Genomic DNA, 72,089 nt, shown 5'->3' with positions numbered 1-72,089 from the left:
TTGGATCACGGTTATGTTTCAAATCATAATGTTTGCTAACATTGTGCTTATCAAAACCTTTGCATATGTTGGTTATATGCTCCCCCAGATGCACGTGTAACATGCGTACTGTGCGACCCACATATTCCAAACCACATGGACACCTAAGCAGGTATACTACACACTTAGTGGAGCATGTGATAAATGTTCGAATGGGGTATGTAAGTCCCGTCCCCTGTGAGGTGAATTCAGTGAATCTCCTACCCCGTAACGCATTCAGCTTACAAACTCTACACTTTCCACACGGAAAAAAAACCTTTTAGATCTCCAAAAAAGGTGGGTCTTATAGGGGGATCAGGGACATTAAGAGCAATCATATTCCTCAAACTGGTAGCACCCCTAAAGCTAACATTTGGTCTGTCGGGTAACTCAGGACCCAAGACACGATCATTTTTTATAACTGGCCAGTGTTTCTTTGGAATTCTCTTAACAGCCCAGTGTTGGCTAGAAAAAGTTGTGACCAAAGATAAGCCGTAGTTGTCAGTGTTTCCGGTCCTAGGTTGTTTATCGGCTAACAGTGATTGACGGTCTCTACTGTTGACCTCCGTTATAATGGAGTCAAGAGATTCACTATTGTAGCCCTTGACCATAAATCTGTTCTTTAAAATCAATGTCTCCCTAAGGAAGTCATCATTACGGGTGCAATTGCGCTTTAGGCGCAAAAATTGACCTTTTGGGACAGCTGACAGCCAAGATTTATGATGGCATGAATCTAACGGAATATAACTATTCCTATCCGTTTTAAAAAAAAACGTGGTAGTAATTACATTGTTGTCCCTAATAGAGATGTTTAAATCTAGAAATTGGATATTATTAGGACTCAGGACATGACTAAGGACTATGCCACGATCATTGTTGTTTAAATGGGATAGAAAAAGTTCCGCCGACAAACTAAACTAATCCAATTTCCCAGTCTTAATTTAGACTTGGAGAAAGGCTTTAAACAAGTAGAATTCTAATGTTGTATGACACCAGTAATAATTATATTTATTAAACAGTCAACCAACATTAGAATTCTTCTATAGCCTATGGGCGGAGCATTTGACCATAAATGTCCTCTCGCAGCGACTGCTTCGTCGAATCTTCATGTTGAATCTTTTCTCTCTATGTCGAATAATCTTGGACTAATAGAGTTAGGTTAGTCACATTCAACCTTTTTTGCTATTGTCTCTATAATGTTGAATATTTTCTCTCTATGTCGAATAATCTTGGACTAATAGAGCTAAGGTTAGGCCCATTCGACCACATGTTCAGCGTCATGTCGAATCTCCTATCTATATCGAACTGTTGTCACAACGAAAATGAAAATAAAGCATTTGTTTATGTTGGATCCTTTGGTTTTCAGATTCTGCACGTTCGTTGTCATTTGTTAAAACGATAAAGAAAATGCATTCGGACGAAATGCACAATCTGCGGTAGCAGAAGAGACTGATATATGCAATCTTTATTGAATCGGTTACCTCCTTTGGAGCACCATACAAGTTACCACGATCTCTACAGCCCTCCACACTCTCTGAACGAGTGGTACTCTAAACCAGTGTGTTGTAGGTAATGCTGGGAAACATAGAGATCTGCTCTTCATGTATAACTGCATGTTCAGCTGGGTAGGCTGTAATTGACTCTATTGGAATTGTTGCATATTCACTACTAATGAACTAAGGTCAACAGGAGCAATTGTTATCAAATGGCTATGTTTCTTTACTGTTATATGCAGCCAAACTTGTTCTTTCCAGTTTTCTATATGGTTTGAAAATTCAAAAGCGCCCTGAATCAAAATGTGGTGTTTTTCGCAATAGATCTGAAGACTGGACGTGCTGTGATTACCTGTCTAATGGTGGCAGATGATTGCCTTTCAGTTGCTAGATAAAGCCTTATTTCCCAGTAGTTCTTCCTGCATTGCACTACAGTTTAGCCATTTCTGCCACTTTGGACTCTAGAGGGTGATATTAATCTTTATACCTCTGTTCCGGACAATGTCATATTATTGAATTTAAGCACCTCTAATATTTATATTTTTGTCTACAATCCATTCCGGGTTGTGATTCCTGGTGGGGAGTAGCGGGGTAACATGTCTAGCGTTTTTTACATTTTACAATGTTGTTTATCTCTACAGCATATTTATTATTTTTGAATTGTTGCATTGAGAGAACGTTATACACTTAGCCCTTGTACACACGGTCGGAGATTCCGACAGAATGTGTCCTATCGGACTGTTTTGTTGGATATTCCGACTGTGTGTGGTCTCCATCGGACTGTTTCCGTCGGAATATCCGACGGACCAACTTTTCCAACTTGCCGGTAAAATTTTCCTACAAAATGCTCCGATCAGACATACTCCGATCATGTATAGCCTACTCCGACGGACAAAGTGCCACGCATGCTCAGATCAAATTCCTAGACCAAAGCTATTGGCTACTAGCCTGAACGCAGTCCCGTCGTAACGAAATAACGTCATCACGTTATGTACAATTGGATTTTCCGACAACTTTGTCCGACTGTGTGTATGCAACAGTTTCGGACAAAATCTGTTGGACAAAATCCGTCGGACAAAATCCAACGGATTTGGTTGTCAGAATGTCCGACCGTGTGTACGGGGGCTTAGGGTGTATTTTTCTTTCGCCCTAGCTGGATTAACCAGTGATTTGTATTTCACCAATAAAGCTTTAAAATTTGTTTCAATAATACCATGGTTTATTCTCCCGTTGATTGCCTTCTGGGGACACATCTTAGGCTCTTCCTTTTTCCCTTTTTCTACACATAGTCTATGGCTTTCAGGGAGGTATTCTGTCAGACTGATGATACGGTATATACATATATATTTTTTCAAACAATATTGAATGAACGTGGATTCCGATACTTTCCCAAATAGTCAGGGTAATATAACACAGCTGGCATGGAGTTCCTCTTACATCAGAATCTGCAGGATTCCTCCTTACAGTGCAAAATTCATGCAAAGGGGAATGCTGCGGATCATGATGTGAAGGGGAATGCTGTAGACTTTGGTGTAAAGGGGATCTCTGACATAAGGGGGGGCTTTGGTGACCAGAGATCATCTTATATCAAAGTGCACAGCATTCCCCTTTACATCAGAGTTCCCACTTACTTCAGGGACTGCAACATTGGCCTTTACATGAGGGTCTGCAGAGTTCCAACTTGCATTTAAAACAGGAACTCTGATGTGGGAAGAACTCTGGTGACCACAGACCACCTTCCGCAGAGTGACTGCACTAAGGTAAAGAGGGTTACTAATTAAAGGAGGAACCTTTATATCAGTGCCCCCTTCACTTACTGTATTCACTCCCCCCCTACATCAGTGTGTACGTGGCATTAGTCTCACCTGACTATCAAGGTAACATCACATTGCAGCAGCAGCAGCACCCACTAAACACTGGAGTCACAGCCACAGACGATCCCGGTGCAGATGCTAGACAGGAGAGATGATCATTCCTCCAAATCCTCTGTCCCTTACTACAAGCAAGAGAAGCTGACTGTCCACTTTGAGCGCCCGCCCTGCAGTGCATTCTGGGAGGTTTTGTTTCTGCAGAGTGCAGGCACTGCCCGGCCGAGTCTAGTGTGTGCTGTGGTGAACTACATCTCCCATCATGCAATGTGGTGCCCGCTAGGACAGAGGTGGAGCCTGCTATTGGCTGCCGCCGCTGATGAGGATGTTACAGGGTGGAACTTCTAATGTGTGCCGGTGATGTTCTGTCAAGCTTATCTGACAGAACACAATAATCACCTTTGTTCTAGATAACCTCCGCCCATTAGCTGAACAAAAAAGCGCTTGCACTAAATACCGTGCTTTCTGACTGGGGGCTGTGGAATTTTAGCAGCTGTATTAAAAGGCTTTAACCACTTCCCACCCGGCCAATGTATATATACGGCCGGGTGGGAGCCGCCTGCTCCTGATAGGACGTTCAGGAACGTCATTCAGGAGCAGCGGGATCGCGCGCGCGCAGCGGCGCGATCCCGATGTGCTCGTGTCACCCGGACACGGCACATCTCAGATCGGCAGGAGGGCTCTGTGATTGGCCCTCCTGATCACATGACGGCCGTGTCCAATCACGGCCGTCATGTGATGTAAACAAACAGCCGGTTGCTAGGCAATCGGCTCTCCTCTCCTCACACGGAAGTCACCGCTGAGAAGAGGAGAGCAGAACGCTGCAGCCGGCTGATGATCAGTGAGTATGGGCTGCTTTTCACAGCTTTTTACTCACTGATCATCAGTGTAGTGTAAACACACAACACACCACACAGTGAAAACACAGTCCCCACATATGACCTCAAAACACACATGTCCCCAAAACATACATGTCCCTAATAATAAAAACATGTCCCCCACATATGTCCCACTAAAATCACATGTCCCAATGATTATCTGCACACATATGTACGTGATCACCTGCACACATATGTACATGATCATTTGCGTACATATGTCCGTGATCACACAAACCAATTATTATACACTTAACGGAATTTTTTTTACCAAAAACATGTAGCAGAATACATTTTGGCTTAAATTTATGACAAAATTTGATTTTATTGGATTTCTTTTCAAATAGAAAAAAGAAAATATTGTTTTTTTCCCAAATTTCCGCTTTTTTTGCGCTTATATCGCAAAAAAAAAAAAACGGAGTCGTGAATAAATAACACCAAAATAAAGCTCTATTTGTGCGAACAAAATGATAACAATTTCATTTGGGTACAGTGTAGCATGACCGCGCAATTGTCACTGAAAGCGCTAGAGCGCTGAAAGCTGAAAATTGGGCTGGGAAGGAAGGGGGCGAAAGTGCCCTGTATTGAAGTGGTTAAATATAAAACCACCACAAACGTCAAAAGAAATTCTACAAGGTGAATGAATAAATCAATCCACCTGTAGAAAAAACAGCGTGTGTTACTCTATTTACAAGAGATAATTGAAAGAAATATTGTTATGGTGCAATCTCATATTCTACAATTCACGTGTATATATACTCCAAATGTATGTGAATAAATCATTAATGCGCAAAATTAATCATGATAGTTGTCCATGTGTCCAGTTTGTACCACAGTACACATCCACTCTCACTTAGTACTGAAAGCCGTCCCAGTGAGAGCAAAACTGAAACAAAGTTTTCTGCTGCAGTTCATAAAAAGCCAAACTTAAACACCGTTCTCTGCCACAGTTCATAAGGAGTATGCAGTATAACCCTTCCTAGAAATCGGATTTAGTGATCATAGCATGTCCCTCCACTTTAAGAAACATCACAATAGTGATCCATCTTTATTAAAATTTTGGGGGGTCGACAGAGTGTACCCCAACTGGCGAGGATCGAACATGGTCCGGAAAATTTCCAAAAAAGAATCCCAATGGATATATCGGATGAACACTTTGGCCCCTAAGGGGTTAAACGTCGAATTAGACGTAAACTGTTTCATCAGTGATTTTTAGGATGGTTGTATTGGAGTTTTCAGGGTCTATATTACTTTATGAGCGACTTTTTCTTAACAATAATTTTCAGTGAAAGAATCGGTTTCACTAGGTATTCTTAGTATAACAATGGAATATGCGTATTGGATTCATACAAATGGGGTTTATAAGTGGTAAATATATAAGGTTTTTGAAAATATCTGCTGGATGTGGAGGGAGGCTATGTTCTATATAAATGCAGATAATAAGTGGGGAACAAATATTTAAGTAAGGATGTCATTGTCTGAGTATAATAGATTAGAATTGGGGGTAAGAAAAAATATGTTTGTAAATGTTTATAAATGAAATAGAGGTGCATGTATGGTTGGACAGATATAGGTAGAATTTTCCATCCAGGCTGTGTATAAACGGTCTTAGCATTTAAACAAACATTTTTTAGAAAAAGAGTTTAAAAACATTATGAAGATTTGCACATGTGCGTTTACGCATAATGTCCGATGAGCACACATATGTAGATAAATGAAAGATATCGGGTGATGCAATTGCCTATGGGATTGCGTTATTGTGTTTTTTCATCACAAAGGGTTAATGAGTGATGTTGGGCAGTAGTCATATTTTAATTTTCATTTTACTCCTATTTAGTTCATTTATATGTGGTTTATACACGAGATGGATTTGCATGTTTAAATCTGTATTGAGATGTTTGGTTGCCAAGCTAGCTTAATATTGAATATGGGCTGGGTTTTTATGCAACTATAAACATCCCTTTTTCACTCAGACTCAATAATGGACTATTTAAACAATCAAATAGCTGAATTTGATATAATACATAATTCGAAATATCGCTTGTAAGGCATATCTGGGGTAGAGTAATTTAAAACAGCCAAAGGTAACTATTGAAGATCTCCGATGTATGACGGGGATCGGGCAATGTATAGTCCATTCATTGAGACAGTGAGGTTCTCAATGGGAGTGATCTGGTGGATACTACGGCTTTGGCTGCAAAGAGAAGGATGAGGACATGTATTACTTATAATGAAGGTTCTTCTCATACCGCGAGCGGGGGTGAGATGAGAGACAGGTCATGATTAGTCTCGGATCGGCTCTCTTTAATAATGCCCTCTGTAATGAAAATGTCAGTTTAAACTCGGGATATTGGGATCAGTATGATCATGATGCTTTCTGGCAAATGAATGAATGAACTTTAGACACGCCCGCTGGATATAACGAACATCGGGTATAATAGCGCAGTATGGGCGATCTGACATACCCGCATCGGTGAGTGTGTGAGGGGAATAAATTGGGATTTTTTAATAAATGAAGTGCAGATTTTTAGAGGCGTCTATAAAATCCTGTGGTGGATGGTTCGTAAAGAGAGCTGCTTATAGAATAGAGGGGGATAGGAAACAAATAATTATAAATGTCCATGAAGGGTTAATAACATGCACATAAAAAAGGGGATAGGACTGTATGCCTCCACCCTCAGATGATGTCATTACGATGAAACGCGTCAGGATGGAAGCACACAACAGCAGCATAGAGAGATTGACAGGAGAGAGGAAAAGACGTGCAGCTAAACCGTGAGCTAATTTATAGCAACAACTTGTAGCGGCTGATGCAAACATTCTCCCTAATCCTGACCATCGCAAAGAACTATGCATGTAGAATGAACCAATGTTTTTAAAGAATTGTTTGTTTGTGAGTGCAATAATTTTTATTTAACCACTTGCTTACTGGGCACTTAAACCCCCCTCAGTCCCAGACCAATTTTCAGCTTTCAGCGCTGATGCACTTTGAGTGACAATTACGCGGGCATACAACACTGTACCCAAATGAAATTTTTATCATTTTTTTCCCACAAATAGAGCTTTCTTTTGGTGGTATTTAGTTACAGCTCGGAGTTTTATTTTTTGCTAAACAAACAAAAAAAAAATCATGTTTTAATAGTTTGTTATAAAATTTTGCAAACGGGTCATTTTTCTCCTTCATTGAAGTGCGCTGATTAGGCGGCACTGATAGGCTGCATTGGTGGGCACTGATGGGCTGCATTGGTGGGCACTGATGGGCTGCATTGGTGGGCACTGATAGGCTGCACCGGTGGGCACTGATAGGCATAGTTAAGGCGGCACTAATAGGCACAGATAAGGCGGCACTGATGGGCAAAGATGGGCACAGATAAGATGGCACGGATGGGTGGCACGGATAAGTGGCACGGATGGGTGGCACGGATGGGCACTGATAGGTACCACAGATAGATGGGACTGATGGGCACTGATAGGTGGCACTGATAGGTGGCTCTGATAGGTGGCACTGCTGGGCACTGATGGGCGGCACTGCTGGGCACTGATGGGCGGCACTGCTGGGCACTGATGGGCGGCACTGGGGTGCAGCACCTTTGAGCAGATTGGGTGGCACTGTGGGTGGCACTGTGGGTGGCACTGTGGGGTGGCACTGTGGGTGGCACTGTGGGGTGGCACTGTGGGTGGCACTGTGGGCACTATGGGCACTGACGGGGGGCACTGACGGGGGGGCACTTACTTTTTCTTTTATTTAATTTCAGGATGGCACTGCGGGAGGCAGGTGGGCACAGGCAGGTGGCAGGTGGTCCCTTGTATTGATGGCCGTGATCGGGACTGATGTCCCGATCACGGCCGCCGGTGATCGGCTTTTTTTTTCTCTCCTCGCGCTGTCAGCGCGAGGAGGAATAATAGCCGATTACCGGCTCCGTTATATCACATGATCAGCTGTCATTGGCTGACAGCTGATCACGTGATAAGGGGTCGGGATCGACCCCTTACACGGATCGGTGATCAGGCGAGTCTCACGGACTCGCCGATCACAGAGCGCGCCGCGCGCGCCCCTCAGGGGGCGCGCAGGCCGCTCGTAACCGGGACTACGTCAATAGACGTAGTCCCGGAAATGTAGGTCCGCGCTAATGCCGTCATTTGGCAATAGCACGGATCTGAAGTGGTTAAATAAATAGTTTTTTTATGAGACGGAATTACGCTATGTGTGCTCTTTGCAACTGCTTTTTTCCGAGATCTTGAAACTTTTTTATGAACTGCAGCAGAAAACTTTGTTTCAGTTTTGCTCTCACTGGGACGGCTTTCAGTACTAAGTGAGAGTGGATGTGTACTGTGGTACAAACTGGACACATGGACAACTATCATGATTAATTTTGCGCATTAATGATTTATTCACATACATTTGGAGTATATATACACGTGAATTGTAGAATATGAGATTGCACCATAACAATATTTCTTTCAATTATCTCTTGTAAATAGAGTAACACACGCTGTTTTTTCTACAGGTGGATTGATTTATTCATTCACCTTGTAGAATTTCTTTTGACGTTATCTGACAGAACGCCGGCCAGCTCACCCCGCCAGCCTGGGGACACCGATCTCAACTGGGGGGGCATTCCCTTCCACTTCCACACACAAGATAGGCAATTTAGGTGGCCACGAGGCTCCTGTACACGCAAGGCCTTAGGCAACCGCCTACTTTGCCATCCGTATGCTTGCCCAAAGGCCTGATGTGCCAAACTTGTAGCCATGAGGAAGTGTTCAGTTGATTTTCAATGTACAGTATCTGCCCTTGATATAAGTCTGTAGGAGGATCTTTATAAATCACTTAAAAATTTTACAAAACTCATCAAGTTTAAGAAGGTTAGAATGTTGGATCTTCCATTAGTGTTTAGGATGGGTGGAATTTGTTTCATTTTCCTGTAAATTACTTTGAATAGTATAACACTTTCTGTTTCTGGGAAATCTCCTAGCATTGATGCATTGAACTTATTTTTTATTGGACATGTGTACAGATAAAATACTTGTAGCTACTGGAAAACACGATGTGACCTTCAAACCTTTAGTTAATGTATTTATGGGTTGTAATCCTGTGATAAGATATAGAATTTCATTACTGTGCAATAGCTACTTACTATTTACACGTCTATTGGCAACTCAATATTTCAAGATCATACCATCTCTGACAACCTTTCCTAGATTGGAAATGATCCAGGGAAGGCTCCCATATATACAGTACATCCTTTATGGATCAAGAATTTCTTGTCCTAAGGAATATGTTTTTTCTTCATTTGTCTTTTGAAGGGTATTGTGACAGACATCCCGGGACCTCAACAGGGTGCCTCCTGCCCTCCAAACACTTCCAGCAGACCGGTAACTAATAGAAGCCCTTTAACCCAAGCATCATACGCAGACAAGATGTTAATGTAAAACCAAAGGAATAAATATTTATTAAAACCCAGACACATACTTTATAACCCCAGGAGGACATTACCCTCTTGGGGATATTAATATAGATAGGATAAGACGTACAATCAGTAAAAACATGACAATGCAACCTTTAAACATTAATCAAATTAACAGCTAGGCACCTAGACAAGTCTTATTAGAATGGCACGCAGTTACTGGAAAACATGTCGACAATAAGTCTTGATTAGCCAGGGCATGCCAACCAGGATGCCCAGACACAGTTCCACAGCCCGGATACATAAAGTACATTACACTGATCATTTCTAAATGTCCCACCCCAGTGTCAGGGATCAGATTAGAGACTGAGTTGACAAGGTCGACCTCTCTTATGTCTCCTGTCCTGGCTCCGCTGAAGGTGAAACAGAGGAAGCAAAAGGGCAAGAGGGACACAAGTGCCTGAAGAGGGTGGTCCCGGGTGGACTGCTTGCCAGTATCCAGTAGTCTGGAACGAGCTGTGGTGTGCAGAGCAGGAACAGAAGGCAGCCAGGCAGGTAACCGAGGGTTAACTGAAGCCAGGGACTTAGCCAGGAGCAGGGTCTCAGGAACAGCTGGGTTTGTCAGCAGGCGGGCAGCGCGGCACAATAGACCTAGCACTACAACATCTGGGGTTTCTAGCACCAAGTGACCCCAAGATACATGGCCCTAAAGTTGGGTCGCAAAATATTTTCGAATCCAGTTGAAATAGTTTCAAATGCGGTTGAAATCATTTCGAATTTGGTTGAAATAACCCCAATTTGCATACCAAATTTGGGGTTCCTAGCTACAAGTGGCCCGAGATACGTGGCCCCAAGGTCGGGTCGCAAAAGCTCATTCTCTTCTGCAGAAAAGTACTTGACATATTGTCCATATCTCGGGGTCACTTGGTGCTAGGAACCCCACAACTTGTGGCAGGTGACGTGGCAAGTGAACAATCCACAACTTGGTCATGTGGCAGGTCACGTGGCACTCGTGGCAGGTGTCATGGCAAGTGGACAATACACAACTTGTGGCAGGTCGACGATCGACATCCGTGACTTCTTCAATCAGGCATGCTGACAACTTCATTGATGTGATAAATATAAATTAAATAAGATGTGTGTGTTGTTTTGCACTGTACACTGCAAGTATGAGAAGTTGATGTGACAGATATATATAAGTAACTAACCATCTTCCAAAATTTCTAATTCAAATAGAAAAGATTAGAAAAAAAGATAATTTAATAGAATAAAATAGAAAGAATATACAACCATCTTCTGAAATTCAAATTTCAATAGAATAAATTAGAATTTCGAATAGTATGAATTCAAATTTTTTAATGAATTAATTTTAAATTTGGATAAAAAAGATTATAATAAAATAGAAAATAGACTAGAAAAACGATAGAACAGAATAGAATATATTATATTTTATTCTTTTCTGTTCTATTGTTTTTCTAGTCTATTATTTTATATTCTATTAAAATCTTTTCTATTAAAATCAAAATCATTATATACTAAATTCGAATTTCGGAAGATGGTGGTTTTATAATATATATATATATATATATATATATATATATATATATATATATATATATATATATATATATATATATATATATATATATATATATATATATATATATATATATATATATATATTTCTTTCCGACATTCAAATTTTGTATAGAATAAATCTGAATTTGAATAGAAAAGATTTGAAAAGAAATAGAGAATAGACTAGAAAAACAGTAGAATAGAGTATAGATACTATCTATTTCATTTTTAATTTCTTTTGCTGATTACTATTTGTTACTATTAGACTATTAGCATCTATTTCATTTTTTCGCAGATCTCCTACAGACTATTGGTATCTATTTCGTTTTCTCACCAGATCTCCTGCAGACTATTAGCATCTATTTCTTTTTTTTTGCAGATCTCCTGTAGACTATTAACAGCGATTTCACTTCTTTTTTTTTTCAGATCTTCTGCAGACTGTTAGAATCAATTTCATTTTTATTTGCAGATTAATATTTATTTCCATCAGATCTTCTGCAGTATATTAATATCTATTTCATTTTTTTGCAGATCTTCTGCAGACTGTTAGAATCAATTTCATTTTTATTTGCAGATTAATATTTATTTCCATCAGATCTTCTGCAGTATATTAATATTTTGCATTAGAGCAGCCATTTCCTTTATTTCAGCAGATCTCCTGCAGACTATTAGCATCTATTTCATTTATGAATGGACAACAAGAAAGACATCACCGCTTATATCTCTATACACAGGGAAATGGCTGCTAATAGTCTGCAGGAGACCAGCAAAAAATAAATAGATGCTTATAGTCTGCAGATCTGATGAGAAAATTAAATAGATACTAATAGGCTGCAGGAGATCTGCAAAAAAATGATATAAATGCTAATAGTCTGCAGGAGATCTGTTGGAAATAAATAGTAATCTGCAAAAAAATGAAAATAGATGCTAATAGTCTGCAGGAGATCTGCTGAACTAAAGGAAATGGTTGTTCTAATGCAAACAAATTAAAATGAAATAGATGCTAATAGTCTGCAGGAGATCTGCAAAAAAAAAAAATAGATGTTAATATACTGCAGGAGATCTGATGGAAATAAATAGTAATCTACAAAAAAGAAAAATGAAATTGATTCTAACAGTCTGCAGGAGATCTGCAAAAAAAAAGAAGTGAAATGGCTGTTAATAGTCTACAGGAGATTTGCTTAAAAAAGAAATAGATGCTAATAGTCTACAGGAGATCTGGTGAGAAAACAAAATAGATACTAATAGTCTGCAGGAGTTCTGCAAAAAAATGAAATAGATGCTAATAGTCTGCAGGAGATCTGTTGAAAAAACGAAATAGATACTAATAGTCTGTAGGAGGTCTGCAAAAAATGAAATAGATGCTAATAGTCTGCAGGAGATCTTATTAAAACAAATGGTAATCTGCAAAAAATTTTTTAAATGAAATAGATAGTATCTATATTCTATTCTGTTCTATTGTTCTAGTCCATTCTCTATTTCTATTCTAATCTTTTCTAATCAAATTCGAGTTCATTCTATACGAAATTCAAATGTCGGAAAGAAATATATATATATATATATATATATATATATATATATATATATATATAAAACCATCTTCCAAAATTCGAATTTAGTATATAATGATTTCGATTTTAATAGAAAAGATTTTACTTTCGGTTCCGGAGCCACATGAGCAGGCTGTGAGCGGACACAGCTCCCGCCGACCCCCTTTAATTCGCTGCCTGCAAACCTGCTAAAGCTCTGGGATTGATCCCCAAACTTCACCGCACTTACAGGGGGACTCATGGACCGCTTTGTGGAGCGGTCATATGCTCTGGCTGTCTCGGCATCGCCATTCCCTGCAGAAGACACGGCCTTCGACGCGGCTAAGATGGCGGCCGCAATGCCAGAGGACCAGATCTCTTCGCAGCCGCCGATAACAGTAGTGACGCAGGAGAACCAACGACCTGCGGGCATAGCCCAAGAAGTTGTAGCCCTCCTAGGCCCTACTTTGACGGCCACGGTAGATGCAGCCGTGCATAAGTGTCTGGAACAGCTCCATATAGAATTGCAAGCTCAGGCACAATGCATTGCCCAGACGGAAGATAGGCTATCTTTCCTGGAAGATGACACTACTGCTCAATCGGCGACGATTGCCCGTCTCTCTGCGGAGACAAGAGACCTGTGGGAAAAGATCGATGACCTCGAGAATCGCTCCAGGAGAAACAATTTACGAATCATTGGTCTCCCGGAAGCTATTACCACGAATCAACTCGCTGACCTGTGTGCAAAAGTCATACCGGAGCAGTTGGGTCTTCGCATACCCTGTGTTGTCGAACGCGCACACCGTATTGGTCAGTATGAAGACACCCGTACTAAGCCTAGGCATGTCATTGTGAAGTATTTAAATTACGCTGACAAGGCTGCGATTCTACAAGCTTTTCGACGCAACCGCAACTTGGCCGTCGATGGAGCGAAATTACTACTGTTTGCGGACTATTCGGTGGAGGTTATGAAACGTAGGAAAGCTTTCGCTCCGGTGTGTACCATGCTGCACCAACAACAAGTGAAGTTCTCCCTGGCTTACCCTGCTGTTTTACAAATGGAAACCCCTTCGGGGGAACGACTAGCTTTTACATCACCGGACGAAGCAGCACGATACTTGGCCCACTCTGCCACGGAAATGGATCACACCGATGCCTCAACCGGCTCTCCATCCCGCCTTCACTCTCCGTCGGAAGATCGCAGACCGCGTTCCAGCCCTAGCAAGCCGCCGTATAAACGCACCCGCCTCACCCAGCTGTCGAGTCGTGTGGGCAATCGAGGCCGATGAAGTCGGACGCTTACGTACCGATGTAGGCGAATCACTGCTGATCACACCAGTGACAGACACGGTCCTGATAAGTATAATTTTGCTTTACTCCCTCTTTACTTGCCTACACTCCTGTAGTCTACACCAGTTATACATTTTTATGGTTTTGTGGACCAGACCCCTTGAAGGGTCGATGCGACTGTAACGGAGCCGAATATGTTCTGTTTGGCTGAACTTACCCTACTTGCTACTGCTGTTGCTGCTTACTTCTGCGAGCTGGACCGCCATGTCCTAGTGGCGAATTATCTCCTAGGCCCGCTACTTTGTTGTGTTCCGACACTGACTTACACTCAAAGTGTGAAACTGTTTTACACGAGGAAATTGGAACCTTTGCCGACATCAGTCTGGTCTATCCCCATTCCGACATCTACACCGTCCACCACGTTGGGAGCTAGGCCCAGCTCTCGATCGCTACTGGACGATATTTGGCTATCGGGGGTGGGCGGGAGGGATAGTTTCCGCATATAGCTGAATGTGGAAAAAAGAGAAGTTCATGGTGGACTATTTTGATATCTTTTTGTTAATCGTTCATTTTTTATTTCTTTCACGCTGTGCCTTTCGATGCATGATGTTCTTTATTACTTGTTTGCATGAGTGTTATATGCCTTTAAACCTAGGAGCGACACGGTCTTCGAGAGTCCCCATCCTTGATGGATCGAGACTATGGGGAATGTTTCCCCCCTGTCTTTTAACGTTGAATGCTGACTCATTTCAATTATGGCTTCATCAATCGAGGGGAATCACTTGAAAATCGTGTCATGGAATGTTAAGGGGCTTCGCTCTCCGTATAAGCGGATGATGATCCTTAGACATTTGAAGAGGTTACGAGCAGATGTGGCTCTGTTACAGGAGACACACCTGTCGGCCGATGATTTGCAACGTCTTCGTAGATTGTGGGTGGGAGAGGTTCTTGGTTCTTCTTCTGATGGTCGTAGGGCAGGGGTAGCAATCTTATTACATAAGAAACTTAACTATGCTCTTAAAAATGTACAACTAGATCACCAAGGCCGCATGGTCACAATCTCCCTCAAATTAGCCCATACAGATATTGCAATCACCAATGTCTATGCCCCTAATTCACCTGATTCTACCTTTTTTCGAGACTTGACTACCTGGACGACGTTGATACCGGAGACCTTGCACATTTTGGGAGGAGATTTTAATGCAGTAATGTCACCTACCCTCGATCGCTCGGGCAAAGCCACTGTTGGTGGGTCGGCGCGGGACAAGCCTATCTCCCCACCGACGCTTTTGGCAAGGACGATCGAACAGTTACGACTGATGGACCCGTGGATGATAGCCCACCCAACGGGAAGTGACTTTACTTTTTATTCCCCCCCTCATGACTCGTTTTCCCGTATAGATTATTTTTTTGTCTCCCAAGCGCTTTTCCAACTGACTCAAGACCCTGAAATACATGACCCTAGGATTTCGGACCACAGCCCAATAGCTATTAAATTGCTAGATACTCGTGTGGGATCCTTACCACCTATGTGGCGTTTCCCCTCATACTTAGCGAACAACGAGGATTTTCGTTCTGTGCTGGAATCAGCATGGACGGAATATACATCTAATAATGAGGAACACCTCTCTAACCCGAATCTATTCTGGGAGGCTGGTAAAGCATTCTTACGCGGTAGGATTATATCGTACACTACCCAATTCAAAAACAACGCCAAAAGGCAATACATGACGGCGAGTGAGACTCTTCGGTCAGCACACAAATGACTAGTATCCAGTCGTACGCCTGCTAATATCAGAGCATGGACAACCGCCAAGAGGGAGTTTGACCTTTGGGCGGAACAACAGGAATTGGCTAAAGCGTCATACTCCACTCTATATGTCCACAAATTCGGAAACAAGGCAGGTAAACTGCTTGCCAGGATGTGCGCCGGGACTAAAAAACCTACGCGTATTATGTCCATGAAAGACACTGCGGGCTTATTACACACCTCTCCCGAGGAAATTAGCAAAATTCTCACGGATTATTACACCCACCTATACTCTACAGATCCGGTGGATCAGAAGGGGGCGGCGACCCTTCTGAATAATTTACACTTACCCGAGCTCACCACTGAGGCTCTAGCCGCCCTTAATAAACCCATTTCGGTTGAGGACATCCAGGACACGATTCAGTCGTTGGCTTTATCTAAAGCTCCGGGCCCTGACGGCCTCCCTGCTGAATTTTATAAACTGGCCAAGGACTTCATTCCGGCTACTTTGCAAACCGTCTTTAGGGCAATGTGGGACGGAAGCCCATATCTCCCTACGGGAACACAGGCCTACATACGGCTTATTAGTAAAAAAGATAGGGATCCTACTCTCCCAGGGTCATATCGACCAATATCGTTGATAAACGTGGACGTGAAAATTTTATCTAAAATTGTCGCAACTCGTCTTGCGTCGTTACTCCCATCCCTTCTGCACCCAGCCCAATCGGGTTTCGTTAAAGGGCGCTCGGCTACATTAAATATTCGTAAAGTCCTGACTGTTTTAGAATATGCCAAATTACACCCCGACCAGGATGTAGCCATACTGTCCTTAGACGCCGAAAAGGCCTTCGACAACATTAGTTTGTCTTGGCTTTTTCAAGTGATGGAAAAATTAGCGTTCTCTAGACCGATCCTGTATTTCTTACGCCGTATGTACGAATCCCCGACGGCCCGTTTAGTGACACCTGACTTCATATCGGACGCAATCCCCCTGACAAAGGGGACGAGACAGGGCTGTCCTCTGTCCCCCTTATTGTTCAATTTAGCCATCGAGCCGTTATCTAGATTGATTAACTCGACTAATGGGATTAGTGGGGTAACGATGGGAGATCACACGCTCCGCTCCGCCTTTTTTGCGGACGATATTTTACTATTTTCCACGGATCCGACGGGAGACTTTGGGCGTCTTACGGATATATTCCAAACGTTTCGGTCATACTCTGGGTTACGTATTAATTTTGATAAAAGTGAAATTCTGTCCCTTAGACCTAACTTAGCCAATACTTGGGTCTCTAAATCTCCCTTAGCGATAGCGACCCACTATATTACCTATCTAGGAATACGTATTGGCCGGACACCCTCAACCATTTACTCACTTAATTTTCCTCCGGTGATATCGAAAATTGTAAAGGAGCTAGAGGCTTGGGCGGCTCTTCCTCTCTCGCTTTTCGGGAGATGTCATCTTTTTAAAATGGTTTAATTTGTGAGATTACTATACCCTATGCAAACTATTCCTCTCTTAGTTAAGCACTCGGATATCAAGTTGATTCACTCTGCATTAACAAAATTTTTATGGGCCGGGAAGAAGCCGAGGATTGCTCTGAATAAGCTGTGCCTCCCGAAGGTAGAGGGAGGAGCGAGCCTGCCCAATATACGGTTTTACAACCTAGCACGTTTACTTAGACAAGGACTTGACTGGCTATTAGGAAAGTCCAGGTATTCGAATCATTTTCTAGAAACTGCAGCAGTTTCACCGTTTGCCCTCTCAGCTATCCTCCATTCGAACCCAAACAAATTACCTAACCACCTCCGATCAAATCTATTGATTAGAGACACAGTGATAGCTTGGAGGGAGACCCGAAAACTGTTGGGGCTACCTTCTGATATTTCCCTTTATCTGCCTATCCAATCCAATCCCATGTTCCCTCCGTCCACAATGCATAGTGTATTTGCCTGTTGGGCTGCGAAAGGTCTCACGATGGTCTATGATGTATACTTGCACGGCTCAGGTAAACCTAAGCCTTTCCAGATGCTGGCTCGGGAATTTTCCCTACCTATGACTCATTTATTCTACTACCGCCAGTTGATTAGTTATTTGGGAGACAGACATAGACACGCTACGAATCTGTTTCAGAAATCCTTCATAGATACGATACTGCAAAATGGTGACTACTCTATTTCTACCATTTATACCTCTCTTATTGACTACCAATCCGCCAAATACCATCTACAACCATTTCGAAAGTGGGCAGACATCTTCGATGATATGGATCTCTCCGTGAAGTTACTAGAAGGGTACACTAGAGTCAGACATGTTACGATCTCCGAAATTTGGAGGGAAACCCAATTTAAGATTCTACACAGAGCTTACTACCCCTTCCGTGCTAATCGCACCGATCCCGACCAGGAACGTTGTACATGGTGTTCAGCACTGCGCCCCACGCTTCTCCATCGCTTATGGGAATGCCCACATATTACGAATTTTTGGAACTCAGTATTACGATTTATTTGAGATGTCGCTAACCTCAACCTACCCAGAGACCGCCTCTTATGCCTATTCGGTTGTACCCCATCTGTTGAACCACACCTTGCGGATAGCTCTACGGGTATACCTCAATGGGTTCATTTATGTCTTCTGGTCGCACGAAGAACTATCCTGACACAATGGATCAAAGCTTCACCGCCCTCACTACAGGCTGTGAAAAAAGCCCTGGAAGCTCTTTTTTACCTCGAACGATTGGATACCATCTTGCTAAGCTTTAAATCTACCACACGTTTTTTTTCGAGATGGCGCAAATTTATGGAGCATGTTTTTTCTACGGAGGACATACACACGACTATGCAGCCATTCCGATACACAGAATGGTATCTCAAAAGAGATATTACTAACTCTCTGGGCATCCTGAAGATACCCAGTAGGGCAACAAGGGAGGTACCCACCTGACCAGTTAGTAATAAGTAATGAGTAATAGATACAATGTCGTGATGACTTTATGGTATTATTTTAACTGCTCAGTGGTAAACCGTGCTCTCGCTCCTATACACCCTGTTTTGTTTGTATGGTTTTTAGGCATGTTACTATACGATACGAACCATGTATATGTTTTATGTACTGCTTCTATTCCTTTTGTTTATGTATAACGATTGCTTGTCCTTAGAAGTAAATCTGAATAAAACAAAAATTTAAATAAAAAAAAAAAGAAAAGATTTTAATAGAATATAAAACAATAGACTAGAAAAACAATAGAACAGAACAGAATAAAATATAATACAGTGGTGTGAAAAAGTGTTTGCCCCCTTCCTCATTTCCTGTTCCTTTGCATGTTTTTCACACTTAAGTGTTTCGGAACATCAAACCAATTTAAACAATAGTCAAGGACAACACAAGTAAACACAAAATGGAATTTGTAAATGAAGGTGTTTATTATTAAAGGTGAAAAAAAATCCAAACCATCATGGCCCTGTGTGAAAAAGTGATTGACCCCTTGTTAAAACATACTATAACTGTGGTTGTCCACACCTGAGTTCAATTTCTCTAGCCACACCCAGGCCTGATTATTGCCACACCTGTTCACAATCAAGGCATCACTTAAATAGGAGCTGCTTGACACAGTAAGGTCCACCAGAAGATCCTTAAAAGCTACACATCATGCCGAGACCCAAAGAAATTCAGGAACAATTGAGAAAGAAAGTAATTGAGATCTATCAGTCTGGAAAGGGTTATAAAGCCATTTCCAAAGCTTTGGGAATCCAGCGAACCACAGTGAGAGCCATTATCCACAAATGGCGAAGACATGGAACAGTGGTGAACCTTCCCAGGAGTGGCCGGCCGCCCAAAATTACCCCAAGAGCGCAGCGACGACTCATCCAAGAGGTCACAAAAGACCCCACAACAACGTCCAAGGAACTGCAGGCCTCACTTGCCTCAGTTAAGGTCAGCGTTCATGCCTCCACCATCAGGAAAAGACTGGGCAAAAATGGCCTGCATGGCAGAGTTCCAAGGAGAAAACCACTGCTGAGCAAAAAGAACATCAAAGCTCGTCTCAATTTCTCCACAACACATCTTGATGATCCCCAAGACTTTTGGGACAACATTCTGTCGACCGATGAGACAAAAGTGGAACTCTTTGGAAGGTGTGTGTCCAAGTATATCTGGCGTAGAAGGAACACTGCATTTCAGAAAAAGAACATTATACCAACCGTAAAATATGGTGGTGGTAGTGTGATGGTCTGGGGCTGTTTTGCTGCTTCAGGACCTGGAAGACTTGCCGTGATAAAAGGAACTATGAATTCTGCTGTCTACCAAGAGATCCTGAAGGAGAATGTCCGACCATCTGTTCGTGTACTCAAGCTGAAACGAACTTGGGTTCTGCAGCAGGACAATGATCCTAAACACACCAGCAAGTCCACCACCGAATGGCTGAAGAAAAACAAAATGAAGACTTTGGAGTGGCCCAGCCAAAGTCCTGACCTGAATCCTATTGAGATGCTGTGGTATGACCTTAAAAAGGCCGTTCATGCTCGAAAACCCTCTAATGTAACTGAATTAGGACAATTCTGCAAAGATGAGTGGGCCAAAATTCCTCCAGGACGCTGTAAAAGCCTCATTGCACGTTATCGCAAACGCTTGGTTGCAGTTGTTGCTGCTAAGGGTGGCCAAACCAGTTATTAGGTTTAGGGGGCAATCACTTTTTCACACAGGGCCATGATGGTTTGGATTTGTTTTCACCTTTAATAATAAACACCTTCATTTACAAATTGCATTTTGTGTTTACTTGTGTTGTCCTTGACTCTTGTTTAAATTGGTTTGATGTTCCGAAACACTTAAGTGTGACAAACATGCAAAGGAACAGGAAATGAGGAAGGGGGCAAACACTTTTTCACACCACTGTATATTCTATTCTCTTCTGTTCTGTTCTATCGTTTTTCTAGTCTATTTTCTATTTTATTATAGTCTTTTATATCCAAAATTCAAATTAATTAAATTTAAAAATTTCAATTCATAGTAATCGAAATTCAACTTTATTCTATTCAAATTCGAATTTCAGAAGATGGTTGTATATTCTTTCTATTTTATTCTATTAAATTATATATATTTTTTTTTCCTTTGGGCACCCTGAAGATACCCAACAGGGCAACAAGAGAGCGACCGCCCTAAGTAGTGGATACACCACCATGATTAGTTTATGGTATTGCTTTAGCTACATGTGAGGTTTCCGTGCTTCCGCTCTTACACGCACTATTCTGTTTGTTGGCATGATAACGTAATATAGAGATATGTATATGCTTGATGTATCACCTTTTGTCTTTTTTCTATGACAAGTACTTGTTTGTGGATGAAAATCTGAATAAAAATTAAAAAAAAAAAAAAAAAAAATTATATATTTTTTCTATTCTGTTCTAATCTTTTCTATTTGAATTTGAAATTTTGGAAGATGGTTAGTTACTTACTTATATATATCTGTCACATCAACTTTTCATACTTGTCATTGCCCACTTGCCACAAGTTGTGTATTGTATTTGTCCACTTGCCACGTCACCTGCCACAAGTTGTGTATTGTCCACTTGCCACGACACCTGCCACAAGTACCACGTGACCTGCCACGAATGCCAAATGACCTGCCATGAGTGCCACGTGGCCGGCCATGAGTGCCATGTGACCTGCCACACGTGCCACGTGGCCGGCCACGAGTGCTATGTGACCTGTCACGTGGCTGGCCACGAGTGCCACCTGACCTGACACGAGTGCCCTGTGACCGGGCATGAGTGCCACATGGCCAAGTTGTGGATTGTCCACTTGCCACGTCCAAATGACCCCAGATATGGGCAATATGCCAAGTACTTTTCTGCAGCAGAGAATGACATTTTGCAACCTGACTTTGGGGCCACATATAGCTAGAAACCCCAAATTTGGTATGCAAACACAGTAGAACTAGCACTACAAAATCACCAATTGGGGTTATTTCAACCAAATTCAAAAATATTTCTATCGGATTCTAAATGATTTCAACATGAGTCGAAATTATTTCAACCGCATTTGAAACTATTTCAACCGGATTCAAAAATATTTTGCGACCCAACTTTAGGGCCATGTATCTCGGGGTCACTTGGTGCTAGAAACCCCAAATTTGGAGTTTCTAGCTCTAAGTGACCCTGAGTTACGGGGCCCAAAAGTCGAGTCGCAAAATATCAAGCACTTTTCTGCAGCAGAGAATGACATTTTGTGACCCAACTTTGGGGCCACATATCTCAGGGTTAGGGATGAGCCGAACACCCCCCGGTTCGGTTCGCACCAGAACTTGCGAACAACCCCCGCGTTCGGTACGAACGTTAGAACCCCATTGAAGTCTATGGGACTCGAACGTTCGAATTGGAAAGTGCTAATTTTAACGGCTAATATGCAAGATAGTGTGCTAAAAAGGGTTTGGGGACCTGCCTCCTGCCTCAGGGGACATGGGTCACTGCAAAAAAAAGTTTTAAAAACTGCCGTTTTGGCGGGAACACTGATTTTAATGACGATTAAAGTGAAAAAAAAAAAGTGAAATATTCCTTTAAATATGGTGCCTGGGGGGTGTCTGTAGTATGCCTGTGAAGTGCCACGTGTTTCCCGTGTTTAGAACAGTCCCTGCACAAAATGACATTAAACGGAAATAACACCATTTAAAACTGCTTGCGGTTTTAATGTTATATCTGGTTCCTGCAATATGGTTGAAAATCATTGAGAAACATGGCATGGGTAGCCCTCCCTGCCCATTACCAGCCTATTTGGGTCTTGTACGCATATTAAGGGGAACCCCGTACCCATATTAAAAAAAGGAAATGCGTGTGGCCCCCAGGCCCTATATACTCAGAACAGCAGTATACAGGCGGTGCAAACAAGACAGGGACTGTGTAGGTTTGTTGTGTTAAGTTGAATCTGTTTGTCATTTTCAACCGGTACATTTTTAAAGTGTAGCTCCAGTTAAAAAAACTATCTTTAAGCTTTTTGGAAAACATAGGGAAGGGTTATCACCCCTGTATAATTTGTTTTGTCGTCCATCTTTTTTCATCTCACTTGCTGCTGTCTCCTTGCGTTTGCAAGTAGGAGATGTTTGTAAGTTGGATGTTTGAAAGTAGGGGCCTGCCCTATATTATAGCGGTATGTACTGGGTACAGAGCACGTAGACAGCACGCACTATCTCCTAACACTACTGACTGCAAGCTCTATTATTAACCACTTGTTAGCCCAATGTTTGCATAAAGTGAAAGATGAAGTTATGCTGAGTAAATAGATATCAAACATGTCACTCTTCAAAATTGCACATGCCCGTGGAATGGCGCCAAACGTTACTTAAAAAATCCCCATAGGCGACGCTTTAATTTTTTTTTTACTGGTTACATGTTTTGAGTTGCAGAGGAGGTCTAGGACTAGAATTATTGCTCTCGCTCTAACATTCTCGGCGATACCTCACATGTGTGGCACATGCGAGCACATGGGGACATGGGCGCTTTAATTTTTATTTTATTTTTTTATTGTTCATTTTACTTTATTTATTTTAGTTTGACATTTTTTTCCCCAAAAATATATTTTTGATCACTTTTATTCCTATTACAAGAAATGTAAACATCCCTTGTAATAGGAATATGGGGTGACAGGTCCTCTTTACAGTGAAATCTGGGGGTCAATATGACCCCACATCTCACCTCTAGGCTGGGAAGCCTGAAATAAAAAATAAAAAAAAGATTCTGGCTTTGATCGTACTGGCGAGTTGGTAGAAGCACTGGAGGGCGGTGAGGGGTGGGGGGCGTCTATGGCTGGGTATTTCAGGGTATCACTGAGTATTGCTGGGTATCTCTGAGTATGGCTGGGTATGGCAATTTATGGCAGGGTATTACAGAGTATTGGCGGGGTATTGGCGGGGTACTACAGAGTAATAGCAGGGTACTGCAGAGTATTGGGGGGTACTACAGAGTAATGGCAGGGTACTGCAGAGTATTGGGGGTACTGCAGAGTAATGGCGGGTACTGCAGAGTAATGGCGGGTACTGCAGAGTATTGGGGGGTACTGCAGAGTAATGGGGGTTACTGCAGAGTAATGGCAGGGTACTGCAGAGTATTGGGGGGTACTGCAGAGTAATGGGGGTTACTGCAGAGTAATGGGGGGTACTGCAGAGTAATGGCAGGGTACTGCAGAGTAATGGCAGGGTACTGCACTGCAGAGTAATGGCGGGGTACTGCAGAGTAATGGCGGGGTACTGCAGAGTAATGGCAGGGTACTGCAGAGTATGCACTGGTATTGCAGAGTATTGGCAGGGAATTGAGGGGTTAAATTCGGTGAGCAGCGATGTGGGCACTGCAGATGCAGCCCACATCGCTGCTGACACCGATCTCTTTCCCCTCCGCTGTACCGATCGGTACAGAGAGGGGAGGGAGGAACCGGCGTCATAACATGACGCCGGTTTGTTTCCAAGTGATCACTCCATCATTTGACGGAGCAATCACGTGGTAAACGGCCGCTATGAGCGGCCGTTTACCGTGATCCGTGATGCGCCGGGTCCTGTGGTCCCGGCGGTCACGGATGCTCTCAAATGCGCGCACCTCGGGGCACGCGAGAGCAGAATTCTGGGAGGCCGTTAATTAACGGCCTCTCAGAGTTAAACAACCGCCCTGAAGCCGTTAATCGGCAATGGGCAGTTGTTAAGTGGTTAAAGCTAGATCACTAGCTATATAGGTGAGGTGAATATAGTGGTGTATACTGCAGTCAGGGCACAGACAACAACCACTACACAGCAGCAAGATAGGAAATCAGCCAAAAACGATTGGTGTGTACTGTGTTGAAGGTACACAGAACACCCACTGCTTCAGATGCTAAGTAACACACTACACGAGGCCGCCTCAAAGGCGGCCTTATATAGTGTGGGGCGTGCACTACACAGCCTGAGCTATGATTGGCCACAGGCAGGATGCCTGTGGCCAATCATGGCTCTCCTCGCTGCCGGCGCTGCGATTGGCCAAGCATGCACTGTGACCCCGCATGCTTGGCCAATCGCAGCGCCGGCAGCGAGGAGAGCCATGATTGGCCACAGGCATCATCGGCAGCAATGCACTGCGCCAACGCAGTGCATTATGGTCCGCGCGCGCGTCACTCGAATTTTGACGCAAACGGCCAAAACGTTCGGAATTCGCCGAACGCACGAACAGCCAATGTTCGAGTCGAACGTACGTTCGACTCGAACACGAAGCTCATCCCTACTCAGGGTCACTTATAGCTAGAAACACCAAAGTTGGTATGCAAACACAATAGAACTAGCACTAAAACATCTCCAAACCCTCAATCTTTAGGGTTTCTAGCACCAAGTGACCCTGAGATACATGGCCCTAAAGTCGGGTCGCAAAATATTTTCGAATCCGGTTGAAATAATTTTGAATCCAGTAGAAATATTTTCGAATGCGACCGATTTTTCGAATTCAGTAGAAAATGAAACAAAATCCGAAAACGAATTTAACAAATTTAACGAATATAACTAAACAAAAGTAATTAATTAACAAATTAAAACAAAACTAAACTAAACAAATTTTTTCCTTTTGCACATGTCTAGTCAGCAGGCGGGCAGCGCAGCACCAAATCATCAGGCAGAAGCAGGGTGAAACAGGAAGCCGGAATCAGAAACCAGTAATCGGAGGTATGGAGAAGTCCAGGAGCAAGGTCAAGGATAGCCAGGGGTTCAGCAATGGGTATCGATCAGGTAAGGCAAGGATCGCTAGGTACGGGTACAGGACAGATGAAGATCAGTCAGCAAGATGCTGGGAACAGGACTCCACTTAAATAGGCCATCTGGCGCCAAGGGGAATTAGGGCCCTGTGCGCGCGAGTGTGCAACGTCTCCTACATTCCTTTCCGAAGATGTTAATTTCCTACAATTGGGTGGAGTGAGGATTTAACCCCTTGTCTTTGGGATAGTATAGCCCCAACTTCCGTTTCGGAAGCGTCCACCTCGAGCACGTAAGCCAGAGCAGGGTCAGGGTGCTTCAGAATGGAGGCCGAGGTGGCCAAGGGGAAATAGGGCCATGTGTGCGCGCATGTACGCACGCATGTGCGTGCGAATCCCCACGCGTATGTGCTCACCTGTTCACTTGTGCACATCTATGCGCAAAGCGTCTTACAGGAATTCCCTGACACCCAGATCCAGCTCAGTTCTAGGTTACCAAGTGGAACATCTTCGGTGGAAATAGTAGAAAAATTCATAATATAAAGATGGTAATAGTCAGGTCACAATAGGCAAATGCTTCACTATACAGCTCTTGAGGATTAGCCAAGGCAAGATAAGAAATATGTCCAAGAACAGTTCCATATCACAGGCTGGTGGAGATATGTCTGCACAATCTGTCCGACACAATGTTCTCACAGACGCACCACTGTTCTAGGGACTTCCAGGCCACACAATCCTGGGAGATACTACCATCCAGTCAATGAGTTTCAGGACCACACCCTCCTCCTTGCTCTGACTGGGAGAAGCAGGCAAAATCCCCTGGCCATTATCAGTGGATAGAAGGCTAGCTCATAGTCCCTTCCAAAAGCCTCAGTCCTAGTTGGGTCTGCCACATCCCCCCCCCCTCAAGACAGACTAACCAGGTCCCAGACATCCAACTGCTATGGACATGCGTTAGTGGAGCAGAGTGAAACCGCTTAGTCAGCCCACATGATCTCCATTCTTGGCTGCAAGGAAGAGTTGATATCAGTAGGTATAGGGCAGAGGTCATGGACCCTCTATCTGGCTTTCAACGCTTCTGCCAGAGGTGGGCAAAGCACACTGTTACTCTGCTCCATTACAAAAATGTGAGTGCACTTTAAATAAACATGTCATACAGTATCATTCTATGAGGCTTCATGCACATGAGACGCAGATGCAAACGCTGCTGGACACATGTTGAAACCCGCGTTTAGAAACGCGCGTTTTGCCGCGATTTTTACCGCGATTTAGCGGCATTTTACCGCGTTTTACCGCGTTTGCGTCTAGAAGCGTTTAGCTAAGCTAACATCATAGACCCTCCCCAGCTCAAAAAAACAGTATTATTAACTATTTCAGCAATTTTGTGAGACCAGAGTGAGTAGCAGCAGCTGTGAGAGCTGCAGTGTACTTGTATTTAGCGTGTCACTTGCCACGGCACCTGCCACAAGTTGTGGATTGTCCACTTGCCACGTCACTTGCCACATCATCTGCCACAAGTTGTGGATTGTCCAACTGCCACGTCATCTGCCACAAGTTGTGGATTGTCCACTTGCCACGTGACTTGCCACATCACCTGCCACGTCACTTGCCACGTCACCTGCCACAAGTTTTGGATTGTCCACTTGCCACGTCACTTGCCACAAGTTGGGGATTGTCCACTTGCCACATCACCTGCCACGTCACCTGCCACAAGTTGTGGATTGTCCACTTGCCACGTCACCTGCCACGTCACTTGCCACGAGATGTGGATTGTCCACTTTCCACGTCATCTGCCATGCCACCTGCCACAAGCTGTGGATTGTCCACTTGCCACGTCACCAGCCACATCACCTGCCACAAGTTGTGGATTGCCCACTTGCCACGTGACTTGCCACATCACCTGCCACGTCACTTGCCACATCACCTGCCACAAGTTGTGGATTGTCTACTTGCCACGTCACTTGCCACATCACCTGCCACGTCACTTGCCACGTCACCTGCCACAAGTTGTGGATTGTCCACTTGCCACGTCACCTGCCACGTCACCTGCCACAAGTTGTGGATTGTCCACTTGCCACGTCACTTGCCACGTCACCTGCCACAAGTTGGGGATTGTCCACATCACCTGCCACGTCACTTGCCACATCCCCTGCCACAAGTTGTGGATTGTCCACTTGCCACGTCACTTGCCACATCACCTGCCACGTCGCTTGCCACAAGATGTGGATTGTCCACTTTCCATGTCACCTGCCATGCCACCTGCCACAAGTTGTGGATTGTCCACTTGCCACGTCACCAGCCACATCACCTGCCACAAGTTGTGGATTTCCACTTGCCACGTGACTTGCCACATCACCTGCCACATCACTTGCCACGTCACCTGTCACAAGTTGTGGATTGTCCACTTGCCACATCACTTGCCACGTCACCTGCCACGTCACTTGCCACGTCACCTGCCACAAGTTTTGGATTGTCCACTTGCCACGTCACTTGCCACGTCAGCTGCCACGTCACTTGCCACAAGATGTGGATTGTCCACTTGTCACATCACCTGCCACATCACTTGCCACATCACCTGCCACAAGTTGTGGATTGTCCACTTGCCACGTCACTTGCCACATCACCTGCCACGTCACTTGCCATGAGATGTGGATTGTCCACTTTCCACGTCATCTGCCATGCCACCTACCACAAGCTGTGGATTGTCCACTTGCCACGTCACCAGCCACATCACCTGCCACAAGTTGTGGATTGTCCACTTGCCACGTCACTTGCCACATCACCTGCCACGTCACTTGCCACATCACCTGCCACAAGTTGTGGATTGTCTACTTGCCACGTCACTTGCCACATCACCTGCCAGGTCACTTGCCACAAGATGTGGATTGTCCATTTTCCACGTCACCTGCCATGCCACCTGCCACAAGTTGTGGGTTGTCCACTTGCCACGTCACCAGCCACATCACCTGCCACAAGTTGTGGATTGTCCACTTGCCACACCACTTTCCACGTCACCTGCCACGTCACCTGCCACGTCACTTGCCACATCACCTGCCACAAGTTGTGGATTGTCTACTTGCCACGTCACTTGCCACATCACCTGCCACGTCACTTGCCACAAGATGTGGATTGTCCACTTTCCACGTCATCTGCCATGCCACCTGCCACAAGTTGTGGATTGTCCACTTGCCACGTCACCAGCCACATCACCTGCCACAAGTTGTGGATTGTCCACTTGCCACACCACTTTCCACGTCACCTGCCACGTCACCTGCCACAAGATGTGGATTGTCCACTTGCCACGTCACCAGCCACATCACCTGCCACAAGTTGTGGATTGTCCACTTGCCACATCACTTTCCACGTCACCTGCCACGTCACCTGCCACAAGTTGTGGATTGTCCACTTGCCACATCCCTTGCCACGTCCCCTGCCACGTCACCTGCCACAAGTGGATTGTCCACTTGCCACATCACTTGCCACATCACCTGCCACAAGTTGTGGATTGTCCACTTGCCACGTCACCTGACACAAGTTGTGGATTGTCCACTCGCCACGTCACTTGCCACATCCCCTGCCACAAGTGGATTGTCCACTTGCCACGTCACTTGCCACGTCCCCTGCCACAAGTGGATTGTCCACTTGCCACGTCACTTGCCACGTCACCTGCCACAAGTTATGGATTGTCCTCTTGCCACGTCACATGCCAGTCACCTGCCACAAGTTGTTGATTTTCCACTTGCCGCGTCACCTGCCAGGTCACTTGCCATGTCACCTGCCACAAGTTGTGGATTGTCCACTTTCCACGTCACTTGCCACTTCACCTGCCACGTCACTTGCCACAAGTTGTGGATTGTCCACTTGCCACATCACTTGCCACCTGCCATGTCACTTGCCACAAGTTGTGGATTGTCCACTTGCCACGTCACTTGCCACCTGCCATGTCACTTGCCACAAGTTGTGGATTGTCCACTTGCAATTGCAATTGTTTAAAATATTTTTCTAATGGTTTTTCATCATTTGCAATCATTTTTGAGATTTTTAATGTAAAAAAAAGGTCACCTTTAAAAACGCATATAAACGCAAACGCGGCTAAACGCGGTAGCGGCGTTTTACCGCGTTTTACCGCGTTTTGCCGCGTTTTGCGTCTGAAACGTGGAAATGTTTGCTTCTGAACGCATTTTTTTGCTTCTGGAAAAACGAGATTAAACGCAACTGCATAAAAACGGAAAAAAACGAGACTGTGTGCATGGACACATAGGATAACATTGAATGAGTTCAGGGGCAGTTGAAAAAACTGTCCAACTGCATCTGAACGCGCGTTTAACTGCGTCTCGTGTGCATGAGGCCTGAGCATCTGTATTTCATATGTTGTATTGCTGTGAGCGGAATCTGGACTGATCACTAATACCTGTGTTTATACTTTGGGGAATTATCCCCTAAGGCTTGTTTGGCTTTCCCATTAATTTATAGGCCAAATCGTTTTGGTAAGAAGCCCTTGTTTATTATCGCTCTCATTCACAGAGGATCTTTGAGAAGTTGGCTCCTTCATACATGTACTTCTAATATTTATTGTCACATATATAAACAAGCATAAAACATATATACTGTGCCACTCAAAACAGGCACATTGTGAAGAGACTATTTGCACATATTTGTATTTGTCACTTAGTTTGATAAGCATCGTACTTTTTTTTTGGAAATTTAAAAGTGTGAATTGTAGTCAAATTTGAGGTAGAGATGTTAAAACAATATTGATGACAGATAGTGTCAATGTCCCCCAACCGTGCTTAAGGATAGTTGTTCCAGTTAGAGTTTCATCGTCACTTTACACAACTTGTAATTATAACAGGCTCCTTTATAAAACTTTCACCTTCCATGATGTTCTTTAACCACTTCAGCCCCTGAAAGATTTTCCCCCTTAATGACTGGGGCATTTTATGGGATACGGCACTGCATCACTTTAACTGACAATTGTGCAGTCGTGCGATGTTGTACCCAAATAAAATTGATGTCCTTTTTTTCAAATACAGCTTTCTTTTGGTGGTATTTGATCACCTCTCTGGTTTTTATTTTTTGCACTATAAACAAAAGAAGAGCGACAATTTTGAAAACCTTCTATTTAACTATTTTGAGAACTATTGTAATAGAACTTATCCAATGCTGAAGGCCATGTGGGTAGGGATGAGCTTCGTGTTCGAGTCGAACGCATGTTCGACTCGAACATCGGTCGTTCGTGCGTTCGCCGAATTCCGAACGTTTGGGCCGTTCGCGGCAAAATTCGTGTGGCCCACAATGCACTGCGATGGCGCAATGCATTGCTGTCTCACGATTGGCCAAGCATGCACTGTGACCCCGCATGCTTGGCCAATCGCAGCGTCAGTAGCGGGAAGAGCAATGGTTGGCCACAGGCATCCTGCCTGTGGCCAATCATAGCTCAGACTGTGTAGTGCACGCCCCACACTATATAAAGCTGCCTTTCAGGCGGCCTCGTGTAGTGTTTGTTAGCATCTGAAGCAGTGGGTGTTCTGTGTACCTTCAACACAGTTACACACCAATCGTTTTTGGCTGATTTACTATTGTGCTCTTGTGTAGTGGTTACTGTCTGTGCCCTGACCGCAGTATACACCACTATATTCACCTCACCTATATAGCTAGTGATCTAGCTTTAATAATAGAGCTTGCAGTCAGTAGTGTTAGTGCGTGCTGTCTGCGTGCTCTGTACCCAGTACATACCACTATATACACCTACATAGCTGTTCTCTATTTGAGCCCGATTGTCATCTGCTGGAGTTATTGGAAGTTGTGTGTGCCTCCAGCACAGCACAGTATACATCTGTATATACCCCTTTAACTCTGCTGTTTTCTTGTTATTGTCTGCGTGCCCTGACCGCAGTATACACCGTGATATTCACCTCACCTATATAGCTAGTGGTCCATCTTTAACAATAGAGCTTGCAGTCAGTAGTGTCACTCAGGAGATAGTGCGTGCTGTGTGCCTGCTCTGTACCCAGTACATACCGCTATTATCTACCTACATAGCTGTTCTCTATTTGGGCCCGATTGTCATCTGCGGGAGTTATTGGAAGTTGTGTGTGCTTCCAGCACAGCACAGTATACATCTGTATATACCCCTTTAACTCTGCTGTTCTCTTGTTATTGTCTGCGTGCCCTGACCGCAGTATACACCGTGATATTCACCTCACCTATATAGCTAGTGGTCCATCTTTAACAATAGAGCTTGCAGTCAGTAGTGTCACTCAGGAGATAGTGCGTGCTGTGTGCCTGCTCTGTACCCAGTACATACCGCTATTATCCACCTACATAGCTGTTCTCTATTTGGGCCCGATTGACATCTGCTGGAGTTATTGGAAGTTGTGTGTGCTTCCAGCACAGCACAGTATACATCTGTATATACCCCTTTAACTCTGCTGTTCTCTTGTTATTGTCTGCGTGCCCTGACCGCAGTATACACCGTGATATTCACCTCACCTATATAGCTAGTGGTCCATCTTTAACAATAGAGCTTGCAGTCAGTAGTGTCACTCAGGAGATAGTGCGTGCTGTGTGCCTGCTCTGTACCCAGTACATACCGCTATTATCCACCTACATAGCTGTTCTCTATTTGGGCCCGATTGACATCTGCTGGAGTTATTGGAAGTTGTGTGTGCTTCCAGCACAGCACAGTATACATCTGTATATACCCCTTTAACTCTGCTGTTCTATAAAAAAGGCATCTGCAGGAATTAGTGGGTGTTGTGTGCCTCCAGCACAATATAAACTACCCAACTACTGTTTTACCCAACTCCCTTCAGGCCATTACCATGTCTGGAAGGCCAGCAAGGAGAGGCAGACAGGCGCGAGCCGATAAAAGAGGGCAAGCAGGCTCTGTGTCTAGAGACAACAGTGCTGGTCGTGGACGCGGTGCATTGTCATCAGCACGTGGCCATGGGACATGCTTGTCCTTCTTTTCTGCAGCTGGACATGTTGAACCGCAACATGCCAACGACTTGGTAGAGTGGATGACCAAGCCCTCTTCATCCTCCTAATCCTCTCTCACCCAGTCTCAGGGTAGTAGAAAAACAGCTGCCAACACATCGTCGTCCCTCCTCTCAATGTCATCATCAGTGACTCCTTCCCTAGACCCACCACGTCCTCCTGAGGAGTCTCCTGAACTCTTTGAGCACAGTGTTGGGTACATGCTCCAGGAGGATGCCCAGTGTTTGGTGGGCTCTGATGATGACACTCAACTAGAGGAAGGCAGTAGCGTGAGCACAGAGAGAGGGGATGCTCAAGAAGGACAGCAATCTGGCAGTCATGTTCCACAAGCTGCAGCATACTGCCAGGTTTGCTACAGCGATGAAGAGGGAGGGGATGATGAGGGCACTGACTCCACGTGGGTGCCTGGAAGGAGGGAGGAGGAGGAGGAGGAGGCACATGTCCAACGAGGCAGGATGCCCTCCGGGGGCCAGCTTAGGGGCAGCACACCGACTGAATCACACCGCAGAGCTCCGCCTGCGCAGAGCGCTTCCTCTGCGCAGAGCGCTTCCTCTGCGCGTTATTCTAAAAGTTCTTTGGTGTGGGCCTTTTTTGAGACGAGTGCATCAGATCGCACCGCTGCTATTTGCAACATATGTCTCAAGCGTATCTCACGTGGTCAAAACATCAGCCGCTTGGGCACCACATGCTTGACCAGACATATGTTGACCTGCCATGCAGCTCGTTGGCAAGCATACCTCAAAGACCCACACCAAAGAACAAAGCGGACCTCTCCTTGCTCCTCATCAGCTGGCATCTAAAACCCCACTAGACCTTCAGTCCTCTCTGAAACCTGCTCTGAGAGGAATGAAGGTGTAGAATTAGGTGTGTCACAGCCAAGTGCTTCCGGGAACTCTGCTAGTGGTACATCCACGTCCGATTATAGCAGACAAATGTCCCTGCCCCAGCTGCTGGACCGGCGGAAGAAATTTACTCCCACCCATCCACATGCCCAGCGGTTGAATGCTAGCTTGGCTAAATTGCTAGCACTTCAACTGCTGCCTTTTCAGTTGGTAGACTCGGCCACCTTCCGTGAGTTTGTACAATGTGCGGTTCCTCAGTGGCAGGTCCCCAAACGCCACTTTTTCTCACGGAAGGCAATTCCGGCTCTCTACCGGCATGTGGAAGGCAATGTCCTTGCCTCGCTGGACAGGGCGGTCAGCGGTAAGGTGCATATTACCGCTGACTCATGGTCCAGCAGGCATGGACAGGGACGTTACCTGTCTTTCACGGCCCATTGGGTCACTCTTCTGGCTGCTGGGAAGGATGCAGGACAAGGTGCAGTAGTATTGGAGGTTGTTCCGCCACCACGCCTCCAAAATGCTACTATTGGTTGTGACACACCTCTCTCCTCCACCCCCTCCTCTTCTTCTTCCTCCATGGCCTCTTCCAGTGCTCTGTCCTCAGAACCAGCGGTGCTCCGTAGGCGTTGCAGGGGCTACGCAAGTACGCAGGCAAAACTATGCCATGCCGTGCTTGCGCTGGTTTGTTTGGGGGACAGGAGCCACACTGGGGCGGATGTTTTGTCAGCTCTGCAGGGGCAGGCCGAGAGGTGGTTGACGCCACGCCAGCTTAAGCCAGGAATGGTGGTTTGCGACAATGGCACCAACCTCCTCTCCGCCCTCCGACAGGGACAACTGACCCATGTGCCCTGTGTAGCTCACGTCCTTAACCTGGTGGTGCAGCGGTTCTTGGGCAGGTACCCCGGCTTACAGGATGTCCTGAAACAGGCCAGGAGAGTCTGTGTGCATTTCCGCCGATCATTTAATGCCTGTGCTCGGCTGGCTGAGCTCCAAAAGGAGTTGAACCTGCCCAAGAACCGCCTTATATGTGACATGCCCACCAGATGGAACTCAACATTGGCCATGCTGCAGCGGCTGCACACGCAGCAGAGGGCCATCAATGAGTACCTGTGCGACTACGGCACCAGGACAGGGTCAGGAGAGCTTGGTTTTTTCTCACCACGCCAGTGGGGCATGATCAGGGATGCATGCACTGTCCTGTCACCGTTTGAGGAGGCCACAAGGATGGTGAGCAGTGACAGTGCATGCATCAGTGACACTATACCTCTTGTCCACCTCTTGGAGCATACGCTGCGTGGAATAATGGACAGGGCACTTGAGGCAGAACAGAGGCAGGAAGAGGAGGACTTCCTTGCCTCTCAAGGCCCCCTTTATCCAGACAGTGTTCCTGCTGTGCCACCCATCACACAGGAAGAGGGTGAGGAAGAGGAGGAGGAGGATGATTGTGTCAGCATGGAGGTGGAGGCTGGCACTCAGCATCAGCAGCAGCAGTCTTATAGGGATGATTTACAGTCCCAAGAAACACGTGGACTTGTACGTGGCTGGGAGGAGGTAGCTGCGGATCATGTTGTCCTTAGTGACCCAGAGGACTCCGGACCGAATGCGTCAGCTAACCTACGCTGCATGGCCTCCCTGATCCTGCAAAGCCTGCGGAAGGATCCTCGTATTCTTCGGATCAAGGAGAGGGACCATTACTGACTGGCCACTCTCCTTGATCCACGGTACAAGGGTAAGGTTGCCGACCTTATCTTGCCATCGCAGAGGGAGCAGAGGATGAGACATCTCCGGGAGGCCTTGCAGAAAGCTCTGTGCAATGCGTTCCCAGAGACTGGGAGGTCACAAACTCCTGGTCCTGGACAACGTGTTGCTGAGGCATCAGTCAGAAGGAGCGGTGGAGAAGGTGGCCGTCTGACTGATGCTTTCAGACAATTTTTTAGTCCGCAGCCCCAAGGTATGATTGGTTCCAGCACCCATCGCCAGCGTCTAATTTACATGGTGCAGGAATACCTAGGGGCAAGGTCAGACTTGGACACCTTTCCCACTGAAAATCCTCTGGCTTACTGGGTCTTGAGGATGGATCACTGGCCAGAGCTTGCACAGTATGCAATTGAGCTACTGGCCTGTCCTGCATCCAGCGTTCTTTCGGAACGCACCTTCAGTACTGCTGGTGGCTTCGTTACCGATCACAGGGTGCGCCTGTCCACCGAATCAGTTGATCGACTGACCTTCATCAAGATGAATCAGTCTTGGATCACCCACAGCTACCAAGCACCTGAAGCTGATGTAACCGAATAATTTTTTTTGAAATACCACATCCCTTCAAGACTGCCTATGCTGATGCTGAGTGACTGTCCTGTTATGTTGATTGTCTATCCTCTTCCTCCTCCGCTGATATGTTGGAAGAACATTTTTGGTTCTGGGTGATACCAGCAGCCCAATTTTTCTGCCCCTGTTTAACAGGGGCGTTTAAGTAAAATTTTTGATGCAATGCTTTGCAGCAGGGCTAATTCCTGCAAAAAAACTAGAGTATATGGCAGAGGTTGCAGTGTGATGGCACCAGTGCCTAAGGCCCAATTTTTCTGCCCCTGTTTAACAGGGGCGTTTAAGTAAAATTTTTGATGCAATGCTTTGCAGCAGGGCTAATTCCTGCAAAAAAACTAGAGTATATGGCAGAGGTTGCAGTGTGATGGCACCAGTGCCTAAGGCCCAATTTTTCTGTCCCTGTTTAACAGGGGCGTTTAAGTAAAATTTTTGATGCAATGCTTTGCAGCAGGGCTAATTCCTGCAAAAAAACTAGAGTATATGGCAGAGGTTGCAGTGTGATGGCACCAGTGCCTAAGGCCCAATTTTTCTGCCCCTGTTTAACAGGGGTGTTTAAGTACAATTTTTGATGCAATGCTTTGCAGCAGGGCTAATTCCTGCAAAAAAACTAGAGTATATGGCAGAGGTTGCAGTGTGATGGCACCAGTGCCTAAGGCCCAATTTTTCTGCCCCTGTTTAACAGGGGCGTTTAAGTACAATTTTTGATGCAATGCTTTGCAGCAGGGCTAATTCCTGCAAAAAAACTAGAGTATATGGCAGAGGTTGCAGTGTGATGGCACCAGTGCCTAAGGCCCAATTTTTCTGCCCCTGTTTAACAGGGACATGTAATTACAATTCTTGATATAATATTTCACAGGAGGGCCCCTTCCTGTGCCCACCCAGAGTAACTGTGAGGACTTATAGTGTTGTGGCACCAGCACCACAACCACCAAAGGTCAATTTTTCTACCACTGTTCAACAATGGCATGTAATTACAATTCTTGATATAATCGTTCACAGCAGGGCGCTCCAGCGGCCACCAAGAGTCACTTTGAGGGCTTACAATGTTGTTGCAAAACCAACACCTTGTTCCGCCATTTCTGCAGAGCATATAGGGCAGGCCCCTACTTTCAAACATCCAATTTACAAACATCTCCTACTTGCAAACGGAAGGAGACAACAGCAAGTGAGATGAAAAAAGATGGACGACAAAACAAATTATACAGGGGTGATAACCCTTCCCTATGTTTTCCAAAAAGCTTAAAAATAGTTTTTTTGACTGGAGCTACACTTTAAAAATGTACCAGTTGAAAATTACAAACAGATTCAACTTAACACAACAAACCTACACAGTCCCTGTCTTGTTTGCACCGCCTGTATACTGCTGTTCTGAGTATATAGGGCCTGGGGGCAACACGTATTTCCTTTTTTTAATATGGGTACAGGGTTCCCCTTAATATGCGTACAAGACCCAAATAGGCTGGTAATGGGCAGGGAGGGCTACCCATGCCATTTTTCTGAATGATTTTCAACCATATTGCAGGAACCAGATATAACATTAAAACCGCAAGCAGTTTTAAATGGTGTTATTTCCGCTTAATGTCATTTTGTGCAGGGACTGTTGTAAACACGGGAAACACGTGGCACTTCACAGGCATACTACAGACACCCCCCAGGCACCATATTTAAAGGAATATTTCACTTTTTTTTCACTTTAATCGTCATTAAAATCAGTGCTCCCGCTAAAACGGTAGTTTTTAAAACTTTTTTTTGCAGTGACCCATGTCCCCTGAGGCAGGAGGCAGGTCGCCAAACCCTTTTTAGGACACTATCTTGCATATTAGCCATTAAAATTAGCACTTTCCAATTCAAACGTTCGAGTCCCATAGACTTCAATGGGGTTCTAACGTTCGTACCGAACGCGCGGGTCGTTCGCAAGTTCTGGTGCGAACCGAACCGGGGGTTGTTCGGCTCATCCCTACATGTGGGCTTTCAGTCTCATGGTGGGTGCTGCAGCCTACCATCCCTGAACCATCAGCATGCTTGTCCAAAGGTCTGATGTGCCAAACTTGTAACCATGAGATCAGTTCATGTGTTCAGTTGATTCCAAATGTACAGTATCTGCCCATGATATAAGTATGTAGAAGGATCTTTATAAATCACTTAAAAATTCTACAGAGTTCATCAAGGTTAAGAAGGTTAGACTGTTGGATCTTCCATTAGTGTCTAGGATGGGTGGAATTTGTTTCACTTTCCTGTAAATTACTTTGAATAGTATAACACTTTCTGTTTCTGGGAAATCTCCTAGCATTGATGCATCGAACTTATTTTTTATTGGACATGTGTACAGATAAAATACGTGTAGCTACTGGAAAATACGATGTGACCTTCAATCCTTCAGTTAATTTATGTATTTATGGGTCGTAATCCTGTGATAAGATATAGAATTTCATTACTGTGAAATATCTACTTACTATTTATTTCAAGGATATCAAATATATTCAACCATTTGCAGTCATTGGATGCTATGGTTTGAAACCTCCAAGTGACTGAAGTAATTGGAATAATTATTTTTTTGTGTATGTAATACACTTAATATGTCTATTGGCAACTCAATATTTCAAGATCATACCACCTCTGACCACCTTTCCTAGATTGGAAATTATTCAGGGAAGGCTCTTCTATATACAGTACATCCTTCTTTATGGATCAAGAATTTCTTGTCCTAAGGAATGTGTTTTTTCTTCATTTTTCTTTTGAATGGTATTGTGACAGACCTTAAAAAAGAATACAACGCAGCGCAATGAGATTATGCAAAAAAGTCCATATCATCATCTAATTGACAGTCCTGTAAATAAATGAATGTGAAGAGCCTCCCTTGGTTTCTCTTTTAGAAAATTAGGACATTTATTTGAGAAAAAGATAAAAAACCTGGTGGGACATTGTGTCCTTTAAATAATATCTATCAGTCTCTATTGTACCTACACGATTAAGGTGGGATAAACTCCCCAATGACGGACTATTTGTTGAGTCAAATAAAGAGTGGAGTGATTTCTTTGTAGCCAAGGGCCTTGAACTTCTAAGACGTCTGCTACTACGTAAGCAGAGGAAAAAGAAATGGTTATAAAAGCCAAATTAAGGAGATCACAGACCGCATTGGGTAATTTAAGGATACTACCAAATTTATTCAACTATCTGGTGATTTAAAAATTGAATTAGTTAAATGGGACAAAGAAACACAGTTGAAACAGAGGAAAAGGTTTTCGCGAGACCTCAATGATTTTGGGGGAAAGCAAGTTTTCAAATGGCAATTTCTAAATGAGATGGAACCTGTTAACTTAGATATAGACCCCATGGTTACTAATAATATGGAACATGCAGTTCGAACTCAAGAGACATATGAGCATTTGCCATCTTGGAGGAATGAGGACCCGCCTCATGTCGTGCAGGGGAGATATTTCACCCCCAAATCCAAAGGACCCAGAGGTTCTAGGACTAGAGGGAGGGGTAGAGGTTGGGGTAATCAGTACCAAACTCCTTCAATAGGTGGCTATACCCATTATCAATATAATAATGAAGAAACTCCATGGAGGCCAGTACCTAATAGGGGGAGGGTTCAACAGAGGGGAAGAGGTTACCCTCAAGGAAGAGGAGCTTCAGTTCCCACTTATAACAGTTATGTCCTCTTACAGGATAATTGGGAGGAACAACCTTATAATAATCATTTTTTAGGGCAGGAGAGGATCCTCTGGAGGGGCCTCCTCCACAGCCCTCTACTTGGGTGGGGGAGTAGAAAGATCATCCTGCCCCCCAAGGTCCACATAGAAATGGGAAGCACAGCCTAAAAAGAAAAAAACAGAGAGGATGTAGGGGGGTGGCGACGAGCCAAAAAGGCAAAGACCCCATTAGGGTCAGGCATCTTTAATCTAAGCAGAATTCCGCTTACAAACAATGAGATGCGTGTTCTTAAAAAGGTCCTTACGTTTGCCCCAATCCGCAATTTGAACAAATTCCAGACATATGTTAATGTCTAGAAGTTTATTCGTGGATTAAACATTAAAAGGTATTTTTTATCCAATCCAATACAGAGGAATTTTTGGTGGTTTGGCTTGGTGGTGCTTAGCAAGATATATTATCTAGAAGATAGTCTAGATTGTTGGGTGACAGTGATAAGTACCAATTGCTGAATAGTGATCCCATGTTGAAATTTAAAGAGGAACCTCATCTTCTGGTTGAGAGAGGAAAAATAGGGGGATTCTAAGTCCGAAAGAGGCATTATATCTAGATCCTCTGTTTTGTAGAACTCCTTTCATATATTTTTGCCTAAGTTACAAAAGAGTCTGGAGCAGCCTCCCAGCCATCTGATAGTTAATGGGATTGATTCCGTATTGGCGAGGTTAGGCCAATATATAGATTTCTTTCTCAAAACCCCTTGTTACAAAAATAGAAGCATATTCGAGAGTAGGGATGAGCCAAACACCCCCCGGTTCGGTTTGCACCCAAACTTTCGAACGGACCCCAAATTCGTACGAACGTTAGAACCCCATTGAAGTCAATGGGACGCGAACGTTAGAAATTAAAAGTGCTAATTTTAACGGCTAATATGCAAGATACTGTCCTAAAAAGGGTTTGGGGACCTGGCTTCTGCCCCAGGGGACATGGGTCAATGCAAAAACAAGTTTTAAAAACTGCCGTTTTGGCGGGAGCACTGATTTTAATGACGATTAAAGTGAAAAAAAGTGAAATATTCCTTTAAATATCGTGCCTGGGGGGGTGTCTATAGTATGCCTGTGAAGTGCCACGTGTTTCCCGTGTTTAGAACAGTCCCTGCACAAAATGACATTTAACGGAAATAACGTCATTTCAAACTGCTTGCGGTTTTAATGTTATATCTGGTTAATGCAATATGGTTGAAAATCATTGAGAAAAATGGCATGGGTAGCCCTCCCTTCCCATTACCAGCCCCTTTGGGTCTTGTGCGGATATTAAGGGGAACCCCGTACCCATATTAAAAAAATGAAATACGTGTGGCCCCCAGGCCCTATATACTCAGAACAGCAGTATACAGGCAGTGCAAACAAGACAGGGACTGTGTAGATTTGTTGTGTTAAGTTGAATCTGTTTTTAATTTTCAACTGGTACATTTTTAAAGTGTAGCTCCAGTCAAAAAAACTATTTTTAAGCTTTTTGGAAAACATAGGGAAGGGTTATCACCCCTGTATAATTTGTTTTGCCGTCCGTCTTTTTTCATCTCACTTGCTGTTGTCTCCTTTGGTTTGCAAGCAGATGTTTGTAAGTTGGATGTTTGAAAGTAGGGGCCTGCCCTATATGCTCTGCAGAAATGGCGGAACAAGGTGTTGGTTTTGCCACAACATTGTAAGCCCTCAAAGTGACTCTTGGTGGGCGCTGGAGCACCCTGCTGCGAACGATTATATCAAGAATTGTAATTACATGCCATTGTTGAACAGTGGTAGAAAAATTGACCTTTGGTGGTTGTGGTGCTGGTGCCACAACACTATAAGTCCTCACAGTTACTCTGGGTGGGCACAGGAACGGGCCCTCCTGTGAAATATTATATCACGAATTGTAATTACATGTCCCTGTTAAACAGGGGCTGAAAAATTTGGCTGCTGGCACTGGTGCTGGTGCCACGACACTGCAACCTCTCCCATATACTCTAGTTTTAGTGCAGGAATTAGCCCTGCTGCAAAGCATTGCATCAAAAATTTTAATTAAACGCACCTGTTAAACAGGGGCAGAAAAATTGGGCTGCTGGCACTGGTGCTGGTGCCACAACACTGCAACCTCTCCCATATACTCTAGTTTTAGTGCAGGAATTAGCCCTGCTGCAAAGCATTGCATCAAAAATTGTAATTAAACGTCCCTGTTAAACAGGGCCAGAAAAATTGGGCCTTAGGCACTGGTGCTGGTGCCATGACACTGCAACCTCTCCCATATACTCTAGTTTTAGTGCAGGAATTAGCCCTGCTGAAAAGCATTGCATCAAAAATTGTAATTAAATGCACCTGTTAAACAGGGGCTGAAAAATTGGGCCTTAGGCACTGGTGCTGGTGCCACCACACTGCAACCTCTCCCATATACTCTAGTTTTATTGCAGGAATTAGCCCTGCTGCAAAGCATTGCATCAAAAATTTTAATTAAACGCCCCTGTTAAACAGGGGCAGAAAAATTGGGCTGATGGCATCACCCAGAACCAAAAATGTTCTTCCAACATATCAGCGGAGGAGGAAGGGGATAGACAATCAACATAACAGGACAGTCACTCAGCATCAGCATAGGCAGTCTTGAAGGGATTTGATATTTCAAAAAAATTATTCGGTTACATCAGCTTCAGGTGCTTGGTAGTTGTGGGTGATCCAAGACTGATTCATCTTGATGAAGGTCAGTCGATCAACTGATTCGGTGGACAGGCGCACCCTGTGATCGGTAACAAAGCCACTAGCAGCACTGAAGGTGCGTTCCGAAAGAACGCTGGATACAGGACAGGCCAGTAGCTCAATTGCATACTGTGCAAGCTCTGGCCAGTGATCCATCCTCAAGACCCAGTAAGCCAGAGGATTTTCGGTGGGAAAGGTGTCCAAGTCTGACCTTGCCCCTAGGTATTCCTGCACCATGTAAATCAGACGCTGGCGATGGTTGCTGGTACCAATCATACCTTGGGGCTGCGGACTAAAAAATTGTCTGAAAGCATTGGTCAGACGGCCACCTTCTCCACCGCTCCTTCTGACCGATGACTCAGCAACACGTTGTCCAGGACCAGGAGTTTGTAACCTCCCAGTCTCTGGGAACACGTTGCACAGACCTTTCTGCAAGGCCTCCCAGAGATGTCTCATCCTCTTCTCCCTCTGCGATGACAAGTTAAGGTCGGCAACCTTACCCTTGTACCGTGGATCAAGGAGAGTGGCCAGCCAGTAATGGTCCCTCTCCTAGATCCGAAGAATACGAGGATCCTTCCGCAGGCTTTGCAGGATCAGGGAGGCCATGCAGCGTAGGTTAGCTGAGGCATTCGGTCCGGAGTCCTCTGGGTCACTAAGGACAACATGATCCGCAACTACCTCCTCCCAGCCACGTACAAGTCCACGGGTTTCTTGGGACTGTAAATCATCCCTACAAGACTGCTGCTGCTGCTGATGCTGAGTGCCAGCCTCCACCTCCATGCTGACACAATCATCCTCCTCCTCCTCCTCATCCTCTTCCTGTGTGATGGGTGGCACAGCAGGAACACTGTCTGGATAAAGGGGGCCTTGAGAGGCAAGGAAGTCCTCCTCTTCCTGCCTCTGTTCTGCCTCAAGTGCCCTGTCCATTATTCCACGCAGCGTATGCTCCAAGAGGTGGACAAGAGGTACAGTGTCACTGATACATGCACTGTCACTGCTCACCATCCTTGTGGCCTCCTCAAATGGTGACAGGACGGTGCATGCATCCCTGATCATGCCCCACTGGCGTGGTGAGAAGAAACCAAGCTCCCCTGACCCTGATCTGGTGCCATAGTCGCACAGGTACTCATTGATGGTCCTCTGCTGCGTGTGCAGCCACTGCAGCATGGCCATCGTCGAGTTCCACCTGGTGGGCATGTCACATATAAGGCGGTTCTTGGGCAGGTTCAACTCCTTTTGGAGCTCAGCCAGCCGAGCACAGGCATTAAATGATCGGCGGAAATGCACACAGACTTTCCTGGCCTTCTTCAGGACATCCTGTAAGCCCGGGTACCTGCCCAAGAACTGCTGCACCACCAGGTTAAGGACGTGAGCTACACAGGGCACATGAGTCAGTTGTCCCTGTCGGAGGGCGGAGAGGAGGTTGGTGCCATTGTCGCAAACCACCATTCCTGGCTTAAGCTGGCGTGGTGTCAACCACCTCTCAGCCTGCCCCTGCAGAGCTGACAAAACATCCACCCCAGTGTGGCTCCTGTCCCCCAAACAAACCAGCGCAAGCACGGCATGGCATTGTTTTGCCTGCGTACTTGCGTAGCCCCTGGAACGCACCGCACGCCCCCCCCTCCCCCAAGGCACCCCCCCATGTTGAGGGCACGCGGCCTGGTACGGCTCAGGAGGGGGGGCGCCCACTCGTCCCCACCCCCTTTCCTGGCCGGCCGGGTAGCGTGCTCGGATAAGGGTCTGGTGTGGATCTGGGGGGGACCCCCACGCCTTTTTTTTCGGCGTAGGGAGTTCCCCTTGGAATCCATACCAGACCTAAGGGCCTGGTATGCTCTCGGAGGGGGAACCCACGTCAAATTTTTTTTCAGAAATTTGGCGTGGAGTTCCCCCTTCAGAGCTCATTCTCTGATTGGCCACGGCAAAAGTCGCCTGGCCTGGGGAAACCTTTCTGGCTGTGAAAGCTTTTTTTCCATTCATTCAGCTAAATGCATGAACATTCTCAACAAAGTAGAAACTAGAAAGCCTTTATGCCGTGACTCACCTCCTGCCTCACTGTCTTGCAGCTCCGCTCGGGCTGAGGAACGGAGCTGCCGACGTCACTTCCGGGTTTCGTGAAGCAGCCGAAAGCCGGAAGTGACCTGCCTGTCTAAGAATGACAATGCTCCCGCCCGTAGAATCACAGTGATTTTACGGGCGGAAGCTAGTCGGCGTTCTGCAGTGCGCCGCAAGGCGGGTTTTTAACCCGCAAATGAAGCGCCATGGATGCAATCTTGTGATTGCATCGACGTGGTGCTTCTCATAGTGCACTGTGACCAGCGCCACAGTACACTATGTTAAATTGTTAAATGACATTTTTTTTTTTAAATGTCTTAAAGGGCCCGTTTTTTTTTTTTTTACTGTTTTTTTTTTTTTTACACCTAGGGGGAGGGGGGGCGGCGCCCGGGCGCCCCCTATGGGCGGGCCGCCACTGCCTGCATCGACTATAGAAGTTTAAACGCAGTGACTATTAAAAACCGTTACCCCTTACCTCTAATATCTGAGCTATTTGACAGGTTGAAGGGGGCTTCCATTTTCACTAAGTTGGATCTCAGAGGTGCATACAATCTCATTCGAATAAGGGAAGGTGACGAATGGAAGACCGTGTTTAACACTAGGGACGGGCATTACGAATACCTGGTTATGCCTTTTGGTTTGTGTAATGCTCCAGCTGTGTTCCAGAACTTTGTTAATGAAATATTCAGGGATCTACTGTACCAGTTTGTTGTCATCTATCTGGATGATATTCTCATCTTTTCTGAAAATCTGCCTGCTCACAGAAACCATGTACGCACCGTACTTCAGCGCCTTAGAGAGAACAATCTCTATGCCAAGATGGAGAAATGTTCCTTTGAATGTTCCGAGGTCCTGTTTCTGGGATGTTTTGTTTCTAGTGCGGGTCTTCGCATGGATCCCGGAAAGGTCTCAGCCATTACCAACTGGCCCCTTCCCACTAGCCTCAAGGCCACACAGCGCTTTCTTGGCTTCACAAATTATTATAGGCAGTTCATAAGGAATTACTCCTCCATTGCTGCGCCTATTATCGCTTTGACCAAGAAGGGTGCGAATGCCAAAGACTGGCCTTCCGAGGCTGTCTCTGCGTTTCACGATCTGAAACAGGCCTTTGTCTCTGGACTCCTCTTGAGGAGACCAAATCCTGAGGACCCATTTTTTATTGAAGTAGACGCTTCTTCGATGGGGGTGGGAGCTGTGCTTCTTCAGGACTTTGAGAAGAAATGTCAACCATGTGCGTTCTTCTCCAAAAAATTATGCCATTGGTGGTTGGGAACTTTTCACAATTAAATTGGCGTTGGAGGAGTGGCGTCATCTCTTGGAAGGTTCCCCTCACTCCATAACGATCTTTACTGATCATAAGAATCTACAGTACCTACAGAATGCTAAACGTCTGAACCCCAGACAGGCCAGGTGGAGTCTCTTCTTTTCTCATTTTAAATTCACGATTATGTACAAACCTGGTTCCTGCAACGGTCGAGCTGATGCGCTCTCTAGGTCATTTGACACTTTGGACGAGGAGTCCAACCCTGATCCTGAGCCGATCATTCCTACCTCATGCATTGTTGCCCATTCTACCACCCTGGAATCAAAAATTCCTCCTGGTAAGATCCTTTGTTCCCACAGAGCTAAGAACTAAGATCCTTCGTTGGGGACATGATTCCAAGGTGGCAGGTCATGCTGGGTTCCTCCGATCCTTCCTGCTCATCAGTCGTCACTACTGGTGGCCTAATCTCTGCTCGGATGTTAAAGACTATGTTAAGGCTTGTCACATCTGTGCTCAGTCTAAATCTTCCACTCAAGCCCCTGCTGGTCTTCTCATGCCCTTGCCCATTCCTAAGGAGCCCTGGTCTCATATCGCCATGGATTTTATCACTGATCTTCCACTGTCGGAGAATAATACGGCCATTTGGGTAGTAATCGATCGGTTCTCCAAGATGGCTCATTTTGTTCCTCTTCCTGGTCTCCCTTCTGCCCCTGCCTTGGTTCCCGTTTTTGTACGAGAGATTTTCCGCCTTCATGGTGTTCCTTCTCATGTCGTTTCGGACAGGGGTGTGCAGTTTACTTCTCGTTTTTGGAGAGCCTTTTGCAAATCCCTCGAAATTACCTTGGATTTTACCTCTTCTTATCATCCCCAATCCAATGGCCAGACTGAGAGAGTTAATCAGGAGTTGGAGGTCTTTCTCCGTACCTTGGTCTCAGCCCATCATGATGATCGGGCATCACTATTACCGTGGGCTGAGTTCTCCCACAATAATCATGTCAACGTCAGTTCTCAGAAAACACCCTTTGTCACTGTTTATGGAAGACATCCTCAACTCCCTCTTCGTATGACTTGTTCTTCTGACATTCCAGCTTTGGCTACTGTTTAGGAATCATTCAATTCCATGTGGGCTGACGTTCATGATTCCCTCCAGAAAGCTGCCAACAAATTCAAGAGTTTTGCTGACCGTCGCAGGCGTAAGCCACCTTCTCTTCAGCCAGGAGACAAAGTCTGGCTCTCCACCAGGAACATCAAACTCCGGGTTCCTTCCCTCAAATTTGCCCCAAGATTCATTGGTCCATATACCATAATTTCTAAACTGAATCCGCTTTGTTTCAAGCTCCAGATTCCCAAAAGCCTCAAAATCTCTAACTCCTTCCATGTTGCCCTTCTGAAGCCTTTAGTCCTCAATAAGTTTTCTCATCCTCTCTCTACCGTAGCACCGGTTTCTGAGGATTATCAGGAGTACGAGGTTAGCCAAATTTTGGATTCCCGACTCTGTAGAGGCATTCTCCAGTACCTCGTGCACTGGAAAGGTTTTGGTCCTGAGGAGAGGTCGTGGATTTCGGCTTCCGAGGTCTTTGCACCTCGTCTGTTGAAGAAGTTTCATTTGAAGTTCCCCTCTAAACCTGGTCACAGGCGGGGAAGGGGGAGGGAGGGGGGATACTGTCATGGTTATGCAATAGAGTTCGTCTGCTTACCTGTCTGCATGTGTTCATTTCTAGAGACCAGCCGAGCCTCACCTGACTGCTTTTATATCCATCCTCTGGCATTGCTCCACCCTAGCTCCTATCAGACAACTCTATATTAACTTGTGCACTGCTAGCCTATCCTGCTGATCAACCTTTGTGTGTTAGCTTCCTGTTTCCTGCCGTGTGCTCTGCTACTGTTTTCCGTTACCGACTTTGGCGTGTCTTGACTATCCCTGTTTGCCTGTGATCCTGACCTTTTGGCGTGTACCCGACTATTCTTGTCTGCTTGTGGCCCCGACCTTGGCTTTGTCTCTCATCATCCCTATCCTCCTGTTGCCTACTGTGGGTGTGAGCTGGGGGACCCTGGGGGTCGCGACCTGGAGCCAGTTGCAGCCAAGTCCATCCTCACCGCCAGAGGCGCTGGTGAACACCTGCTGGCTCTTAGACTCCGTGCCCCAGGGAATCTTACGCTCTTACCCCAGTGGGATCTGTCCCCCATCTGCAGCAGTCAGCCGTAGGGTCCACAACCGTGCGGTGCACTCCTAAGCCTACGGTGTGCATCTGTCACCTGGGCTCCATCGCAGTGCATTGTGGGCCGTGAGCGCCACACGAATTTGGCGCGAACGGCCTATAACGTTCGGAATTCGCCGAACGAGCGAACAGCCGATGTTCGAGTTGAACGTATGTTCGACTCGAACACGAAGCTCATCCCTACCTATAAGGAATATTTTGTGGGTACAAAGACTGCAGCATGTGTGTGCAGTGTGTACTGCTAGTAGTCTTATACTAGAGTTCCTTTACACCATGTCCAATATCCAATGCAGTTTAGCCACATTAGCTCCTCGCTGCAGTGCGCGAAGCATCTTTTGCCTTTCAGGCTGTCCCTCATTGGTAATGTCAAATGTTGGGAGGTATGGATTAGTAAATTATCTCTTTGGATTGAAGGGAGGGGGGGCTGAAGGGAGGTTAATTACATTACCAATGGTATTTAATGTCTGTATATGCAGCATGAGGGAGTTAATGTATTGCTACTGGTCACTTATGCATTAGTGACCAGATTGCCATCTTCGCCTTGGGCACTGAATGACCTTATACCTACTGATAGGCTTTGGTAGGTGACACTGATAGGCGGCACTGATGATGAGGCACTGATGGGCACTGATTGGCAGCACTGATAGGTGGCACTGGTGGTCATCGATAGGCAGCACTGGTGGGCACTGGTAGGTGGCACTAGTGAGCACTGCTTAGCAGCAGTGGGTCTGGAGTGCGCAGGACCGATGTCCCGTTTACTCCAGACGGCAATCTGCTTTTTTCCTTCTCATGCTATCAGTGCAGAGTTCCTCTTGGTGACATTATCATATCTTTAACCACTTCAATACCGGACACTTTCACCCCCTTCATGCCCAGGCCATTTTTCGGCTTTTAACGCTCTCACACTTTGAATGACAATTGCGCGGTCATGAAACACTGTACACATTTGAATTTATTATCATTTTCTTCACACAAATAGACCTTTCTTTTGGTGGTATAATCACTGGGTTTTAAATTTTGTGCTAATTTTTTTTTTAAATACCACAATTTTTTTTTTAAATACCAGAAAATTTTGTAAATAAGTAATTTTTCTCCTTCACTGATGTGCGCTAATAAGGCTGAAGTGATGAACACTGATGAGGCTGCACTGAGGGGCACTCATAGGTGGCAATGGTGGGTTCTGATATGTGGCGCTTATGGGCACTAATAGGTGGCACTGATGGGTGGCACTGGTTTTCTCTTATAGGCTGCACTGATGAACACTGATGAGGCTGTAATGATGAGGCTGCACTGATGAGGCAGCACTTATGGGCACTGATGAGGCTGCACTGATGTGCACTGATGAGGCAGCACTGATGTGCACTGATGAGGCATCATAAGGGTTACTTTCCATATAGAATGTAAAATCATGTAAAGAGTCACTTACATTTTCCTCAGAAGAGGTCCTTCTTCTCTTTTATTTTATAGGGCCGTTAATCTCGTCCTGGGGCAGTATGTTGTTTCCATACCGCTCTTGTGCTTTCTCTCCTTCTCCCTCAGCTAGGAGAAGCTGGCGCCATCTTCCTTTACAGGTGCCCCGCCCGGCCTTCTAAATTTCCCCAGTTTGGGGGGTTTGTCTCTGCCTTTTCTTTTCCCCATCTCTCCTAGCTGCTCATAGTCAGTTCCTGGAGCAATTGGGGTCCTTGAGGTTGCTTTTATATGCTGCTGTGCTGTTCAGGGAGGCCCGTTATCAAGAAGCTTTCTTAGACCCCTTTCAGACTCACAACGCGGCTGCCTTAGCGGTAAAGTACCACTAGCTTTAGCGACGCTTTACCGTTGTTTTAGCGGCGCTTTTCGGGCGCTAGTGGCTGAAGAAAGGGTTAAATGTGCCAGAAAAGCACCACAGCTGAAGCGCTTTGCAGGTGCTTCAGCAACGGTGCCCATTGATTTCAGACCGCCCCAAAGATGCTGCTTGCAGGGCTTTTTTTCTGGCGCTTTATTTTTAGCCCAAAAGCGCCCGAAAAAACGCCTGCGTGGAAGGGGTCTTAGGCTGCGTCCGCTGCTGGTCACGCCTCTTTTACATATAGTGATTTCATTTTATTTAATTTGAGGCTCAAAAACTTTTAGGAAGATTTGTTCCGCAGTGCCTACAGCTATAGAGGTCAATGTAGGCTTGTTAAGCACTTACGGTCCGCCCGCCGCCGTTTTACGGCGGCTGTTTGAAGGAGGATATCGTTGTTATGGCAGCAGCTAGCTGCCATAATCCCCGGTATCCTCTTCTTCAGCGGAGTGATCCGCTACAAGATAAAAGTGGTCTCTACGGCGGATTTGATTATTTTATCGGTGACGGGAAAGGGCCCCCCCTCTCCCGCCACACTCCGGCGGCGGAGGCGATCAGATGCTGTCACTAACTGGGTATGGAGATGAGCGAGGGGAAGATGGTCCCCATCTGTCTCCATACCATTGCAGGGTGGAAAAACGTCACTTCCACCCACAGCTCTTAAAGGGACATTTAAGATAGGACCTCTCATATTTAAGAGGTCCTATCATGCTTTTTCCCTTGTAATATGAATAAAAATGATTTTCAGTGTAAAAATAAAAAATAAAAGGTAAAATAAATAGGAAAAAACAAAAAATTAAATGTCCCGACGACCCTGTGTGCAGAAGCAAACGCATTTGTGAGTAGCGTCCGCATATGAAAATGGTGTTCAAACCACACTTGTTATGCCACGTACACACGATCGGAATTCTCGTCGGAAAAAGCTCTTATGGTTTTCCCGTTGGAATACCGACAGAATTCCACTCAAGCTGTCTTGCCTACACACGGTCACATCAAATTCTGACTGCCAAGAACGCGGTGACGTACAACACGTACGACGGGACTAGAAAAGGAAGTTCAATAGCCAGTAGCAAATAGCTTCCGTCTCATGGTTGAATCTGAGCATGTGTGAGTTTTTGAGCATCGGAATTACATACGCACGATCGGAATTTCTGATAGAAAGTTTTTCCATTGGGAAAATTGAGAACACGCTCTCAAATTTTTGCTGCCGGGAATTCGGCCAGCTAAATTCCGATGGAGCGTACACACGGTCGCATTTTCTGATGAAAAGCTCTCATCGGTCTTTTCCTGGCCAAAATTCCGATCGTGTGTACGCAGCATTAGATATCGACGCGATTGATAGAGCAAGAGCAATAATTCTAGCCCTAGACCTCCTCTGTAACTCAAAACTTGAAACCTGTAGAATTTTTTAAGCATCGCCTATGGAGATTTTTAAGTGTAAAAGTTTGTCGGCATTACACCAGCGGCGGAATTTTGAAGCGTGACGTGTTGGGTATTAATTTACTCGGTAACATAATTTTCACAATATAAAAAAAAAATGGGCTAACTTTTTTGTTGTCTTATGTTTTTAATTCAACATTTTAATTTTTTCCAAAAAAAAGTGCGCTTGTAAGACTGCTGCGCAAATACGGTGTGACAGAAAGTATTGCAAAGGCCATTTTATTCTCTAGGGTGTTAGAAAAAAAAAATGTATAATGTTTGGGGGTTCTAAGTAATTTTCTAGCAAAAACAAAACAGTTTTTAACAACAAATCTCAGAAAGGGGCCCGGTCCTGGCCGCTATTATTTTTTTCTTAAAGTTAGCCGCTACAAACACTGACTTTTAATAAGGACACTTACCTGTCCAGCAAGCCTTCGATGTCAGGCCCCCCCCAAGTCTGATCCGTCCATTGGATCGGCTGCCGGCGCCTCCATCCTAACGAAAGGGAAACAGGCAGTGGAGCCTTGTGGCTTCACAGCCCGTTTCCTACTGCGCATGCACACACATGTCCCAGAAGGCAACGGGGGCCGCTCGCGGAAGAGGAGGAAGCGCCGCGGAATAGGAAGAGGCAGATTAGGAAGACTGCCTAGCAACAGGGGTTTCTGGTAAGTGAATTTTTTTTTTTTTTTTTTTTATTAATGCATTTTTATTATTTTAATTTTTTTTTGGGTAAGAAGACACTCTCACTTTGCCCATGTAGGGCAACATGTATAACATAAGCATATTACAACCTAAAAAATTAAATCAATAAATTAAAGATATTAACTAAACCTTAGCAGGACATCTTTTAGCGCAAAATTCGTTAAGAAAGGACACGTCCCTGCCATTATGTGGACCAGTAAAAATATACGTGAGATAAAATGATTGGTCGAACCCACAAAATTATTTTTTTCACCATGCTAAGTTTTTTTTATTTTTATTTTTTTATGCAATCATTTAGAGTATGGATAAAAGATTTAGTGGAGTATAACAGTTTGAGTAGGTCATTTTTTTATTTTATTTTTTTATTATTCATAGAGCTGTTTACGTCTGGCCCAAAATAGTGACATCAAAAGAGGTATAGGGAACAAAGAGACGTGGTTTTAACAGTTTCCTAGAATGAGGGACAGTGGGGAGTGATGGTTGCAGCTGACTAGAAGTGAAAGTGGAAGAGATTCTGAAAAATTCAGATCACACAGACATTTCCTGGCACCGACGAAGGTAACAAACACCCTGGGAGAAGGGACTTTCTAATGACGGTGATCCCTAAAATAACATCACAATGCAAGACAATGGATTCTCAGATGGAGAGAGATTGAATCCACATAAAGGAAAACAAATCAAACAGTAAGTACTCTACTCTAAACTGACTAACATGTCTCTTATATCTTTAGATAACGTAACTTTAGTTTTGCTTTAAGGAGAGTTTGAGAAGAAGATGATGATTATGGAGGTTTGAAGGAAGAGCAGGAAACATTCTGAAGTACACCCTGACATATGTGTGCCGTACACAGCGGGGCTTTTTTTCAGTGGGAACGCGGGGGGGGGGGGGGGGGGTGCAGTTCCGGCACCTTCAGGACTGAATGTATGTAATGGCAAGGGGTTCTGGATTGTGTTACAGTGTCTATTGATGCTGGCTGCTGGGGGGTCTATTGTTAGGAGGTGCTATTTTTTTGCAGGGGTTTAGTGTTGCTGGGGAGGTCTATTGTTGCTGCTGGGGGGACCTATTGTCTCTGGAAACAATCTATTTTTGAGGGGGGGTGGTCTGTTGTTGCTGGTGGGGGATCTATTGTTGCTCGTGGGGGATCTATTTTTGCTGGGGGGGTCAGTTGTTTGGGGGGGGGGGGTTTACTGTTGAGGGAGCAGTCTATTGTAGCTGGCTGCTGGAGGGTCTATTAATATAAATTACTTAGTACCACAAATTTTACTTGGTTCTGTATTTTCTAAAAGGGGCAGTGCTCGGAGGTGGGTAGGGGGTGGAACCAAGTAACGGTGCCCGGAGGTGGGTAGGGGGTGGAACCAAGTAACGGTGCTCGGAGGTAGGTAGGGGGTGGAACCAAGTAACGGTGCTCGGAGGTGGTTAGGGGATGAAACCAAGTAACGGTGCTTGGAGGTGGGTAGGGGGTTGAACCAAGTAACGGTGCTCGAAGGGGGTTAGGGGATGAAACCAAGTAATGGTGCTCGGAGGTGGGTAGGGGGTGGAACCAAGTAACGGTGCTCGGAGGTGGGTAGGGGGTGGAACCAAGTAACGTTGCTAGGAGGTGGGTAGGGGGTGGAACCAATTAATGTTGATCAGAGGTGGGTAGGGGCTGGAACCAAGTAAGAATGCTCGGAGATGGTTAGGGGATGGAACCAAGTAACGGTGCCCGGAGGTGGGTAGGGAGTGGAACCAAGTAACGGTGCTCGGAGGTGGGTAGGGGGTGAAACCAAGTAACGTTGCTCAGAGGTGGGTAGGGGGTGGAACCAAGTAACGGTGCTCGGAGGTGGGTAGGGGGTGGAACCAAGTAACGTTGCTCAGAGGTGGGTAGGGGGTGGAACCCAGTAAGAATGCTCTGAGATGGTTAGGGGATGGAACCAAGTAACGGGGCTTGGAGGTGGGTAGGGGGTGGAACCAAGTAACGGTGCCCGAAGGTGGGTAGGGGGTGGAACCAAGTAACAGTGCTCAGAGGTGGGTAGGGGGTGGAACCAAGTAACGGTGCTCGGAGGTGGGTAGGGGGTGGAACCAAGTAATGGTGCTCGGAGGTGAGTAGGGGATGAAACCAAGTAACGGTGCTCGGAGGTGGGTAGGGGTGGAACCAAGTAACGGTGCTCGGAGGTGAGTAGGGGATGAAACCAAGTAACGGTGCTCGGAGGTGGGTAGGGGGTGGAACCAAGTAACAGTGCTCGGAGGTGGGTAGGGGTTGAAACAAGTAACGGTGCTCGGAGGTGGGTAGGGGGTGGAACCAAGTAACGGTGCTCGGAGGTGGGTAGGGGGTGGAACCAAGTAACGGTGCTCGGAGGTGGGTAGGGGGTGGAACCAAGGAACGGTGCTCAGAGGTGAGTAGGGGATGAAACCAAGTAACGGTGCTCAGAGGTGGGTAGGAGTTGGAACCAAGTAACGGTGCTCGGGGGTGGGTAGGGGGTGGAACCAAGTAATGTTGCTCGGAGGTGGGTAGTGGGTGAAACCCAGTTACGATGCTCGGAGGTGGTTAGGGGATGGAACCATGTAACGGGGCTTGGAGGTGGGTAGGGGGTGGAACCAAGAAACGGTGCCCGGAGGTGGGTAGGGGGTGGAACCAAGTAACGGTGCTCAGAGGTGGGTAGGGGGTGGAACCAAGTAACGGTGCTCGGAGGTGGGTAGGGGGTGGAATCAAGTAACGGTGCTCGGAGGTGAGTAGTGGATGAAACAAAGTAACGGTGCTCGGAGGTGGGTAGAGGGTGGAACCAAGTAACGTTGCTCGGAGGTGGGTAGAGGGTGGAACCAATTAACAGTGCTCGGAGGTGGGTAGGGGGTGGAACCAAGTAACGGTGCTCGGAGGTGGGTAGGGGTGGAACCAAGTAACGGTGCTCGGAGGTGGGTAGGGGGTGGAACCAAGTAACGGTGCTCAGAGGTGGCTAGGGGGTGGAACCGAGTAACGGTGCTCGGAGGTGGGTAGGGGGTGGAACCATGTAACGGTGCTCGGAAGTGGGTAGGGGGTGGAACCAAGTAACGGTGCTTGGAGGTGGGTAGGGGTGGAACCAAGTAACGTTGCTCGGAGGTGGGTAGGGGGTGGAACCAAGTAACGGTGCTCGGAGGTGGGTAGGGGGTGGAACCAAGTAACGGTGCTCGGAGGTGGGTAGGGGGTGGAACCAAGTAACGTTGCTCGGAGGTGGGTAGGGGGTGGAACCAAGTAACGGTGCTCGGAGGTGGGTAGGGGGTGGAACCAAGTAACGGTGCTCGGAGGTGGGTAGGGGGTGGAACCAAGTAACGGTGCTAGGAGGTGGGTAGGGGATAGAACCATGTAACGGTGCTCGGAGGTGGGTAGGGGGTAGAACCAAGTAATGGTGCTTGGAGGTGGGTAGGGGATAGAACCAAGTAACAGTGCTAGGAGGTGGGTAGGGGGTGGAACCAGGTAACGGTGCTCGGAGGTGGGTAGGGGGTAGAACCAAGTAATGGTTCTCGGAGGTGGGTAGGGGATAGAACCAAGTAACGGTGCTAGGAGGTGGGTAGCGGGTGGAACCAAGGGACGGTGCTCGGGGGTGGGTAGGGGATGAAACCAAGTAACGATGCTTAGAGGTGGGTAGGGTATTAAATGGGTGGACAATGGTTAGGAGGTTGGGGGTATTAAAGTGACTGCAAAGGCTAAAGAGTTTTTCGTGTTTTCGTTTGCGTCTAGGAGCGTTTATTTAAGATAACATCATAAGACCCCCCAAAGCACAAAAAAATGGTAATATTTAACTATTTCAGCCAATCTGTGAGAGCAGACTGAGCAGCAGCAGCCGAGAGATCAGCAGTGTCCTTGTATCTACCTCAGTTTCGGTGCTTTTTCTATGGATCCCATAAAGAGCACGTGAGGAAATTTATAAAGCCAGATATTAAATTTCATGCAACTATGTTTGATCCAGTCGGGGGTCAAGCTCAATGGTGAAGGTCATCTGGTTGAAATCTAACAACACACGGGTCAAATTCCAATTCTGCTTTGGCTAACAGCAATGCTGGTGTATTGGATTGGATGATGGGATCATTAGGGGTATATGAATGGTCTATGAATGATTGCAAGCGATTACAAGTTTTCAAAATATTTTTTTTAGTGGTTTATCATTTGCTATCATTTTAAAATTTTGTAATGTAAAAAAAAAAAAAAAATAGGGCACCTCTTATAAACACTTCCAAGCGAAAACACGGCTAAACCGGTGCTACCGCATTTAGCCACGTTTAGCTGCGTCTGTCGCCAGAAACGTCGGAAATTTTGGCGTTTGAAGTCATTTTCTTTGCCTTCAAAGAAAAGAAAGCCTCTAAAACGCAACTGCCTAAAAATGACATTAACCACTTCCCGCCCGGCCGATAGCAGACTGACGGCCGGGCGGTGGTTCAGTTATCCTGACTGGGCGTCATATGACATCCTTCTGGATTACAGGCATCATGGCGATCGGCGGTGCGACGTGTCGGTCTGACACACCGCTACACCAATCTCTGTAAAGAACCGCTTTACCACATTATCAGCCGTGTCCAATCACGGCTGATCACGATGTAAACAGGAAGAGCCGTTGATTGGCTCTTCCTCACTCGCGTCTGACAGATGCGAGTAGAGGAGAACCGATCAGCAGTTCTCCTGACGGGGGGTCTCTGCTGATTGTTTATCAGTGCAGCCTCCTCTCAGATGCCTGCACTAGACCACCAGAGAAGCCTCCAGGACCACCAGGGAAGCCCCCAGCATGTGGATGGCCAGGTACATCCCCCATGGCTATCCACATGTGAAAAAATATGCCAATCAGTGCCCACAAATGGGCACTGACTGGCACCTCTGTGGCACATTACAAAACAGGGATGCCCAGCAATGCCACCCATCAATGTCCATCAGTGCCACCCATCAGTGTCCATCAGTGCCACCTATCAGTGCCTATCCATGCCCATCAGTGCCACCTACGAGTGCCCATCAGTGCCACCTATGAGTGCCCATCAGTGCCGCATACCAGTGCTGCCTATCAGTGCCCATCATCACTGCCCATCAGTACCACCTCATCTGTGCCACCTCATCTTTGCCACCTCATTGGTGCCACCTCATCGGTGTCCATCAGAGCAGCCATATCAGTGCCCGTCATTGAAGAAGAAAACCTACTTATTTACAAAAAAAAATGTAACAGAAACAAAGAGAAACTTTTTTTTTTCAAAATTTTCAGTCTTTTTTATTTCTTGCGCAAAAAATAAAAATCGCAGAGGTGATCAAATACGACCAAAAGAAAGCTCTATTTGTGGGAACAAAATGATAAAAAATGTATTTGGGTACAGTGTAGCATGACCGCGCAATTGTCATTCAAATTGCGACAGCGCAGAAAGCTGAAAATTGGCCTGGGCAGGAAGGTGTCTAAGTGCCCCCCCGTTATTGAATATGTTAAACGAACCTGTGTACTTGTACAGATAAGATAACATTGGATGAGTTAGGGGGCAGCTGAGAAAAGCAGCCAACTGCCTCTGAACATCTGTTTAACAGCCTCAGTGTACATGAGGCCTTAGCCACATGCGTTCAGAAGCTGTGTTTAGAGGCATTTCCAACGCCGAACGCGGCTAAACGTGGCTAAATGTGGCTAAACGTGGAAACTCGTGTTTAGCAGCGTTTTGTTTACAGGCATTTTTAATTTTTGGCTATTTTGAAAGAAAATTTAAAAACATTTTTTCAAATGCTTCTAGACGCAAACGCAACTAAATGTGGCATGTAAACGTGGCGAAAAGGACGCTTTTTAGACGCCGGTTTCTTGCTGTCAAGTTAAATCTTTCAAGAGAGGTTGAACAACATCCCGTGTACATGAAGCCTTAGCCAAAAAAATGGGTTCAGAAGCTGTGTTTAAAGGCATTTCAAACGCCAAATGCTTCTAAACGCGGTAACTCGCATTAAGACGCTTTTCGTTTACAGACGTTTTCCATTTTTGCCTATTTTGAAAAAAAAATTAATAAAAAAAAAATTTTTTTTTTTTTTTCAAACGCTTCTAAACGCAAACACAGCTAAACGCGGCATGTAAGCGTGGCAAAGCGGAAGTTTTAATCGTTGGTTACTATCTGTCAAGTTAAATCATTCAGGAGAGATTGTAAAAACGTCCCGTGTACATGACCATACAATATACAATCTGATTGTATGATCTCCTTTAGCTCTACCCTTAGTTATGTAGTGCTAGGGCCTGTCTTAACCCTTTCACCACCAGGTCCATATGGCATTCCGACCTAACGGCTGGGGGGGGGGGGGGTATTACATGCTATCCGTTGTCGGGTAAGAGCATTTGTACAGCTCTGCTGCTGCCTGATTGCTTGCACACACCCCCTGTCACCTAAAAATCATCACGTGATGAAAAAAAGTTAAAACGGAGTTCCACCCAAAAATTTAACTTCTGCTTTAAGTGAAGGTGACATGCCACATGTCTTTTTTTTTGGGGGGGGGGGTAGGGTTGCCACCTTTTCTTCAAGTCAAACCCGAACACTTTAGCGGAGCACGCCAATTTTTTTTTTTTTTATAGTATAAACTTTATATATATTTTGCCATTAAATAACATTTCTAATCATATGAAGTTAATAACAAGAGTCCCCCTTTACATCAGAGTCCACAGAGTTCCCCTTTTACATCTGAACTCGCAGAGTTCCCTTTCACTGTAAGCTCTTGTACACATGGTTGGAGAATCCGTCGGAATGTGTCCTATCGGACTGTGTTGTCGGATAATCCGACTGTGTGTGGTATGCATCGGACTGTTTCCGTCAGAGTATCCGTCAGACCAAATTTTCCAACTTGCTGGAAATATTTTCCGTCAAATTGGTCCGATAGGACATACTCCGATCATGTGTAGCCTACTCCGATGGACAAGGTGCCACGCATGCTCACATTCAAATTCGGACGCGGAAGCGCTCGTTCAGGTAAAACTACTGCTCGTAAGCGATATAGCACATTCGTCACGCTGCAATGTTAAAAATTATTTCATGAAGCGCATTCTCTTGTTCTTTACAACGCTGCAAGAAGGAACTTCTTTTGATGCTCATAGTCACACACACTTCTCCTGAACGGATTTCATTACTCTTTTTTAACCATTTCGGCAATACAATTTTATTTTGCGTCACATCTACACAATTTTAGATTTTGTTTATTCTTTTTTTAAAGTTTTTTTATTTTTAATTCCTAAAAATCTCCTTTAAAGACAGTTTGCTCATTTCTCCTTTTTTGGGGGTGTTTTTGGTGTGTAAACTTACCACAACAACATTATTTTATTTTTTATCTTTGGTTTTTCGTTTTTAATCTACAGGAGGTTGTTTAGTGTTGGTACCCCTTGTTATTCATTTCACTTTGTATTTTTGAAATGTACCTGCCTGCTCACAAATAAACTGGCCTTTTGGAAGGAAAACACATACACAAGTATTTCATCAAACAAAAAAAACCTTTATTTTGGTCGCTATAAAATAAAAAGAGGAACGCAGCGCTGGAGAAACTTCTTATTACTTTGGTGAAGCCTTTGGCCCCCAGGGCAGACATGAACAAATTTGAATTTTAAAAATTGGTGGCCTGAGGAGTACATATCTCAGGGAGAGAAGTCTGGTCCTGAAGTCCTAGAGAACAGGAAATTCAGATGCCATTTCTGTCCCCAGGATGTGGATCTTCAAGAGGCTGCATCTTCTGGCAGACCAGACTGAACCCAGGCCATCACTCTCTCGTCTTCCTTGGGCACTTCCCACCAGGCATCCTTCGAGGTTGTGACTGGGCTCCTGTAGTTGGGGCAGGAGGAGGAGGGCGTTGGTCGACCTCCTGGCTGCCACTTGCCACAGCCTCCCCCCGACTGAGGTCTTCCTGTGTATGAAAAGGGGACATAGTTTTAGTTTTTTGCTCATCAATCACACCATTTTGTGCTCCTGGCTTTTGCAAATTGAATGTTACCAAATAGAACAGACTATCATTCTGAGCCCAGCATTTTTCTTTCCCGTCCCAATCATTTTTGGTCACTACTGTCACTTGATATGTAAACCACTTTGATATATCACAACTTACTGATCAATAAGAACATCTAGTTAACATCATTAAATGTAACACAAGAAATATGTTCAACAATGCAATACCTGTCTCAAGCTGGGCCCCACCACATGTTGCTGCCTGGAAGGCCCAGGTTGGATGTTGGAAGCCTCAGCTGGGGGTGAAGGATGCCTTGAAGGAAGACTGGAGAGTGGTGGCCTGGGTACCCCCTGATCTACCAGAAAATTCAGCCTCTCAAAGTAAACCATCCTGGGGTAATAAACGGCATCTGGATCTCCTGCTCTCAAGGACTCCAGGTGCTTCTTTCTCTCCCTGAGATATGTAAGCTTCATGGCCACAATTTTCCTATTCAGATAGTCCATGTCTGCCGTGGGGACCATGATCCGCACCAAAGAAAGAAGTTTCTCCAGCGCTGCGTTCCTCTTTGTTATGTCGGCATAAAACTCGTTGTGGAACTGCCACAGGCAGGGCATCTCCTTGTAGAGTCCGAGGAATAGCCCCATAAAATTTGGGTTTTTGAATGGATCCATATTGTCTGCAAGACACAGCACAAGACAGACCCTCAAATACTAATAATGCCATTAAAAACCCTCATAATCTTGTCCCAACATCGGCCTAGATAGAAGCAGTCTAGTCTAGTGATGCACCAAGTTAAAAATTTTACCTTCGCTTGCACGTTCTTCGCGTCCGCGCCTCACTCTCTTCCCAGATCGTACGGACAATACACGCGTGTTGCGTTTTATATACAGTGCACATGCGTGAAACTCCGCCCGCCCCTGACGTTCTTTCTAGACTATTCCCCGCCCCTTTCGCTTCCGGCGCAGTGGGGAGAGCACATGGCGGAGAGAACGCAGGTGCGCACTAATAATAGTTCCACTAATGAGGGGGAGGAAAGCCCGGAGCCTGAAACGTCCCGATCCAGGAAGAGATTTAAGCACTCAAATATGTCTTTTGGAAAGATGTTGGAGATGGTCGACATATTGAACAGGACCGACTATGATGGGAAGTATGGACCTTACCCAAACCCAAATATCAGAAAGGCCAAGATCATGTCTAAAGTTGTGAAGAGTCTTCATAAGAATTTTAGGGTACAACGATCCAAGGATCAACTGAGAAAACGCTGGTCAGACCTGAAACTGAGGGACCACGAGCAGTACCTAAGGATCAAGCGTGTTCTTAAAAAAAGTAAGTAGTTGTCGTGTGTTCATATGATTATTCTTGCTTGCATACTGCTCCATGTGCTTTGATTTCATGTTGTGCATTTTAAAATGGCCACTTTCAAGTTCATGGTTTCATTCGTTCGTAAGAAACATCGTTCTGCAGGGAAGTATTCCAGCTTAACAAAGTGTCCACAATAATGTTCTCACCTTGGAACTCGGCCAAAAAACACAATTGTACAACACTTCCAAGCAATGTTTCAGATTCCTATTTCTGCCCTCTGTGTGCTAATTATTCTTTGTTTATATTCTCATAGGGGAGAGAAGACTCTGCAAGTATGAGGAAACCAGGGACCACACCCCTCCCAAAGAAGGGCAACTTCCAAAAGCAGAAACAGAGGAGCAGGAGGAGGAGCAGGAGGAGGAAGGAGAGATCGTGCAGGTTGGGGAAATTGTCACCACAACAGGTGAGTGTCGGAGAACACAGCTTCCGGTAAGCTCATCAATGTATGTCACCATATTTTTATTACATGGTGTGTTTTTTTGCTTTGTTTTGTAGGTGATGTGGAAGAAGATTCCCGTTTTACCAGTGAAAGTGCCCATATCCTGATTGGGGAGATAATGGGGTGCAATTGGGATTTCGAAAATATACAGCAAAACATCAATGATGTTAAAAATAAAATGAAGAACATCATTGATGATTTGGGGAGAGTGTGAAACACACAAAACTAGATAGGGTTTTATTTTTGAAATTTTAAACAAAAAATTTTGTATTTCTCGAAAATAGAAATTTGGAAGATGCACAGAGTGTGTAAACATGCGTTATCTCCCTTCATGGGGGATCAATGTACGTGTTTTGTGTAAAGTGGCTGAGATGAAGGGGTTGCAGCCCCAAAACATGTACATTGATCTCCCATGATGGGAGATAGCACATGTTGACACACTGTGTGCATCTTCCAAATTTGGATTTTTCAGGGGTGACCCCCCATGTGATAAAGGCAATATCAGCCCAGTTTGTACATACTCATGTCTGATATTGTCTTCACTTTTCAAAGTTGAACTTTGTAAGTTCCTGTGTTCTGTATTTTACGGTTGGATACATGCCTGTTTACACAAAAACACCAAGTAAACCAAATTTTTATTAAACTCTGTTTTTGATACACACAATTTCTTGGTTTGTTGTAAAAACCTTTACAAAACGCAATTGAATGTGAATGTGCTTGTATTAAAAAGTTTAATTCTCAACAATGTGTGGCTTCCTTTTTCATTGTGCCAAAAATGTATTTGTAGTAACATTTTATTTTGTGCTGAGAAGGAGTGTGATTTACTAAAGGCAACTCCACTTTGCACTCCAAGTGCAGTCTCAGGTGTACTATTGCAGTGCACTTGTAGTGCATAGTGGAAGTGCCTTTAGTAAAAAAACACCCACAGTGAGGTGTAAATTTGGACAATCATGCCATTTTCCTGCCATGGTGCTGAAAATGAGCACGATTTTGGTCAGTAATGCACTACATACATTAGTTACAAAAACAAGGTGTGTGTGTAGCAGACCCACAACATAATAAGATTATCTGAAGAAGAGACTGTCACCTCATCTCACTCTGAACCTGGGTTTGCACTGTTGGTGAAAAAGGCACAACTTTAAAAAAAAATGGCAAAGTGGGAGGCCACAGTCTGCCATTCCTGTGGCGTTGAAGGACACTGTGGAGTGAAACAAGAACAAAAATTAGTAATTTGCCAAATCAACATTGCAAGCAGATTAGACACTAGGGATGAGCCAAACACCCCCCGGTTCGGTTCGCACCAGAACTTTCGAACGGACCCCAAATTCGAACGAACTTTAGAACCCCATTGAAGTCTATGGGACTCGAACATTCGAAATGAAAAGTGCTAATTTTAACGGCTAATATGCAAGATACTGTCCTAAAAAGGGTTTGGGGACCTGGCTCCTGCCCCAGGGGACATGGGTCAATGCCTAAAATGTTTTTAAAAATGGCCGTTTTGGCGGGAGCACTGATTTTAATGACGATTAAAGTGAAAAAAAAAGTGAAATATTCCTTTAAATATGGTGCCTGGGGGGTGTCTGTAGTATGCCTGTGAAGTGCCACATGTTTCCCATGTTTAGAACAGTCCCTGCACAAAATGACATTAAACGGAAATAACACCATTTAAAACTGCTTGCGGTTTTAATGTTATATCTGGTTCCTGCAATATGGTTGAAAATCATTGAGAAAAATGGCATGGGTAGCCCTCCCTGCCCATTACCAGCCCCTTTAGGTCTTGTATGCATATTAAGGGGAACCCCGTACCCATATTAAAAAAAGGAAATGCGTGTGGCCCCCAGGCCCTATATACTCAGAACAGCAGTATACAGGCGGTGCAAACAAGACAGGGACTGTGTAGGTTTGTTGTGTTAAGTTGAATCTGTTTGTAATTTTCAACTGGTACATTTTTAAAGTGTAGCTCCAGTCAAAAAAACTATTTTTAAGCTTTTGGAAAACATAGGGAAGGGTTATCACCCCTGTATAATTTGTTTTGTCGTCCATCTTTTTTCATCTCACTTGCTGTTGTCTCCTTCCGTTTGCAAGTAGGAGATGTTTGTAAATTGGATGTTTGAAAGTAGGGGCCTGCCCTATATGCTCTGCAGAAATGGCGGAGCAAGGTGTTGGTTTTGTCACAACATTGTAACCCCTCAAAGTGACTCTTGGTGGGCGCTGGAGCGCCCTGCTGTGAACGATTATATCAAGAATTGTAATTACATGCCATTGTTGAACAGTGGTAGAAAAATTGACCTTTGGTGGTTGTGGTGCTGGTGCCACAACACTATAAGTCCTCACCGTTACTCTGGGTGGGCACAGGAAGGGGCCCTCCTGTGAAATATTATATTGAGAATTGTAATTACATGTCCCTGTTAAACAGGGGCAGACAATTTTGGCCTTAGGCACTGGTGCTGGTGCCACCACACTGCAACCTCTCCCATATACTCTAGTTTTATTGCAGGAATTAGCCCTGCTGCAAAGCATTGCATCAAAAATTGTACTTAAACGCCCCTGTTAAACAGGGGCAGAAAAATTGGGCCTTAGGCACTGGTGCTGGTGCCACCACACTGCAACCTCTGCCATATACTCTAGTTTTATTGCAGGAATTAGCCCTGCTGCAAAGCATTGCATCAAAAATTGTAATTAAACGCCCCTGTTAAACAGGGGCAGAAAAATTGGGCCTTAGGCACTGGTGCTGGTGCCACCACACTGCAACCTCTCCCATATACTCTTGTTTGATTGCAGGAATTAGCCCTGCTGCAAAGCATTGCATCAAAAATTGTACTTAAACGCCCCTGTTAAACAGGGGCTGAAAAATTGGGCTGATGGCATCAACCAGAACCAGAAATGTTCTTCCAACATATCAGCGGAGGAGGAAGAGGATAGACAATCAACATAACAGGACAGTCACTCAGCATCAGCATAGGCAGTCTTGAAGGGATGTGATATTTAAAAAAAAATTATTCTGTTACATCAGCTTCAGGTGCTTGGTAGCTGTGGGTGATCCAAGACTGATTCATCTTAATGAAGGTCAGTCGATCAACTGATTCGGTGGACAGACGCACCCTGTGATCGGTAACAAAGCCACCAGCAGCACTGAAGGTGCGTTCCGAAAGAACGCTGGATGCAGGACAGGCCAGTAGCTCAATTGCATACTGTGCAAGCTCTGGCCAGTGATCCATCCTCAAGACCCAGTAAGCCAGAGGATTTTCGGTGGGAAAGGTGTCCAAGTCTGACCTTGCCCCTAGGTATTCCTGCACCATGTAAATCAGACGCTGGCGATGGGTGCTGAAACCGATCATACCTTGGGGCTGCGGACTAAAAAATTGTCAGAAAGCATCAGTCAGACGGCCACCTTTCCCCACCGCACCTTCTGACCGATGCCTCAGCAACACGTTGTCCAGGACCAGGAGTTTGTAACCTCCCAGTCTCTGGGAACGCGTTGCACAGACCTTTCTGCAAGGCCTCCCGGAGATGTCTCATCCTCTGCTCCCTCTGCGATGGCAAGATAAGGTCGGCAACCTTACCCTTGTACCGTGAATCAAGGAGAGTGGCCAGCCAGTAATGGTCCCTCTCCTTGATCAGAAGAATACGAGGATCCTTCTGCAGGCTTTGCAGGATCAGGGAGGCCATGCACCGTAGGTTAGCTGAGGCATTCGGTCCGGAGTCCTCTGGGTCACTAAAGACAACATGATCCGCAGCTACCTCCTCCCAGCCACGTACAAGTCCACGTGTTTCTTGGGACTGTAAATCATCCCTACAAGACTGCTGCTGCTGCTGCTGATGCTGATGCTGAGTGCCAGCCTCCACCTCCATGCTGACACAATCATCCTCATCCTCCTCTTCCTCCTCCTCATCCTCTTCCTGTGTGATGGGTGGCACAGCAGGAACACTGTCTGGATAAAGGGGGCCTTGAGAGGCAAGGAAGTCCTCCTCTTCCCGCCTCTGTTCTGCCTCAAGTGCCCTGTCCATTATTCCATGCAGCGTATGCTCCAAGAGGTGGACAAGAGGTACAGTGTCACTGATGCAAGCACTGTCACTGCTCACCATCCTTGTGGCCTCCTCAAACGGTGACAGGACAGTGCATGCATCTCTGATCATGCCCCACTGGCGTGGTGAGAAAAAACCAAGCTCCCCTGACCCTGTCCTGGTGCCGTAGTCGCACAGGTACTCATTGATGGCCCTCTGCTGCGTGTGCAGCCACTGCAGCATGGCCAATGTTGAGTTCCATCTGGTGGGCATGTCACATATAAGGCGGTTCTTGGGCAGGTTCAACTCCTTTTGGAGCTCAGCCAGCCGAGCACAGGCATTAAATGATCGGCGGAAATGCACACAGACTTTCCTGGCCTGCTTCAGGACATCCTGTAAGCCGTGGTACCTGCCCAAGAACCGCTGCACCACCAGGTTAAGGACGTGAGCTACACAGGGCACATGGGTCAGTTGTCCCTGTCGGAGGGCGGAGAGGAGGTTGGTGCCATTGTCGCAAACCACCATTCCTGGCTTAAGCTGGCGTGGCGTCAACCACCTCTCGGCCTGCCCCTGCAGAGCTGACAAAACATCCGCCCCGGTGTGGCTCCTGTCCCCCAAACAAACCAGCGCAAGCACGGCATGGCATCGTTTTGCCTGCGTACTTGCGTAGCCCCTGGAACGCCTACGGAGCACCACTGGTTCTGAGGACAGAGCACTGGAAGAGGCCATGGAGGAAGAAGAAGAGGAGGGGGTGGAGGAGAGAGGTGTGTCACAACCAATAGTAGCATTTTGGAGGCGTGGTGGCGGAACAACCTCCAACACTACTGCACCTTGTCCTGCATCCTTCCCAGCTGCCAGAAGAGTGACCCAATGGGCCGTGAAAGACAGGTAACGTCCCTGTCCATGCCTGCTGGACCATGAGTCAGCGGTAATATGCACCTTACCAATGACCGCCCTGTCCAGCAAGGCAAGGACATTGCCTTCCACATGCCGGTAGAGAGCTGGAATCGCCTTCCGTGAGAAAAAGTGGCGTTTGGGGACCTGCCACTGAGGAACCGCACATTGTAAAAACTCACGGAAGGGGGCCGAGTCTACCAACTGAAAAGGCAGCAGTGGAAGTGCTAGCAATTTAGCCAAGCTAGCATTCAACCGCTGGGCATGTGGATGGCTGGGAGTGAACTTCTTTCGCCGGTCCAGCAGCTGGGGCAGGGACATTTGCCTGCTATAATCGGACGTGGGTGTACCGCTAGCAGAGTTCCCGGAAGCACTTGGCTGTGACACACCTAATTCTACACCTTCATTCCTCTCAGAGCAGGTTTCAGAGAGGACTGAAGGTCTAGTGGGGTTGGAGATGCCAGCTGATGAGGAGCAAGGAGAGGTCCGCTTTGTTCTTTGGTATGGGTCTTTGAGGTACGCTTGCCAACGAGCTGCATGGCAGGTCAACATATGTCTGGTCAAGCATGTGGTGCCCAAGCGGCTAAAGTTTTGGCCACGTGAGATACGCTTGAGACATATGTTGCAAATAGCAGCGGTGCGATCTGATGCACTCGTCTCAAAAAAGGCCTACACCAAAGAACTTTTGGAATAACGCGCAGAGACAGCGCTCTGCACAGGCGGAGCTCTGCGGTGTGATTCAGTCGGTGTGCTGCCCCTAAGCTGGCCCCCGGAGGGCATCCTGCCTCGTTGGACATGTGCCTCCTCCTCCTCCTCCTCCTCCTCTCTCCTTCCAGGCACCCACATGGAGTCAGTGCCCTCATCATCCCCTCCCTCTTCATCGCTGTAGCAAACCTGGCAGTATGCTGCAGCTTGTGGAACATGACTGCCAGATTGCTGTCCTTCTTGAGCATCCCCTCTCTCTGCGCTCACACTACTGCCTTCCTCTAGCTGAGTGTCATCATCAGAGCCCACAAAACACTGGGCATCCTCCTGGAGCATGTACCCAACACTGTGCTCAAAGAGTTCAGGAGATTCCTCAGGAGGACGTGGTGGATCTAGGGAAGGAGTCACTGATGATGACATTGAGAGGAGGGAAGACGATGCGTTGGCAGCTGCTTTGCTAGTACCCTGAGACTGGGTGAGAGAGGATGAGGAGGATGAAGAGGGCTTGGTCATCCACTCTACCAAGTCATTGGCATGTTGCGGTTCAACATGTCCAGCTGCCGAAAAGAAGGACAAGCGTGTCCCATGGCCATGTGCTGATGACAATGCACCGCGTCCACCACCAGCACTGTTGTCTCTAGACACGGAGCCTGCTTGCCCTCTTTTATCGGCTCGCGCCTGTCTGCCTCTCCTTGCTGGCCTTCCAGACATGGTAATGGCCTGAAGGGAGTTGGGTAAAAAAGCAGTTGGGTAGTGTATATTGTGCTAGAGGCACACAACACCCACTAACTCCTTCAGATGCCTTTATTATAGAACACCAGAGATAAAGGGGTATATACAGATGTATACTGTGCTGGAGGCACACCCAACTTCCAATAACTCCTGCAGATGGCAAGTGGGCTCAAATAGAGAACAGCTATGTAGGTGGATATAGCGGTATGTACTGGGTACAGAGCACGCAGACAGCACGCACTATCTCCTAACACTACTGACTGCAAGCTCTATTATAAAAGATAGATCACTAGCTATATAGGTGAGGTGAATATAGCGGTGTATACTGCGGTCAGGGCACGCAGACAACAACCACTACACAACAGCAAGATCGAAAATCGTCCGAAAACGATCGGTGTGTACTGTGTTGAAGGTACACAGAACACCCACTAACTCCTTCAGATGCCTTTATTATAGAACACCAGAGATAAAGGGGTATATACAGATGTATACTGTGCTGTGCTGGAGGCACACACAACTTCCAATAACTCCTGCAGATGGCAAGTGGGCTCAAATAGAGAACAGCTATGTAGGTGGATATAGCGGTATGTACTGGGTACAGAGCACGCAGACAGCACGCACTATCTCCTAACACTACTGACTGCAAGCTCTATTATAAAAGATAGATCACTAGCTATATAGGTGAGGTGAATATAGTGGTGTATACTGCGGTCAGGGCACGCAGACAATAACCACTACACAACAGCAAGATCGAAAATCGGCCGAAAACGATCGGTGTGTACTGTGTTGAAGGTACACAGAACACCCACTGCTTCAGACGCCAACACACTACACAAGGCCGCCGCGCTGGCGGCCTTATATAGTGTGGGGCGTGCACTACACAGCCTGAGCTATGATTGGCCACAGGCATCCTGCCTGTGGCCAATCATGGCTCTCCTCGCTGCTGGCGCTGCGATTGGCCAAGCATGCGGGGTCACAGTGCATGCTTGGCCAATCATGAGCCAGCAATGCACTGCGCCATCGCAGTGCATTGTGGGCCGTGAGCGCCACACGAATTTGGCGCGAACGGACCAAAATGTTCGGACTTCGCGGAACGGACGAACAGCCAATGTTCGAGTCGAACGTATGTTCGAGTCGAACGTATGTTCGAGTCGAACACGAAGCTCATCCCTATTAGACACCCACATTTTTTGACAAAATTAGTATAACATTTTGGGAACGGAGTATTTAAAGCCTAAAGTCTAAGGTCCCCTTATGAGAGAACAGCTATGTAGGTGGATATAGCGGTATGTACTGGGTACAGAGCACGCAGACAGCACGCACTATCTCCTAACACTACTGACTGCAAGCTCTATTATAAAAGATAGATCACTAGCTATATAGGTGAGGTGAATATAGCGGTGTATACTGCGGTCAGGGCACGCAGACAACAACCACTACACAACAGCAAGATCGAAAATCGTCCGAAAACGATCGGTGTGTACTGTGTTGAAGGTACACAGAACACCCACTAACTCCTGCAGATGCCTTTATTATAGAACACCAGAGATAAAGGGGTATATACAGATGTATACTGTGCTGTGCTGGAGGCACACACAACTTCCAATAACTCCTGCAGATGGCAAGTGGGCTCAAATAGAGAACAGCTATGTAGGTGGATATAGCGGTATGTACTGGGTACAGAGCACGCAGACAGCACGCACTATCTCCTAACACTACTGACTGCAAGCTCTATTATAAAAGATAGATCACTAGCTATATAGGTGAGGTGAATATAGTGGTGTATACTGCGGTCAGGGCACGCAGACAATAACCACTACACAACAGCAAGATCGAAAATCGGCCGAAAACGATCGGTGTGTACTGTGTTGAAGGTACACAGAACACCCACTGCTTCAGACGCCAACACACTACACAAGGCCGCCGCGCTGGCGGCCTTATATAGTGTGGGGCGTGCACTACACAGCCTGAGCTATGATTGGCCACAGGCATCCTGCCTGTGGCCAATCATGGCTCTCCTCGCTGCTGGCGCTGCGATTGGCCAAGCATGCGGGGTCACAGTGCATGCTTGGCCAATCATGAGCCAGCAATGCACTGCGCCATCACAGTGCATTGTGGGCCGTGAGCGCCACACGAATTTGGCGCGAACGGACCAAAATGTTCGGACTTCGCGGAACGGACGAACAGCCAATGTTCGAGTCGAACGTATGTTCGAGTCGAACGTATGTTCGACTCGAACACGAAGCTCATCCCTATTAGACACCCACATTTTTTGACAAAATTAGTATAACATTTTGGGAACGGAGTATTTAAAGCCTAAAGTCTAAGGTCCCCTTATGAGAGTCATCACCCCCCCTCCCTCCCCCACCCCCCCCCCCCCATCTGATGGGCCCTTGCTAAAAAATGAGGGGGGATGTTTAGGACAGGTAACCCTCTCCACTTGATTGAGAGCTGAATGCCTAAATAATGTGTGATACTCTGTGAAGCCCCTCCTTACTTACACTATTGGCAGCCCACCGGACAGGTAAGAAGTGTCATAATCCCAAAAAGATAACAAAATGGAAGCACATTTTGACATTCTGCTATTACATATCCAGATAATTAATATGTTAAAAAACAAAATAAAACTAGGAATTTGAAAGTATTGAGGCAGGCCCTTGCACTACATGCTTAGGTGAATTCATCCATAAATGTGATCATCAAAAAAGTAGGTATAGTGTGTATTGAGTTTGGTAAAGTCATCAGATAGAGGATTGCTATCAGCTGAGCTAGCAGTTGGGGGGAGGGGGGTTACTAATGAGTTTGGCACAACCCCAAAAATTAATAAAATGTCACTCTGCATGAATTGAAGCACACACATCACATTTGTAGACATTTTAGGGGGTGTTTAGAGGAAAATAATACTATGGAGCTGACCAAAGACATTGTTAAGTGACTAGACTATAGTTTTATGGGCCAAGAAGATCATGGTAGGGAAGTTAGTGAGGCAAATATGCCTGCGGACAAAGGGGCAGAGTATATGAATTAGAGCATATTGCAATCATGGTAATTAGGGAATGAGGAAAGAAATGCAAGACATTAGCAATCATGAAATACAAAGAATGTGATGTTTAAGGATAAAACTTAGCTTCATATAGTCCTTCTGCAGGACCTGAATGATGGCAGAACAGGTCTCAGGAATAATGATCCCCAGAGCCTGGGGGAGATGCCTGTAGAGAACTTAAGGTCCTGAAGGCTCTCCCTGTCGCCAAGTAGCACAACGTGGCGATAAGCCTCTGGTCCGGAGTGATGGCTTGCCGCATGCAGGTATCCTGCCTGGTGATATAAGGGGTCAGCAAAGCCAGCAGACGGTGAAAAACGAGGTCCGTCATCCGGAGATAATTCCTGAAATCATCAGGATTATTCTCCCGGATCTCACGGAGCAAAGGCATGTGCGAGAACTGGTCACGCTGGCGCAACCAATTCTTGGTCCACAAATGCCTCCCCTCCCTGTTCATGAACCGGGCTTGTGTCAAAGTAAGAACCCCAACACGAAGCCCCAGGTTCTGACCAGCCTCAAAACGGTCGGCTGGTCAGAACGGACACCAGAAAGCACCGAAAAACAGCAAGGACTGAAAGAACGACCTGAATAGCAGAAGCAATCAGACAATAAAAAATGCCTTTCAAAGTGTACTATACCAAGATTTGTAGTCAGAGTGTGGGGCTTCTTAATCCCCTCCTCTCCTCCTATGGCCTCGTCGGCTGCATTTCCGGGTTGTCGACGAGCGCAGCGTCATTTCCGGTTCCGGGTCAGCTCCGTACGGTAGTCGGCTGTACAGCGTGGACGTTCGGCGCTGTCCTCCTGGGGGGTCGGTGGGTGTCTGCAGTCGTCCTTGCGGCATCGGTCGGTCGGGGGAGATGCTCACTCTCCTATCTCCCCTCATGCAGGCTCGTTCCAGGGATCAGAGGCAGGTCGCTCCAGTTGTCTGGTCGGCGCCAGTGATTGCAGTTCAGCTGCGGTGGGTAGTGACTCTGCTGTCGGTGCAGGTAGGTCCGTGGTCAGGGGGTTGGGGTGGGGGGTGGTCGCCGCTGGGCAGGGGTTGCAGCATGCTGGTTGGGCAGGTGGCTGGGGGGGGTCACCTCTGGGCAGGGATGGCAGCTTGCTGTCGGTACAGGTGGCTGAAGTGAGGGGGGGTGTTTGCATTTGTTGGTCTGGGTTTCTGAGAAAAAAAAAAAATTTTTTTTTTTTTTTACAGGTTAGGGCAATCATGTCTGTCATTTTTTGTTTGTCATGCTGCTGCAGGGGTTTATTGGTGTTTCCACCCCACACACAGGGTGTTTTCCTTTCTTCACAGGAGGATCAGTTGGTATACAGTTTGTTGGTCAAGGTAAGTGAGTATAGGCCATTCGTCGTAAAACAGTTTCAGGCTAATACACATCACGCCCTTCTTCAAAACGTGGTGCCTATAAATGATGACATACATGTTACAATTTATATAGAGCAAAATACATCTGCATACTATTAAATAATCAACCAGCTTCTCTGGAATAAATTAATCATTGGATCTGAAACACATAATAGTA

Source organism: Lithobates pipiens, unplaced genomic scaffold, assembly GCF_037356315.1.
Source record: "Lithobates pipiens isolate NorthernLeopardFrog02 unplaced genomic scaffold, aLitPip1_a1.2 Scaffold_22, whole genome shotgun sequence".
NCBI classification, from domain to species: Eukaryota; Metazoa; Chordata; class Amphibia; order Anura; family Ranidae; genus Lithobates; species Lithobates pipiens.
This window is presented reverse-complemented; position numbering follows the sequence as displayed.